Source organism: Tenrec ecaudatus, chromosome 5, assembly GCF_050624435.1.
Source record: "Tenrec ecaudatus isolate mTenEca1 chromosome 5, mTenEca1.hap1, whole genome shotgun sequence".
NCBI lineage: Eukaryota > Metazoa > Chordata > Mammalia > Afrosoricida > Tenrecidae > Tenrec > Tenrec ecaudatus.
The window spans coordinates 161,113,767-161,185,855 of record NC_134534.1 but is presented as its reverse complement, the minus strand read 5'-3'; the positions used below and the strand labels follow the sequence as shown (position 1 = coordinate 161,185,855).

General features: G+C 43.3%; 1 protein-coding gene across 2 annotated transcripts; it reads left to right on the top strand.

The window, feature by feature from the left end:
- The first annotated feature begins 23,034 nt into the window (after positions 1 to 23,034).
- On the top strand, positions 23,035 to 48,754 carry NOM1 (nucleolar protein with MIF4G domain 1). 2 transcript variants are annotated; one of them, XM_075550179.1, is made up of 11 exons: positions 23,035 to 24,036; positions 26,077 to 26,201; positions 30,935 to 31,130; positions 36,262 to 36,585; positions 39,993 to 40,103; positions 40,885 to 41,052; positions 42,813 to 42,934; positions 44,975 to 45,107; positions 45,843 to 45,974; positions 47,835 to 47,944; positions 48,243 to 48,754. In XM_075550179.1, exons 1-11 carry the CDS (start codon positions 23,119 to 23,121, stop codon positions 48,415 to 48,417), a joined length of 2,514 nt encoding a protein of 837 aa, XP_075406294.1. In that variant the 5' UTR covers positions 23,035 to 23,118; the 3' UTR covers positions 48,418 to 48,754. The 2 variants fall into 2 exon arrangements, with proteins under 2 accessions (XP_075406294.1, XP_075406293.1); XM_075550178.1 differs by having other exon boundaries at positions 26,074 to 26,201.
- The last annotated feature ends 23,335 nt before the right edge of the window (positions 48,755 to 72,089 follow it).

Genomic DNA, 72,089 nt, shown 5'->3' with positions numbered 1-72,089 from the left:
TAGTGGAAGCATGACAGCGTGCTGACAGCTCTCTGAGTCAGGTGGCCCAGATGGGGCTGCCCATAAAAGCAGACATAAAGCCCTAGTGAAAGAGGAAGCCAATGTGAGATTGACTCTGTTCTCCTTACTCTTACACAAAAGGCTTATGACAGCAAGGAGTTGTCATCAGGCTGCAACTTGATTGGCAGGTTTAACTCTACTTTAGCCAGATAGATGTGTCTAATTGACATACGAGGGGGCACCCTCCAAAAATGGAATTTTTTTCAAAGCTATGTATTTAATTTTGGGGTGTGTTTTTTTTTTACCAAACAACCTTATCACCTCAAAAGTACTCTACATTACACTTGATACATTTGTCAAATCTGCAATTCCATTCTTGGAAACATTTTTCAAACTCATCTATTTGGGTGTCTGACAGTACCTCCCTCATTTTTTCTTCACCTCTTCTATGTTGTCAAATCATTGTCCTTTCATGTCCCTTTTCATTCATTGAAACAAAAAAGAAGTTGCACAGAATGAGGTCAAGTGAGTAGGTAGGTGGGGCAAGAGAGACATGCTGTTGTTTTTTTTGCCAAAAACTGGCACACTGAGATGGCTGCATGAGCAGGTCAGTTGTCGTGGTGGCAAAACTAGTGCCCCATCTGCCTCAAATCAGACCTTTTTGTCATACACTGTTAGGCTATCTTTTCAGAACCTCTCAATAGAAAGCTTGATTAACAGTCTGACCTGGTGGAATGAACTCACATCAAAAACACAAAAACAAATGCGTATCGTCTTGATCTTTGATTTTACTTGACAAGCTTTTTTGGGGTGAGATGATGATGGTTTCTTCCACTGGCTTGATTGATGTTTGCTTTTAGGGTTGCAAGAACAGCACCATGGCTCATCACCAATAATGACCTTGGGGGAAAAGTCTGGGTCACTTTGGGGCTGTTCTTTCAAAGCACCGCACCGTTCCACTCAATGCTCTTTTTGCTGGTCAGCCAGAACCCAAGGTAGAAATTTCACAGTGACCCTTCTCATTCCGAAATATTCTATTAAAATTCACTGAACCATGCTCCAAGATAGTCCAGATAACTTCCCCATCTTTTCAATGGTCCATCATCAGTGTACAAATTTTGTCAACATTTTCTTCTGTTCAGGAAGTTGATAGACATCCAGAACAAGGTTTGTCATCAGTCAACATTTCTTCTTCTTAAAAATGAGATTTATAAATTATTAAGGGCTCATAAGGGAGGGAGGTGAGGGAGGGAGGGGTAAAATGAGAAGCCAATACCAATGGTTCAAGTAGAAAGAAAATGTTTTGAAAATGATGATGGCAACAAATGTACAAATGTGCTTGACACAATGGATGGATGGATGGATGGATGGATGGATAGATTGTGATAAGAGCTGTAAGAGCCACCAATAAAATGATTTTTTAAAGAGAGAGAAAAACCCTCATACACTGGAGTTTTCCCCATAGCACTTGTAAGCTGTATTCAACATCACAACAGTTTCTGTGGCAATTTTTCCCAAACAGAAAATAAAATTTCACAACCCCATGCTATCCTTTTAAATTGGCCATCACAATAAAAAAAGGGTTTGAGCAAAACTGCTTTTATGAAAAAATTCACTGTGACCACAGAGAACCTTCCCAGGTGATGTCACTGGGTGCACTAACTCAGAGTGATTTGCTCGATGCTTGCCTAGAGGGAAGAATGCATATTATGAAAGTTCCATCCAGCAGAGCTTTTTTCTGTTTTGGGGGGGTACACCCTCATAATTCCTAACTACCATGTTGCCAATCTTTCAGTTAGCAACCAAGAGTGTTAATTGTTTTCACTACCCATGAACTCTATGGATATTTAAAATAATCAGACAAGTGCACAATTTCTTATATGAACCATGAGATTCAAATTACTAGACCAAGGACTTCCAACTCCGCTGTTACAAAAATTTTAAACCTCTTCTGTTCAATCAACAACCAATTAAATATTTACTAAAGGCCTGTATGCCAGACCCTGAGAATATAAATTATAACATATGATCTTGTCTTTCTGGAGTACCCTTTATGAGATAAGCCAGTATTTAAGTAATTAAATCACTGTCAAAAGCACTACAGTTATGAACATACAGAGAGAAAAGAGCTCAGCACATTCTGAGTGAGAGGTAAAGTGGAGAATTATGAACACTCAACAAATATTTTTTAAAAAGAGGTCATATCCAATTGAATCTTAATAAGTGAGAATGTGTTCACCACACACAAATGGAGAAGAAAGCTTTGCTGGATAGTGGAAACATGGCTGCAGTGGGTGGTGTGTTTAGGAGAAATGAAAAGTAAGCAGGGATATGGTAATGGGTTATTTGGGATAAATAAATAGAAAACACTAACTTTACTTGAATAAAGTATACATTTAATACTGGAACTATGGAAATACTTCCGTGTCAACTAGACAATACTTACTTATACTTTATGAAGCAACTTAAGAGCTACTGAAAAGAGCGAATCACAAGAAATATATAACAATATTATCTAGCCACCATTGCATCTCCCTCCTTTGAAGAATTAATTCTTCTGCTTTTGGAATACACTAAACCAAATCAAAGCATCACAATGGGAGTTACAATCACACAACCAACCCAGTCTCCTCATGTCAATGAAGGATTCAAGAAAACACTTCTCCCGTGTGTGTGTGTGTGTCTAGTAAAGAGCTCTATGCTTAATCAGACTTGAGTTAAGGAAAATAGAACAATGGTAGCACTGGTTGTTTCTGAATAACTCTTTAACTACTATTATTTGGAGGGTTTATTTTTTTAAACTCCAGTGTTAGATTGGATTCTCTTGGAAATAAATCTTAAGGGAAAAAGTAATGCAAGTAGTCTTTTTGAGAGTGGGTTAAAACCAGGAAAAGTGGGTGTCCGTGTTATACTGACTCATTATGTAAGCTAATCAAATAGCCAAGAAATTTTTGGTGTGAATAAGAATGGGGCATCAGGTTTGAAGAAAGGCTCATTAACAGCCTGTGATGTGCAGATGGATAAAAGAAAAGAGCAATAGCAAAAAGGTCGAAAAAGAAAAGATAAAATAAGCAAAGAGGAGGGAAAGGAGAAATTTGGTTAGGGATGGGGTCCAGAAAGGAGAAAAGTGTAGAGGGCTGGGTACTCAGTATGGATCAGCACCTTCGGCCAGCCAAAGAGATTACAGGAAAGAGAAGAGGAAGAGGAGGCAAGATGCCGGTCCTAGACAGAGTTCATTCTAACTGTGAAGGTATTTGGGGTCAGGGCATCCGATTCAAAAGGAGGTTCTGGTGGCTCAGAGGGTGGTCGGGACATGGTGCTTGTTCTGGAAATGAGCCCCTTAATGACCAAAAGCAGCTAAGGGAGGATAACTGGTTATAGAAGGAGTTCCTGCCCATTGAGAGGTGGCGGGGGGCAGGCCACCATCTGGCACTGCATATTTTGCTGCTCTGGGGAGGCACAGTCACCCACTTCCAGACACAGGAACGTTATGTACCCATCGCTCAACCTCAAGCAGACAGGGTCTGTGCAGGAAAGAGATTGTCACCAGCTGGTGTGAGAAGCAAGGGGAGGACCTGCCCTTTCTGGTTACCAGTCACCAATCTAGGTGCTGATACCATCCTCAGCAAGTGGAGCTGACTATCTGGACACTGTCCCAATCAAATGCTGTTTGCAGAAGTTCAAAATGGACACACTGTATCAGGCCGGCTGACAATTCAACAGTCTGTCTCCTCTCTTGCTGCATTTATTCAGCATCTTGTAGTCCATATTAATTCCACTTCTTAATACTTTCCTCTGAAGCTCAGAGTTCTAGGATTGTTATCTCTATCTGTTTCATTTGGTCTCTTATGTCTTTGTTGTAGAGTCTGGGTAATGTGGATGCCTTGTCTACCATATTGCTGGAAGTCCCTTTTTACTCAATTTGAAAAAGCTACATTCATGTTCTGTAGGTTTACTCTAGACCTATGTAAACTAGACATGTTGTTGCTGTTGTAGTTGTTAGGTGCCACTGAGTTCGGTCTGACTCATAGGAACCCTGTGGTAGTTACCGTGTTTCCCTGAAAGTAAGGCATCCCCTGAAAATAAGACCTACAGTTTTGCCTCTTGCTAAAATATAAGACCTCCCCTAAAATAAGACCTCCCCTAAAATAAGCCCCCCCCAAAGCTACTGTAACTCTGGATCATAGCGGTGGGTGCCACCGCGCAGCTCACTGTTGGCCTCAGCACAGCGGGAGCAGACAGGAAGTGTGGGGTCTCTTTTAATAAAACAATAAATTTGTACCATATTCTTCTTCATGGAAAAATAAGATATCTCCTGAAAATAAGACCTAGCGCATCTTTGGGAGCAAAAATTAATATAAGACACTGTCTTAGGAGGAAAATCAAAGTAAATAGCTGGGAGGCAAAGGACATTTATAGAGGTCTAGATAAAGGCATGTACATAAGCAAACATATATGAGGATGGGGAAATAGATCTATGTGCCTATATTTATAGGTTTAGTATTAAGGTAGCAGAAGGATGTTGGGCCTCCACTAAAGTACTCCCTCAATGCAAGAATTTTTTCTTCTATTAAATTGTATTCTATGATGCTCACCTTCCCGACAAAACCACTGAAGACAAAGCAGGTGCATACTCAAATGTGGTGAAGAAAGCTGATGGTGCCCGGCTATCAAAAGATATAGCTCTGGGGTCTTAAAGGCTTGAAGGTAAACACGTGGCCATCTAGCTCAGAAGCAACAAAGCCCACATGGAAGAAGCACACCAGCCTGTGCCATCATGAGGTGTCGAAGGGATCAGATATCAGGCATCATCAGAGTAAAAAATCTTGTCATAGTGAATGAGTGAAGGAGTGTGGGGTGGAGACCCAAAGCCCATTTGTGGGCCACTGGACACCCCCTTACAGAAGGGTCTGAGGGAGGAGATGAGTCAGTCAGGGTACGATGTAGCAATAATGAGAAATACAACTTTCCTCTAGTTCCTAAATGCTTCTTCCCCTCCACCCCCGACTATCATGATCCCAATTCTACCTTGCAAGTCTGACTAGACCAGAGGATGAACACTGGTACAGATAGGAACTGGAAACTCAGGGAATCCATGGTGGATGATCCCTTCAGAACCAGTGGTATGAGTGGCAATACTGGGAGGGTGGAGGGAGGATGGAGTGGAAAGGGGAAACCAATTACAAGGATCTACATGTGACCTCCTCCCTGTGGGATGGACAAAGAAAAGTGGGTGAAGGGAGATGTCAGACAGGCAAGATATGACAAAATAATAATTGATAAATTATCAAGGGTTCATGAGGGAGGGGGGAGGGGGAAGGGAGGGGGGAAATGAGAAGCCAATGCCAGGGGCTTAGGTGGAGAGCAAATGTTTTGAGAATGATGAGGGCAATGAATGTACAAATGTGCTTTACACAATTGATGTCTGTATGGATTGTGATAAGAGTTGTATGAAACCCTAATAAAATGATTAAAAAATAAAAGACATTGTCTTATTTTGGGGGAAACAGGGTATATAATTGTCAATTTGAAAGGATTAAGAGTGAAGAGGTGGAGTCTAGCCTGTCAATGGTGATAGTCATTGGCTATCTCTGTGTGGGCTTGGCCTTCTCCTGAGGATTCTGGGAAATCTGGTCTTCCTCCTTGGAGGCAAAAGACGTTCTCTAGACTCACTCCCTCCAAGACATTCCCTGTGGAGAAGACACATGGAGAGAGGCTGATGGAGCCAGACCTCTGGAGCTGGAGAAGCCACGTGGGGATCCCTGCCAGTGTTGATAGACTTACAATGCCACTGAGTCCACAAGACTTCCCACCCACTGGCCTGTGATCTTCCTGCATTCAGTATCATTGCATGTGTTTGGGGAGTCTAAAGAGGACTTTATAGATTGGTATCAGACATATGGACTAATATCGAACTTATGGACTGGGCTGGGATATTTTTTCAATATTCAATTGCTCTTGTATATAAAGCTCTTTCTTATACACATATGAGTCTCCCTGGATTTGTTTCTCTAGTCGACCTGGACTAACACAAACCCAGTGCACAATAGAACAAAATACTGCACGGTCCTGTGCTATCCTTAAAATTGTTTCTATCCCTGAGTGCATTGATGCAGCTATTGAGCCGATCCATCCAGTTGTGGGGAAGGTAGACATACAGCAAGATAAAGAGTTATAGATGTACGTGTATAAACAGCAGAACCCTTGGACTACTGTTGGCTAAATGGACAGTAGATGCAATGCATTAGGATAGATTTCTCATGCAAGACTATTAATGGGAAACAAATTGCATACAAAATTTTCCTGAATGAAAAATTGCCTGACAATAAAGACTTAATTAGAACAACAAAAAGTATTATAGCAAGGTAAATCAATGAAAAATCCTAATGAAAACTGGTTTAACTTTGACAAAGGGCATACGTATCTATGTTTTTGTTGCTGTTGGTTTTGTTGGCTGCTATAAAACTGACCTCTACCTCACGAGGACCCTTTGCCTAATGAGCCAAAATACTGCCCAGTTCTGTGTGACAGCAGATTTGCAGGTCTTTCTTCTAAGTCCTTCTTCGTCTGGGAGCTGCACAGAAACCTCCTGAGCACTCACAACATACAGCCTGTGCTGACAGACAGGGGGCAGCTGTGCATGAGGTGCCTTGGTCTGAAAGCAAACCCGGGTTTCCCGTATGAAATGGGAAAAAAATCTACCACTAACCCACCCCTGTCCTCAGAGGTCAAAAGAGCCCTGAAACACTAAGAAAACACACAACAACGAGGAAAATCATCATTGAATAATAGAAAAACATGCTAAAATGGGGGGGTGCACAGAAAAATAATAAGACTTAGCAAAAATTAATGCTATATCTGAAAACAAACCAAAAATTAGATTTAACTTTCTGTTACTCAAATGCATAAGAACTCGTCAGCTTGGGGCATGTGCCAGGGAACAAAGGCTTTGTAAGGACTTCGGCAATTCAGAATGAGATTGATAACCATAATGAAAGCCACAGCATCAATCATAAAGAGATCAATGACACGGACAAAGATATTTATAGATCATTGCCTCAACTTGAGGCCCACAAAGGCCCAGATGTATCACCGCTTTCAAATTTATTTATAGATCAATGTCTTGATGTGATAAACACTTGGTTTATAAACTAAGAGTTCTGAGAGCCACAACATATAACTATGATTTCCCTTTTTCCTTTGCTGTGAAAGCGATGTCACCACAGGTTCATGATCCAGAGACAAGTGCTTACTCATCTGATGAATGGTGCCAAGATGATAAGCGTATCTCACATCTAATTCCCAGTAAACAACAGACTCCAGCCCCTTGTTGATAAGCTCAGCTAAGAACATCACATGTTACTACAAGTCTCTTTCATGGAACGCTCTTTCTCCAAGTCAAACTTGGCCATATTGCTTCAGCTCTATGCCCCACAAGCCCTGTCAACTTTTCAGTTTGGGGTTCAACCAATCTATAGATAGGAATACACCAAGAGGAACGTCTGAGGATGTAGTGGCCCTGGCGAGTCCACTTCTGCCCGAATATGACACGCAATGGTCTGATTTGCAAGCTAGCAGGGGATGGTATAGGGCCAGGCATAAGCTTGTTTGACTGGGCACGGGGTTGTCATGAGTTGAGGGTGCCATGCTGGCAACACCAAACACCACTACCAAAAACAACCGTGTGCCAGGAATTGAACCAGGCCCTAGGAATGGAAATATCTAGGTATTCCGCAACAGGTGACTCCTGGGCGGAAGGCAGACTCAGAGCTCTTCCCACAGAAGACTCAAAAAAATTGAATAAGAAAAAACAGACATAAACTCACACCATTCCGATATGTTTGGTCAATGTGACAGTAGAAGTCTATACGAAAAATGGGAGCATGAAGGAGAGTGGAACTTGCTGCCTGGAAGAGGGTAAATCGAGGGAGGTCAAGCAGGAAAGTGGGTGCAGTGTTCCAGACAGGGGAATACCAGAAGTCAGAGAGGCATAAGGGACCATGTATTGAGGATTTTGGGGAGAGGGGAGACCTGGAAGAGACTTGAAGTCCAGAGAGTGAAGTGGTCTTGCATTCCCGGGCATTTGATCTGGAGCTCTTTGGCCCAGCGCTGCAGTTGTAGTGCTGGGGTGACAGAAGTCGCACATCCCTCGCCACCAACGCAACTCTCAATTCAGAGCCCTTACGGGATAGCGTGGAAGTGCCCTGTGGGGTCTGCAAGGCTACTGCCGGGCTGCTTTCTCCTGTGGAGTGGCTGTGGTTTGAACTGCCAACCTTTCAGTTAGCAGTCTAGTATTTAATCACTGTGCTCCCAGGGCTCCTTAGCCACAGGTGCAGGGAATAGAATTCCAACACCTATTCGGGGGGGGTGTGACAAGATAAAATTTAAGTTTAGAAAGGCCACTCTGATTGAAAAGGCAAACGGATTGCAAAGAACTAAAACCAAGAGTCTTTCGGTGAGCCCAGGCATCAAGGCCACCTGAGGCTCTGTCTGAACAAGGCGATGTCCATCAGGGCAGAGAGGAAGTAGACTCTGCAGAGCCCAGCATCTGATTGATTATTCCCAATCAGAGTCCAGTTAGGAAGAATCTTGGGACGGTTGTTGGGTTATTATGGTTCCCTGGCTCGGTGATGTTATCCACTAAGACATGGAATAGGAAGTTCATGTAACCTTGGAATCAAGAACCCATCTTCTTTACAGGATCATTTATGTATGTGGTTTTTCACCGCTGATTGACAAGATGAAGAACCGAGAATATTCAATGCAGAAGAGAAGCTGGAGGCATAGACACTTGTGGTCTTGATATAAACTAGCACGTTTGGATCAGAGATTGAGCATTATCTGTTCACTTTCATTAAGAAATTTCTAGGGTGAGATCCTTGTGAAACACCTGCACAAACCTGCAAACACACAGCCTGGGGCGTTTACTACAATGTTGGGGAGGGTGGGGGGGTAGCACCAAAAAAAGATACATGTTTTCATAACAATTAAATATTCACCATTAGCAGATTCGATGCATAAATTATGCCCATAAGGACAGTGAGAAGAGTGAAGGCTGCAGAATCAGTGCTTCTCATAGTTTAAGGTGCACAAGATTCACCTGGAGATGTTGTCAAAATGCACACTCTGACTCCGCGCTCTGGGATGGAGCCTAAGAGGCTTCATTTCTAACCGCACCCCACGTGAGACAGCTGCTCTGTCGCCCGTGAACCCAGGAACAAGAGCCTGGACTGACGTGGACAGGAAACCAAGTTTGAGCATGGAGAGAAAAAAGGACTAATCAAAATATCAGATTTTGGTAGACAGACATAACCACAAAACATGTTCAACTATATACATTAAATATTCCGAATGATACATAGACCGGGAAGGAACCGCGTATGGAGCCGCCCCTCCCTATTGTTGGTGTTGTTATCTGCTATCCTTCAGACGGTGCTGACTTACAGGGCGGCTGCGTAGAATGAAATGTCACTGGTCCGCCACCATTCTCACAGTCCCTGCTATGTGGGAGCCCAGGGTTGCAGCCACTGTGTCAATCCAGTTCGTTGAAGGTCTTCCTCTTCGGATGGCCCTTTATTTTTCCAAGCATGATATCCTTCTCCAGGGACTCGTCCCGCCTGACACATGCTCAAGTACCTGAGCCGAGGTCCCTCTACCCTCATCCCAAGGACCATCCTAACTGTACTTCTTCCCAAACAGACTTGCTCATCCTCCTTGCAATTCATGGTATATTCCACATTCTTTACCAACATCAGAACTCAAAGGCATACATTTTTCTCTGTCCTTTCATATTCATTGTCTGTTTTTCACACACATCTGAGACTATTAACAATGCCCTGGCTTCAGTCGGATGTGCCCGAGTCTTCAAGGAGATGTCTTTGCTTTTGGACATCTTACAGAGGGTTTTGGCAGCCGAGCTACACAAAGCAACATATCATTTGATTTCCTGACTGGTATTTCCATGGCCATTGATTATGGACCCCAGTAAAATGAAATCCTTGACAATGTCTCCATTTCTCTAATTAATATGTTGCTGCTTGCTGGTCCAGGGCTGACTAGTACATATGATTTTCATGGGCCATTTTTAAAAGTCTTAGTCCGGAAGGTCTGTCTGCTGAGACCTATCCACTAACGGTGACCTTGCCAGCACTTGAAATACCAGGAACATACTGACGTCGGGTTGAAATACCAACATCACAGCAACATACACACCGCCACAGTACAACAGACTGACAGACAAGTAGTTCCATAGTGTAGATGCTTAAAATATTTCACTTTTTATGGTGAGCATGTATTATTTCCCTAATAAAAAATCATAATAATCAATAAACTGAGAGATGGAAACAAAATGGGTTTGTGAAACTGAGCTATAGGTTAAACATGAAATTGTATTTATTATTCTCAATAGATTTTCTTGCGCGGCTATTTTTAAAGAATCATCCCAGGCAGAGTCCCAAACAGCAATATTTTTCCAAACTGGAAAGCAAGTGGTCTGACACAGCACCTTTCTGTCTGTTGTCATTGATTCTGACCCACTCCAGCGAGGCTAGCCTGAGACAGAGCTGTCTTTGCGAAATTCAGATCTCTGTAAATGCCTCCCCACACTCCACTCCACTCCCAACTACACACCTACTCCTCCCTTAGCAACGATTTCACCAGCCAGCATTTCACATTGATGACAGTTGTAAAGGAAAAATATCTACTATCTGGCAGGCTAACGTGGACACTTTGGACGAGAGGGCGGAAGGCAGCACGGGGGAGTCCAAACCCCATCTCACAAGACCCAAAAAAGGACCCTGGAAGTGGCAGGGCGAGTGACCCATCCCCCATTCATTCTGGAGAGGCAAGGCTCTGTAGTCCTGTAGTCGCAGAGGAGTGAGTGCATTGAGCTGCAGCCCATAAACTTCTGGGGAATCTCCCCCACCCCATACACCATACGCTTCAACTGCCGGGCCTTAGCCACAGGGTGCTGGAGCAGAGTGGGCCACAAGCCCAACTTGGGGGCAGTGTGGGGACTACTGGGTGAAGTGCATTGGAGGTGCCTGCTGCCATGGACAGGTTCTGCCAAGTAACCTGTGGTTCAGGAAGAGGCCTGGGGTCCAAGAAGCAGCATCAGGAAAAGGGAGAGGCAGCCTTGTAGAACAGAAGCCGGGGAAGACCCACGCTGGGTGTGAAGTTGTGAGAGGGAGGGAACCCAAGCAGGGTTGCCTCTTGGAGACTTGGAAACTTGAAGAGGTGCTTAGGAACCAGGGCAAATGGCACAGGGAAAGCAGGATCACCGAGGAGAAGACTGTTCCCCCAAACACCGCAGGGCTACAGGGGCTAGGAAATCAATAAGACCGCAATCCTGGAGGTCTTGCTGGGGAGTTTCTGCCCCTTCTCCTCCCCCTGGAATGGATTGAAGTCTGCCTTCCCATCCCCTGCATGCCAGCTCAGATATAAGCAGCCCCACAGAGCAGGGAGGCAAACCTTGGGTACAAGCCAAGGGCAACCCCCAGCCTCAGAGGGGGCTAGCAAGGGGCGGGTTTTCAGACTTAAAAGGTGGTTGCAGAGACAAAGAAGGGAAGCCAGGAATCATCGAAGAGGGAGGGGGGACAGGTTGCTTGCTACCCAGTATCTTGCTTGAGTAGCAATGCTCACTGGTCGACAGGCTGACCACAGTGTGCGCTCACAGAGCAGAGACGTTGTAGTTGGAAATGGAGAGCTGGAACTCTCAAATCAAAATTCCACCAGGGAAGGAGACAGCGCTATCACACAGAGGGAGAAACAAGGGTCAGCAAAGGCCAAAACCCTACCCACCTAAGAGGCTTTTTGCATAAAGTACTGCAGGCAGAACCATCAAATTCTGGGGGCGGGAGGCGGGGGCAGACAGTGGGCATCATGAAAATTTCTAATATACAAAACATAAAATGAAATCACAAGCCACACACCAAGAGCATTCCTTCCAACTGAACATGACAGTGACGATGAAAGTGCTGGAGGGCAGACTAATCAATGAGAAAGGGGCAGGAAAGCTAATATGATTACAGGAAGCATAATTAAAGAACAAAGAACACAAAAAAGCCCTCTCTCTTCCCTCTTCCCTCTTCCCCTCTCCTTCCTCCTTCCTCCTTCCTCCTCCTTCCCTTTCTCTCTCTCTCTCTCTCTCTCTCTCTCTCTCTCTCTCTCTCTCTCTCTCTCTCTCTCTCTCTCTCTCTCTCTCTCTCCTTCCCTCCCCAGCCAACATTTGAACAGTGACAATGTGTCAGACTCAGTTCTAAGTACTTTACATAAATCAATGCATTTAATTCATTTGTTCTGTCAAAAGCAAGGTTGGCTGGTTACTTTCCCCAGTTAAGAGCAACAGAGTAATGGAATAGTACAATGGAAGGGAAGCATGATCTCCAGGGATCCACAAAAGAAGTGAGACCAGAGAGACAGCGCTAGCTTCAAGGGAGGTGTGTGTTGGAGGGAGGTGCCCACAGCCTGCCCCAGAGGCACCAAGGTGGATCCATTTCAGCTGCTTCCAACTCACGGCAATCACGTGTGTGACGGGGTAGGCTTGTGCTTCGTAATCTTTTCAAAGACTTTTTCGGGAGTAGATCACTGGGCCTTTTTTCTGAGGTTCCACTAAGTGGACTTGAACTTCCAACCTTTCAGTGAACAGTCAAATAAACTGTTTGCACCGCCCAAGGACTCCAGACAAGGATAGCAAAAGAAACCCTTTTTCATTTCTATTCTGACCTCCCACTCATGTGGCTTTGAATACCTATCACTTCAAGGTCAGAATGAACTCCTGTCTCACCACCAGAGCCGTGCATGCAGTGGGGAGAAGGGCAGCCCCAAGAGGGCCCAGGAAGGCAGTCAAGAACCACACCCTCAGGTGCACTCTCTCTCCTGTCCCTCATCCCACATCCCCGGAGTGACAAATAGGCAACAGCCCAAGGAGATCTCTCTTCTGTTGATGCTTTTCCCCCCGGGAATTTAACGATGACACCTGACAGATAGGTCGTCTGCGGCAGTGGCTGGGAGCCCATGCTGCAGGAGGCCTGGGCCTCTCTTCTACACTGCGGGTTCTCCTGCTCCTGTCCTAAATCTCAGCGGCTGGCTTCCAATTTGGGCCAGCCTCCAGCCCTTGGTAATAGTCGCTGCCCCCAAACCACAATTGACACCACGGGAAGTATGGCCACACCAAACCAAATAAGTAGATCTTTGAGGACCACGGCTTCAAAAGAAAGACAGAGTGGAGAACATGTGGCACTGGCTAGAGAGAGGGGGGGGGTGCAGGAGAGAGAGAGAGAGAGAGAGAGAGAGAGAGAGAGAGAGAGAGAGAGAGAGACCAACCATGGTAAAGTAGGCATAGGAAAACCATTTACAGAAACTAAGGACGACATAAGGTACGTGGCACAAAAATAAAGGATGGCTTAAAGCACAGTTTATCTAGCAACCCCATGACCCTATGACATGGTAGCACGGCCCCATTCTGCAGATGGAGAAGCAGACTCGGGGTTAGAACAGGGCCACTCAGCCAGGAAGTGGGGGCATCAGCCACATAGCCCTCTGTTAAACACTCTTTCTTTTGAGCTTTACCTGGCTGTTAACTTTTGTACTTACTGGAATTCTTTTCTTTTCCATTGACCACTAACAGAGGCGTATTATGATTTGCTTCTACAGTATAATTTGCTTCCTCAGTATCATTTCCTTGAGAGGAATCAATAAGGGCTGTGAAGTCAATAAGGACACATACCTCCCACCCCCACCACCACCACCAATCTCGCCATGGGTCACAGTGAAGGCTGCTGGGCAAGTGGAAACTAAGCCTTTGTGTTTTACTCTGCAGGAAGCCACCGAGTCACCCTTAGGCTCAACTGCCCAAATCAGTGTAAGCCAGCAGGCAAGAACCCAGAGGGAAGCTACAAGGAGACCTGGCAGTTGACAATCAAGGAGGAGAAGCCAGAACTGTAAACGCCAGGCAGACAAGAACCAAGCAGCTTACAGGGCGTCCGCGGTTCCAGAGGCACCTGCTTGGCATTAATTCAGCATAAACTAAAAAAGAAGAAAGATGGGCATGGTTTAAGAAAAGTGACTAAACTCTATGTAATTCACATCACTCTTCTTAAGCAAAAAAAAGCAGCCCAGAGGGCAAAGCTTAATGATTTTTAGACCAATTGTCATAAATAATGATGCCTGTGTTTTGGGGACTTGACTTTGGTATTGTGCTCGCTTTACTGTGTGTCACAGATCATGCATCTTTTACAGATTGAGGGTGTGTGGCAACCCGGTGTCAAGAAAGGCTAAGGGGTCCGAGATTTATCCTTTAAGGGTAATTCTTGCAACAATTCCAACAAAACTCCTCACAACTGGATACATGGGATAAATGGAATAGATGGGCATTGTCAAGGATTTCATTTTACTCAGATCTGCTATCACCCCTCAGGGATGCAGTCATCAAGAAATCCAACGACACACTGCATCGGGCAAATCTGCAGCCCAACACCTCTTTAAAAAGTGCTCAAAAACAAGAGGACTAAGGTGCGATTGAGCCAAGTCATGAGAGTTTGAACCGATTCACGCGCCTCCTGGGCAAGCACAAGTTGGGCAGGGAGTCAGGAAGACCAGAGAGGAGTTGATGCATTTGAGTTATAGTGTTAGTAAGGCCCATTAGAAATACTGTGTACCGCCAGCAGATCTGCCCTGCAGGAAGCACAACCAGAACACTCCCTGCGAGGTGAAGATGGTGTGTCTTCTTTGGACCTGTTATCAGGAGGAACCACACCCTGGAGAAGGACGGCAAACTTGGTAAAGGGGTGGTGAAATGCGGAAGACTCTCAACAGGATGGATTGGCACCGCGCCTGCAACAACGGATTCAACCACAGCAGTGATTGTGAGGACGGTGACGGGGCAGGCAGTGTGCCATTCTATCACACAGAGGGTCATGGAGGGTGGCTAGGAATTGGAACTGACTGGACAGCACATAACAGCCATACAATCACCTCCCTACAATCAAATATCCTTTGTAGTCAATAAAAATAATAATAAAGCACGCACTCTTTAAACATCTGTTTATTGAGGGCCTACTATGTGTCAGGCGCTATTCTAACCCTGAAGACTTGTCCATAAAACATGAAATCCCTGAGCTTACATGACCATGGCGAAAAGTTAACAAGAAATAGAATAAGTGAAATTGGACAAAAAATGCTTTGGGGTCGGGAGTAGAAAGGGAATCTGATGGTTGCACAATTTGAAACAGAGTCGGCAGGATAGTTCATCGATATCATATTGGGGTAATCTTTGACAGGGGAGATGTAATAGGCCATATTAATAACTAAGGGAAGAATTTTCCTCAAAGCAGGAAACAGAGCGAAGTTCTAAGAGAATATCATGTCTGGTGTGATTCAAAAACCTCAAGGAGCCCAGGGAGTTGGAGCAGAAGGAACTAGGGCTAGAACAGGTGGGCTCAAAAGGAGAAGTGATTAGGGAAGAGCCTGTAAGAGAGTCCTTGTAAGTAAAATGGGAGCCATTGAAGGGTGTGAGTCATGGTGTGACATGGTATTATTGTCATTAAAAAATCACATTGGCTATTCACTTAAGAATACACTGAAGGTGAGCATGTACACTGGTACTGGTAAGAGCTCACAACACAGGGAATCCAGGACAGATAAACCCCTCAGGACCAATAATGAGAGTGTCGATACCAGGAGGGGAAGGGGAAGATAGAGGGAGAAAGCGGAAACCGATCACAATGATCGACATATAACCCCCTCCAGGGGGATGGACAAAAGAAAAGTGGGTGAAGGGAGACAGAGGTCGGTGTAAGACATAAAAAAAAAATTGTTTGTAAATTATCAAGGGTTCATGAGGGAGGGGGTGGGAGAATGAGCTGATACCAAAGGCTCAAGTAGAAAGTGTTTTGAAAATGATGATGGCAACATATGTACAACATATGTACAAATGTGCTTCACACGGTGTATGTATGGATTGTGATAAACACTGTAAGCCCCCCCCCATAAAAATATTTAGAGAGAGAAGAGACTGAAGGCAGTGGGTGGGGGGGCGTGCAAGAGGAGGACAGGGCAGGCAGACCAGGCAGAAAACTCTTGCAGTAACACAGGAGAGAGATCATGGCTTGAATTCTGAATGAAAGCAATAAACGTGCATCTGGTAGCATGATCTCTGTGATAGGTGTACAGCAGAGAATTTAGTCAACCAGTATTTATAAAACAAAGCAAGCAGGCCCCGAGCCCTACCAAAGCCACAGCCATCAGACAACCCCATCGGACAGAGTAGAACTGCCCTTTGGATTTATGCTACACTGAATCTCTATGAGCTCAGACAGCCTCATCTTTCTCCCACAGAGAAACTGGAGGACTTGAACTGCCCGCCTTGCAGTTAGCAGCTCAATGCACAGCCCTCTATGCCACCAGGGCTCCTGGAGGTCATGTGCACACAGCCTTATTTATGATTCGCTGTGTGTAGAATATACCTTGGAAGGACACTTAAAAATATGTTCTTGGCTCCTGGAAAGAGAACTGGTCGGTGGCTAGGGGACAGGACTAAAAGAGAGAGTGACTTTCACATTTTAAATTGTATGCTCTACATTTGTTACCAATTAAATTAAATTGTTGAATTGTAAAAGAAGAAAAGATGACGCGCCTGTGTGTAAGGTTGTTGTTGTTGTTTTACATATTCTGAAGTTTTATTTATAAGCCAGTAGCACTTAAAGTGTGGTGTGCAGAAGAATATGTGAAGTACCATGGACTGCTAACAGGATAAACGACTCTATCTTGGAAGCAGTAAGGCTTGAGTGCTCCTTACATGTTTTGGACATGAGGTCAGGAGAGACCAGTCCCTGGAGAAGTGCATAATGCTTAGTAAAGGGGCAGGGCAGTGAAAAGGAGCAAGGCTTGATGAGATGGACCCACTGGGTACAACAATGGGCTCAGGCGGAGGATGCATTGTGAGGATGGGGCAGGACCAGATAGGGTTTCGTTCTGTTGGGCATGCGGTTGCTAAGGGTCAGAACGGAAGCACCTCACAAACATAAATTAATTAATTAACTGATTGATTAATTAATTAATTAATTTAAAATAACCGCACCATTTGATCCCAAGTCCTGGTAATCCACAGAGTTTTCAATAGCGCATGTTTCAGAATTAGACTTACAGGCATCTCTTTGAGATGTCACTGGGTGAACTGAACCCTTTATTTATAGAGAACTCCTAAATCTATCAGGCAAAGGCCATTAACAGTGAGGAAATACAAATGATCGATAAAGACATAAAAAGATGTTCATTCTCAGGAGGAATTATAATAACAGCGAGTTTTCATTCTGTGCTGACAAGTTGACAAAGAAAGAAAGTTTTTTAAAATGTCAAGGACTGAGATTGCAAAAAGGAATGGGGATTTTCACAGACTCACTAGAAAATGAGAGTGTAACCGGCAAGGAATAGCGGTGATGAGAGATATGCGTTGGGCTGCTAGCTGCTAGATCGCTGGTTCAAATCCACCATTATCTCACTGGGACAACGATGAGGCTGTCTGCTCCCATAAAGATCCGCAGTCTCAAAAACGCTGTTAATGGTTGCTACGAGTCAGAATCAACCCAGTGGCGGAGGGTGTTCATTTTATTCAGTCGAAGGCGGTCCTTGAGTAGTGTAAATAGTTTGCACCAGAGTCTATTTGAACCCATCCAGGGGCACCGCGGAAGAAAGGCTGGCTCTCCCCCTCTGTTAAGATTACATCCAAGTAAAGGCTGTGCAGTACTTCTCCTCTGACACACTAATGTTCACCACGGTCAGAACTGACTTGATAGCAATTGGGTGGCTTTGAGAGTCATACTGAAAACCATACGCTCGTGCTAGAGGAAAAGCACCCGATTCAAAATGTTCTAGAAACCACAACCAAACTCACTGCCATCGAACCCATTCTACCTCCTACCAACCGTGCGGGACAGAGCAGAACTGCCCGTGTGCGTTTCCAAGAGTGTCCATCTAAATGGGAGCAGCGGGTGGTTTCCGGCTGCTGACCTAGGGGTTAGTAGTTCAACAAAGCCCACACCACCGCCAGGGCTCCTCAAAGGTTCTTTAGAGACCACTGTCCTTGCAGAGGACAACGGCAAAACAAAAGAGAAGCATCCCGATGAGGGAAAACCATGAGCATGACCCAACACTGAGGCCAATGGAATAGACCGCTAAGGCAGAGCAAAGGAAGTCGTCCCATGAACCTAAGGAGTCGCTGTGTTAGGCTGGGTAGACTAGAGAAACAAATCCACGGAGACTCATACATGTATAGGAAAGAGCTTTATATCCAAGAGCAATTATATACTAAGAAAAAACCCCAGCCCAGACCAGATTGCCCATAAATCTGATACAAGCCCATACGTCTGAGACGAGTTCATAAATTCCTTTTCAGACTCACGCAGCACATGCAATGGTGTTGAGTGCAGGAAGATCACAGGCCGGTGGGTGGAAAGTCTTGCGGCTCCAGTGGCGGTGGAAGCCTCTCCAGGGCTCTGGCTGCCATCAGTGTGGTTCCATGTGGCTTGGCAACAGGAAGGTGTAACAGAAAGTGAGTGTGTCTCCCGCCTCCAGGGAGGAAGATAGTTCCGCAGAATCCTCAGGAGAAGGCCATGCCCACCCAGAGGCATCATTGGCTAGGTTAACAGGCTAGACTGCACCCCTTCACTCAAGTTGACAGGAGATGATGTACCTTACACAGTGGCAGATGAAGTCATCGTGGTAGCAAGTGATGGATGCAAGGACGAAGCAGAGAGAGCACCATGGTTGGGGTACATACATAACTGCAGGTTTAAACGGTTTAGGGTTGGTTCTGGGGCTTTAATTACCTAGATTTTTAGTTTTGGGGGTAGGGGTAGTACCCCACAATCCTGTGACCCTGAATCATATTCCCAAAGTGGTTTGAAGGCAATACTCACCCTACCCCCAAGCTTTTAACTTATTACAGAACATGGGTCTGGTTGTCTATTTTCAGTAAATGCCCAAGTTTGGGGTGTGAGCACTTTTCTGCATTCCAGTTCATCTAAATTACATTCTTCCTGAGGGCAAACTGTCTTTCCCTGGACTTTTCAAAGTATAGCTACATTGTAGAAATAACATCGTCCATGTGGGAACCCCACAAGTAGACTTTGGGCTCTCACTGCGATCCATAGCCTCTGCAAACCAGCTGCTCACAATTTAAGCTCTGATACTATTCCCTTCTTCAGATTTGGGTTTTATTATTTTTAATCCTTGGACTATACAGGTTGGTGTGCTTCTTCTATATTGATTTCGGTGACACCTCACTCAGAGGGGTGCTTATTTGAAGACAAGACTGTAAGACTCCAGAAGCTAGTCTTTCTGATAGCTGGGCACTATCTAGTTTCTTCATCACACTTTGCTATATCACCCATATCTTCAGTGATCTCTTCTTGAGGGCGAGCACCAATCAGGGCCATGTCATAAGAACTAAGTGCTGATAGATTGGGTCTAGAATTAAGTGAGAGCTCCAAATCCACTCACATATCTTGGTTTGTATATGTCTCTGGTCCACCCTACAAACATCATTATCATTTTATAATAGAGACTATCTAAAATCATCCCCCTGGGGCATAAGCTAATTCTATTGATTGTGGCATTAATGCAGCCGCTGATACAGAATTTAAAACATGGTCGAGAAAGAACATTATACAAGTTAGACCAGCTTCGGATTGCAATACATGAATTGTTGAATTATACAGATTAAACTCTAAAGTCACGGGACACTATTTACACAAACAATGTGGGTTGGTCATAGGGCAAACCTTTCAATAGCACTCATTCACAAAGGCAGAATCATGCTTACAAGGTTAGTACATGTCATAAGATGGCAGGAAGAGCATGAATAGTCAATATATGGTAGTCCCAGGCCATGGATCATTGGCCATCTTCAAAGTACAGGAAAGGAGCCAGAATCCAATGACAGCCAATTCCATAACCTTGGGACAGCCGTCATCTGCTTCTTCTCACACTAGGGCTTTTCACCTGGACTATGTCAGTTCCACAAATCTGCTACAGGTGAGTTTGAGGTTAACTCCAGTTCATTTAGTGGGGTTTCCACATGGAATCTTATGTGTGTCCTAGGCAGGATGTTGAGTGGTTTGAAAGCGCAAAGTCTAACGCTACAGTAGTCTATAGTCACCAAGGACTAAAGAGAATCTAGGTCCAAAATGTCCAAGTAAGCGCAGTCCCAGGCAGAACCTTAGGTTCTCGGTACGCATTACTTCTTTCTTCATAGGAAGTTGCTCCTCCTGGTGGACTCACCAATAGTGCTGTAATCTCCCCCTCTCCCCACCTTGACTTGAATTTCCAGTAAGGTTCTCTTATCACTCTGTAGGAAGGAGTGTCTGATGATTTGGGGTACCCTTAGCACAATGTAGGTCAGCCACTGAATGTTCTCCCTCTCCCGCATCTTGAAAAACAGACCCCAGGTGACAGGTGATCCCCTCCATTGGAGTGATTTTTAAGATGTACATCTATGGGGGGTGAGATATAGTAAAGTCAATTGTGGCAGATGTACTTACGTTAAAATGTAGCACCCTTTCTTTTGGTCTCCCCTTTGATCCATTTTAAGTTGTTTACATTTTTACTATTTTCTGCTAATGGCTTTTCTGTTTTGTCTAGTCATTATTGTTGGATTTTTTAATTTTGTTTAATTTTTGTTTTGTTTCAAAGGATTCTGTATGATTGTGCTTTGTTCTGTATGATTTTCCCTATAAGAAAATCCAGCACAGGCAGGACTACAGAGCCAGTAACTGATTCAGGGCATGACTGGGAGGGATGGGGGGAAATGGGGAACTAACAACAGTGATTCTGAGAAGGAAATGTTCTGAAATTGATTGTGGTGATGATTGCACAAATCTTAATATTATTGAATGATTAAATTGTAAAATATGTGAAGCATATGCCAATAAAACTGTTCTTTAAAAATTATGTCTGAAAAAAAATAAAATAAATAAAAAATTATGTCTGGCCGCTTATATGCTTCTGAGCTAGAAGCACACAGCCTAAGCGAATACAAGGTGTTGAATGGACCATGTAGCAGATACAAAGGAACAAAAACAATCATTGTGTGATCACCTTCCTCACATAATCGCTGAAGACGAAAGTGTGCATAAGCAAGTGTGGTGAAGAAGGCTGATGGTGTCCGGCTACTTAGAGATATAGCATCTGGGGACTTAAAGGCTTGAAAGCAAACAAGCGGCCATCTAGCCCAGAAGCAACCAAGCCCACATGGAAGCAGCACACCAACATAGGTGATCATGAAGGGCAGAGGAGACCAGGTCTCAAACAACAAAGGTGGGGTGGTGGTGAGAATCACATCACCGTGAAAGAGGGGGAGTACATGATGGGGACCCAATGCCCATCTGTAGACAGCTGGACATCCCTTCCAGAGGGGCAGTGGGGAGGAGATGAGTCACTCAGGGTTCAGTGTAGCAACAATGAAACTAAAAACCTTCCTCTAGTTCCTGAACGCTTCCTCCCCTCCCAATTATCATGACCCCAATTCTACCTTGCGGACCTGGTTATACCAGAGGATGTACAGCGGTGCAGTAGGGATCTGGAAACACAGGGAATCTAGGACAGACGAACCCCTCAACACCAGCGGTGGGAGTGGCGACACCAGGAGGGAAGGGGGTGTAGAAAGGGAGAACCGATCTCGGAGATCTATGTGTAACCTCCTCTCTGGGAGATGGGCAATGGGGAGTTGGGTGAGGGGAGACGCCGGGGAAGTGTAAGATAAGATATAATAATTATTTATAAACTATCAAGGGACCAGGGGTGGGATCGGAGAGGGAGGGGGATGGGGGGAAAAAAGGGAAACCGAGCTGATTCCAGGAACCCAAGTGGAAGGTGAATTATGAGAATGACAAGTGCAACAAATGTATAAGGGTGCTTTGCTCAATTGATGTATGTAAAGATTGTGATAGGAGCCTTATGAGCCCCAATAAAAAGATTTTAAAAAATTATGTCTGAACTTCAATCACCTTAAAAGGCAAGGATGGCAAGACTTTGTTTTGCATAGTTTGGACACAGTCAGGAGAGACCAGTGCCCACTACATCCAGTCCCCTTCATATCAATTTGGATTCCTGTTTTTTGAACTTGTGATACCTCTTCCCATCGACACCTCATGATCACACAGGCTGGTGTGCTTCTTCCTTGCGGGCTTTGTTGCTTCCCTGAACACCCCAGGCACGATAGCTTTTGATAGCTGGACACCATCAGCTTTCTTCACCACATTTGCTTATGCACCCATTTTGTCTTCAGCGATCCTGTGAAGGAGGTGGGTATCATACAGCGCTACATTATTAGAACAAACCATTCCTGTACAGAGGTAAGATTTAAGTAGAAGCCCAGAGTCAATCTGTTTCCTTGTTGCGTTTACATATATATACATACATAAACAAATACACACATATTCAAATATGTATATTTATACATATATGCACATATATATTTGGGTTCTGCTGTTTTTTTCCTCCTGCCCCAGTATTATGCTTGCCTGTTGTTTACCTCGCAGTAACTCTTCTCAGATACAATTCAATTGATCAAACACGCTCAGAAAAGCGACACCCTCTCATTATTCCCCTGTACCTGTCACTGTTGGCACCGCGGAAGAATGCACTCTTTAGAACAAGCAACCAGGTGATATCAAAAGGGCAGCCGTCCCAGGAGTGAACCTTGAATGACAGGAAGGCATAAGAAAGAACAAATGGAAACGGGAATCGCAGGGAAGAAGCGGGAAGAGGGCTGGTGAGGATTGCAGTGCATACCATAAAGTAAAAGGGTGTATAGATGCTTGAGTGGAAAACAACGTGTCTCTAAACTGGTATCCAAATCGCAACAAGTTCAAAGTAAATAGGTCCAAATGGCTTGAGCGCGTCACACCCCAAAGACAGCGTGTCACATCGAGGCTCTGGGTCTTGCTGGCCTCCGGCCAGCAGGTGGCGACATGCCCCGCGAGCACAGAGCCGGGCTCAACGGCGCCCTTCCCCTTTCGAAAGCCCCGCCCAGGCCGGAAGACTCGCCCCTGGAAGATGGCTGCGCCCGTGGGCGCGTGGTAGTCTGCGGCCCGGCCGCTTGCTGAGCGTGCGCGCTCCGGCATGAAGCGCAAAGCGGGGCGCCGTCCGCCCGGCGGGCAAGGGCGTGGTGGGAAGGGGGCTATGAAACGGCTCAAGCTGGCGGTGGAGGAGTTTGTACAGACGACCTCTGAGCGTGAGGCCCCCGCAGGCGTCAAGGGAACGCCCCCCGCGTCCCGGGCCGGGGGTCGCGGCGCTCCGTCCGGCTTCCGCGCGGGCGGGAAGAAACGCCGCAAGGAGCTGAAAAAGGAGAAGCGACACCTGCGGAAAGCCCGTCGGTCTCAGTGGACGGCAGGTTCGGCCCAAGGTCCCGGCCCAGAGACCCGCAACGGGACCCAGGAACCCCCTAACCCGCAGTTGGAAAAGAAAGAGAAGAGCGTTCCCTCGACCGTAAATCGAGACCACCCTCCTCCCGAGAAGCCGCGACCTCCCCAAACCAAAGCCAAGGCCCCTCAGGCCCAAGCCTGTCAGAAGGGTTCCCCGGGGCAGACGAAGCCCGCGGCCGCCGCCGCCGCCCGCAAACGGGCGCTGCTAGAGGCCAACGAGGAAGAGGACCGCGAGATCCGGAAGCTGGAGCGTTGCCTCGGCCTGAACAAGCGGAAGAAGGGCGACGGTGCTGCCGTGCCGCTCAGCTTTGCCCGCGACGGGCTGGACTATATTCTGGGGGCCCTGGGATCTGCGGGGAATGGTGGCTTGTACGAGAGCAGTAGTGAGGAGGAGGAGGAGGATGCCGGATCCACACTGCCCGAGAGTGACTTAGAGAGTGACTCGGAGGAAGCCAGTGGAGAGGAGGAAGAGGGCGGGCCGAGCGAGGAGAGTGGAGAGGAGGGAAAGGAAGACCCCGCAGACGAGGGGACGCGGGCGAGAGCGGGGAAGAGAGTCCGTTTTGCGGACGATGAAGAGAGTGCAAGTTCTTCAGAGGATGGTGACGCGACCGAGCAGGTACGCTGTGAGCAACCTCCAGGTCTCCTGGGATTCGCTTCCAAGTAGCGGTGGGCGCGCAGAGCCCACGGACAGAGGAAAGGCAATATTGATAATAGAGGTGAAACCAAGGAAGCAAACCAGTTGCTGCGGATTCCAGATGCTCCTGAGGATCTCTTGGGTCGGTGTAGACCAGAGTTCCAGAGGGTTTCCGATGGCTCAGGGGTTTGGGGGAAGTAGGTTGCCAGGCTTTTCCTCTGAGGTACCTCAGGGTGGACTGGAACCTCGCTAGTAAAGTAGCCAAGCACTTTAGTCACCAACTCACCTGATTGAGCTTGGATACATCAAGTGGGTGTGTGTCTTCTAGTCAATCTACTTTATGGTTTCAAATTTCACAATGAAAAGAAGTGGGGGGAAGAACATGTTTATGCCAGGAGCATAATTGACATTTCTATTTGATGCCCCAAGACAACCTCTTCATTCTACACACAACACACACCTTCGCTCCTACCTCAGGTGCTTTGTTTTAGCCATTTTCACATGTATCCGAAACAACTGCAGCGGGGTACCCCCTACCTGGCTTCTTCCTCCATTGTAGGTTTGGTTTGTGTTTTTTAATTATCCAACTGCCTCCAAAGTAAAACAGCTCATCTCTAATTCTCTCTAATTGCGTGAAGTTTCTCCCATTTAAGACCTAGGTGAGATTCCATGACAAAGCAATCAAGGCCTGTGCGGCCTGGCCCCATGCCTGTCTAAACACCATCCCTGTGTGCCCTCCCTCAGGGCAGCAGTATGAAGTGACTGCATTTTCTCTCTACTTCTCACTATTTTAGCATCCAGACTTTAAACATGTCATTTCTTTGGGCTTATTCCCTACCGTTGGAAGGCTTTTCCCTCTTTTTCTCACTGACTGTTTTTCTATTTATTAATGCCAACCCTCTCTAGGAATCCTTCCCCATCTTCAGTATATGAACTGCCTTTCATCTATCCATGGCCCTCTCCTGGCACCTTGTGCTCACTCCCTCAGTTCATCACCAATCCTAAATTTGCTCTAATAAAAACCTTGTTGAGTTACAACTAATAGAAAATCTGAAACGAGCCCTGTGCATAGCACTTGTTTTATTACCTATTTACATAAACTTGCTTTCACCAACGAAATTTAAAATCTTAACAGAATCGCGCTTCGAAAATGTTTTTGTCCCTAAGGCCTAACTTTTAGGTATCCAGGCAGTGTTGGTCAATAATGTTTTGTAACCTCTCATTTGATATCTATGAAAACTCATTTTTTATTTCATCGCTTAAGTGTGGGTTCTAGTTTTGAACAAGTAGGAAATTATCGTAGGACCAAACCAAAAATCAAACTCACTGCCATCAAGTCAATGCTGACTCGTTGCAACCCTATAGGATAGAGGAGAACTGCCCCTGTGGGTTTCTGAGACTTAACTCTTGGGGGAATAGAAAGACTCATTTTTGGCTCATAGGAAGCTGGTGATAAGTTCCCTTTAAGTGCTTGGGATATTGCCAGGCTTGCAGTTAATTGAACCTGGGTATAAGGAAAGGTCAACTATAAGACTGGTTTATAAATGCTGGAGATGCATAACCAAATGTACAGAGGGGAAAGCAAGATGACAGAATGTACTGACAGTAACAAACAATGAATAGGAGACTTATCAGGAGTCCTGGTGGTGTAGTAGTTACACATTGGGCTGCGATCCGGAAAGGCTGGCAGTTCAAAATCACTAGCTGCTGCTCTGGGGAAAGATAGGACTTTCTACTCCCATAAAGAGTTACAGTTTCAGAAACAAGGGCATTTCCACCCTGTCCTTTAGGATCACCGAGTCAGCATTCATTCATTGGCAGTGAGTTTGAGTTTTGTTTTTTGGTGTTTTTATTTTTGGGTTGTTTTTTTTCAGAAGGCTATACAAGGCACTTAGTAAATAGCTGATGTTTAATATTTTCTACCAGTTCTTGGGACTTTAATATTTAAATGTGCATTTAGCGAGGGAAAATAGGGGGCTTCTTTAATGTATATTAATTTGTAATATGTTTTCCTTCAAGCAGAGCCTTTGTGACAGTGCTCAGAAGTATATTCCACCTCATGTGAAGCTCACTGAGGACCCTGTAGATACCACAAAAAAGGAGGAACTAGAAAGGCTAAAGAAACAAGTAAAAGGCCTAATTAACAGGTAACCATGTAAAATTGATAGGTTGTGTTACTTAAGAGAAACGGGGGGTTTTCTAAATATGTAATGTGAATTCTACCCCAGGAATTAGTGATGGGGGCCGGAATTATAGTGACTGGATCCTTTCTGGTCTATTCTTTTGGTTTTGTAAATCGTTTTATACATACATCCATTGTGTCGAGCACATTTGTACATTCGTTGTAATCATCATTCCCAAAATATTGGCCTTCTACTTGATCCCTTAATATCAGCTCATTTTCTCCCTCCCTCATGAACCCTTCATAATTCATAATTTATTATTATTTTCATATCTTATACTGTCTGATGTCTCCCCTCACCCACTTCTCTGTTGTCCATCCCCCATACATAGATTTTTGTAACCAGTTCTCCCTTTCCACCCCACATTCCCTCCATTCTCACCACTGGTCCTGAAGGGGTCATCTGTCCTGGATTCCCTGTTTCCAGTTGCTATCTGTACCAATGTACATCCTCTGGTCTAGCCAGATTTGTAAGGTAGTATTGGGATCATGATGGGGGGAGGGAGGCGGAGTATTTAAGAACTTGAGGGGTATCCAGTTGCCTACCGATGGGCTTTGAGTCTCTACTCTGCACTCACCCTCATTTATAATGATATGATTTTTTGTTCTTTGATGCCTGATAACTGATCCCTTCAACACCTCATGGTCACACAGGCTGGTGTGCTTCAATGTGGGCTTTGTTGCTTCTGAGCTAGATGACCACTTGTTCACCTTCAAGCCTTTAAGACCCCAGACACTATCTCTTTTGATAGCCGGGCACCATCAGCTTTCTTCACCACATTTACTTATGCACACATTTGTCTTCAGTGATCATATTGGGAAGGTGGTCACCCACTGATATGATTTTTTGTTCTTTGATGTCTGATACCTGGACCCTTCTACACCTCGTGGTCACACAGGCGGGTGTGCTTCTTCCATGTTGGTTTTGTTGCTTCTGAGCTGGATGGCCACTTGTTTATCTTCAAGCATTTAAGACCACAGATGCTATATCTTTTGATAGTCGGGCACCATCAGCTTTCTTCACCACATTTGCTTATGCACACCTTTGTCTTCAGCATTTGTGTTGGGAGGTGTGCATCATGGAATGCCAATTTAATAGAACAACGTGTTCTTGCATTAAGTACTTCAGTGGAGGCCTAATGTCCATCTGCTACCTTAATACTAGATCTATAAATATATGTACGTAGATCTATTTCCCTATCATTATATATGAATATATTTACATATGTACATGCCTGTATTTAGACCTATAAATACCCTTTGTCCCTAGTTTTTTCCTCTATTTCCTTTTACTTTCCTTTTGTTCCACTATAATGGTCAGCCTTCATTTGGGTTTCAGTAATTTCTCTGTTGTATTGCCCTTGTTGAATCCCTACCAGACCTCTCACATCCTCCTTGCCACGAATTTGGATTACTTCTTGCTCCCCTGTCCCTGGGTTGGTCACCACCACCTCTTTACCTCCGCTTCCCCTATCCCATGTCCCCCGGAACCATTGGTCCCATTGTTTCCTCCTCCAGACTATTCATCCAGCTTATTTTTTCTAAATAGATCTGTAGAGATAATAATATGCACCAAAAAACAAGGCAGAGGAAGACAGGTGAAGATGGAAAACACAACGATGACAACAAAAAAGAAAACCAATGACCCATAAAAGAATCAATTAAAAGGAAAATATTTAAAAAGAAAGAAAAACCAGTAAATAGATCAAGGTCTGATTTTTGAACTCTAGGTGTGTCCTCCAGTCAAGTCCGAAGGGGTGCCACGCTCTGGCCCCAAAGTCTATCCTTTGCACTCCCTCGGGAGCTCCATGGTCTGCTCCTCCCGTTGCTCTGCCGCATGCCTTTAGTGTTTTGCCTTGGTGTTGCAGAGTCAGTCCGGGCCTTTCCCAACACTGAGTCTCCAGTGTTGTCTCCCATAGGGCCCTGGGCCAGCGAGGGATGGCCTGTCTCATAGTGGGATCAGCCATATGGTCCACCCTGTGCATTGGCTGTTCATAGTGGGGACTTCGTCCTCCAGGCCTGGTAGGCCAGGATGTGCTCCACTCTCTTCCTCCCCATTCGTTTTCTCCCGTGATCTGTTCTATCCTTCAGACCCAGTGAATGCCTAGTTAAGAAGATGCTGGTGTTTTGGATTTCTTGCAAGTTTGAAAGTGATGTCGCTCACTTTGTTATTCAAAGGAGAAACAGGAGTCAGTAGAGTGGAAGAGAGTGGGGTGGTCTGTCTCTGGTGAAAAAGGACTGGCAGTTTCCCTCCCTCCCACACCTGGTCTTTCATCACCACTTCCCGAGTGTATGATCATACCTGGTGTGGGGGGGGGCGCATTATTTAAGAGTAAAACATAAAGTTGATTGGAAACAATGTAAAACAACCTGCCACACGTCAGTGCCAACAGATAATAACACTGTAGTGTTTCTGAGTCTGAATCTTTCTAGAAGCAGGCAGCCTCATCTTTCTCCTAACGATCAGTTGATGAATTTGAACTGCTGACTTTATGGTTATTAGTCCAGTGCTTATCTTACCAGCAACAGCAGGGCTTGGAAACACAAGCTGGGGCTTTTGTCAGCTGTTCCTTTATGAGCTCTCTGGTTTTGAAGATAAGAGTTAAAACCACTCATTTGCCAACGCCCCTTCTCTAATTCACCTTTGTGCCCCTATTTGCAATCATTCGGGCAATCAGTCATCATTATCCTGACTCCTAGCAACTTATCATCTGCCAGATTTGAATATATATTGCTTTTTGTTTATTTAACGTTGTATTTTGAAATAATTATTCACAGAGAATTGCAAAAACTACGAGGAGATTCTGTGTAGTCCTCACTAGAAGGTAGCAGCATTTTGCTGATTGAAGATCCCCCACCCCAAGGAAACAGCTCCCTATCTGAAGAGCTGTGGCTACAAAAGGGAACCAGAGAGCCAACTCCTCACCTGTCTGGGCCCATTGCTGCCAGGCAGGGTTCACATGGGCTTCCACCCTTCTTTCCCTACTCTTGACACCAGCCACCCTCCCACTACGTTCTCCTTTCTGCTGGGTGCAATCATCTGGTGCAGTGGCCCCACAGAACTCACAGATAATACTCAGAATTAAGGGGGGCGGGGGTAGGAGTGAAGGGGTCAGGAAATTAGCGACAAAACCAAACTCACTGCCACCAAGTCAGTGCTGACACAGAGTAACCCCTTATGGGTTTCCCAGACTAACTTTATGGGAGTAAAAAACCCATTCTGTCTTGCCTGAGAGCTGCTTGTGGTTTCGGACTGCCGACCATGTAGATCTCAGCCCAACACATAACCACTGTGCCACCAGGGCTCCCGGGTTATATTAACTGGTTACCACAAATTAAGATCAGTAAACACGAAGGATGTGATCTTGGTCCATAGCAACACCTTTCCTCAGCCAGGTCTCTCCCCAGTCCTGCATCTCTCAGGTACATGGTCCCTTGGCTTCTTCCTCTGTGGGGCAGGACGCCAGCCCTGCTCTACCTCACAGTTCAGTCTCACAGGCTCAGCGCTCTTTACCTAGCCTCTGGTCTTGACGTCCACCACGTCACACAGAGATCCCGCACGTGTACCACTGCTGGCTCTTCTTTCGTGGTCGTAGATTTCTCATTTCTTTTTCTGAGATGGCTCATTCTTACAGCCAGAGGAGGGGACCTAAAACTGACCGATTCTCTTTGTTAGTGTTACACATATCCAATTTACATAGTCTTAGCCAGGCATTGGGCAAAAATTACAGAGCTATGGATAGAAGGGTCATATTAAGAATTTCACTTCAGTACACCCACCTATTGCTGTTGGTCGATTCATACCAGAATGGCCCTGTGGGGAAGAGTGGAATTAACTACAGCGGATTTCCGAAACTACGTATTTACTGGAGCATACTGCCTCATTTTTCTTCTAAGTAGCAAGTAGTGAATTTGAATCCCCAACTCCGTGGTTAGCAACCCAGTACTGAACTTAGATGCTACCAGGGCATCTTAAAATAAAATTTAAACTTATTTTTTATGTAATTTAAATAAATTGGATGTGCAGTCAAGCCCCCATTTAATCAGATTTCACCCATTTTGCACTTGCTTGTGTGTCTATCTCTGCAGTTTCACATGCGTGGATTCATGAAGCCTCCACTATTCCTGCCCAACTGTTCGTTACCACAAGGCTTTCCTCATGCTTTGCCCTTCCCCATACACTGGGTACTTATTGAAAATTACTACTAATACTTCATTAAAACTAGAGCACCACTGCTTCGGTGTATCTTGGAATTTTGCCTACTGTGCATCTGTACTTTTCCCCTCCCACGCAGTAAAATGGAGCCACCTTTTCTAAGGGCAAAACTAAAGGTTTTATGCTATCTTACCAAAAAAAATAGTCAAGTGGGACTTTTTCCCAACAACAAATGCTATCTAAGGATAGTTCCGTACCTTTGCCTGGGAGCTTCAAATCAGGATACATAGAGTGAAGCATCCTCATCGAAGTGTCTGCAAACTGGAAAGAGAAAGATGCCACACTCCCCAGTAGTTGAACTGTAATTATGTACTGTGTGTGCTCAGTTACTGGGACAAGGTAAGAATTCTCATGCCTCGAAGTGTTTATAAGGTAGGGTATGTAGGTGGTATTGAATAAGTCTGATTTTTTTTTTCAGTTCAACTGAACATAATTTTTATTTCTTAAACATTTTTCCTGTGTGTACTTGTAATTCTGTGCAGGTTGAGTGAACCAAACATGGCTTCTATAAGTGGACAGCTGGAGGAACTGTATATGGCTAACAGCAGGAAAGACATGAACGACACTTTAACAGGCGTTCTCATGAGTGCGTGTGTTACCGACACAGTCATGCCCACCAGGCTGATGATGGAGCATGTTCTTTTAGTTAGCATTCTTCACCACACAGTAGGAATTGAGGTATGGCATGTATTTTTCTCACTAATTTACCATTTGCTATTCTCGCTGGTTTTCAATAGAGCGTAACTGTTTTCTATTATATAGCTTTAAGTAGCATTCACTCGATACTTGGTTTGGGCCAACTTTATTTTTTCTTCTTTGGTCCATTCTGCTGTGATTTTCTTTGTATTTATGTTCTTTTGGACTGACATTTTGGGCTTGCCTTCATGTTCTCTATATGCATGTCCTCCATATTCCAGTCCTTATTTTAAAATTGGCTTATTTTTATTCAGATGTTCAAGTATAACGATTTGCATGGTTTTGCCACTGTGGTACTTGTATTGAGTTATTGATTATTTTTGATCAGTAAAAATGCCACCACAAACTTAGAGTTGCCAAGTTTCCCTTCCAAGTTGGTTATATGCCATCTCTGTGCCAGGGCACAAGCTCCGAAGCAGGTGACAGTTACTATCTCATGGAGCTTTGTCAGGATTCAGGTGGACAGCGTGTTAAAGTAGTTGGGACCTAGTCGCTCTTAGTAGTTAGCCAAATACGTATTTGTCTCCCATCCACTCCCACCTCTCGTATTCTTTGTCCTTGCTCAGTGACCTGATGGTTTAAAGTTAGGGAAGCCTCCTTGGTTAGAACTGGTCCACCAATACCCTCGTGCTACAGCCACATCCTCTGCCATCAGATTGATTCTGACTCACATCGACCCTGCAGGACAGAGGAGAACTGCACCTTAGGATTTCTGTGGGTGTAAATCATGGAGATTGCCACCTCTTTCTGCCATGGAGATGGTGGTTCAAACCACTAACCTTTGCATTGGCAATCACTGCACTGCCAGGATTCCTTCAGTGGTTATGTTAGTCTGGGCAGGCTACAGAAACAAATCCATAGAAACTCATGTATAAGAAAGTTTTATATAAAGGGTAATTTTACATTAAGAAAACACCCAGCAGTCCGGTCCATGCCCCTAAGTCTAATATTAGCCATATGTCCAATACCAATCTATAAAGCCCTCTTCAGACTCACGAAACACTACAGTGATGATGCTGAATGCAGGATGATCACAGGCCAGGGGCTAGAAAGTCTTTGGATCCTGTAGCGTTGTAAGCATCTCAGCACTGCCAGGGGTCTCTACGGGGCTTGCATCAGGGTAGGTCCATGTGTCTTGTCAGCTGCAAGTCTCCCAGGGAGTGAGCAGAGAGGGAGACAATGTCTCCCACCTCAAGAAGGAATGCAGGATTTCCCAGAATCCTCAGGAGAAGGCCATGCCCATTCAGAGACTCCTTCCCTTCACTCTTAATCCTCAAATTGACAAATGATTATGTCACTGCCACAGTGGTCTATTGTAAAATTATCAATTTCCCACTGATATTTCAATTCCCACAATATAGCTCATTTGATTATGTTAAAAGAAATCAGTTTGCCTAAAGGAATTCATTCTGTGGTGAATGAGTGAGTTTCCTTGCAATGTTTCTTGGCCTTTTGATCCTTAGTGTTCTCGTATAATAAAGAATAGCCTAAGGCATTAAAGCATCCTACAAGTCTGCTTTGCAGCTATGCACCTGTACGCTTCTGTGTCTTCATAGCTTTTGACCCTTGCAACGTCCCATTGAAATAAGTAGGACAGACAGCGATTTAACCCCCACTTCATACATGCAGCAAGCCAAGAGCTGAGCAGTTATGTGGTAACCCCCAAACCCCAAGACTTGGGAAAGGTAAGCTAAATCTGTTTACCTAGCTCCTTAACCAGTGTATTTGTGCCACAATGCTTTTCAAATAAATTTCATTTTTGTAGTATTTGCTCTTAATCACTGTCTTTTTTTTTTTTAACATTTTATTAGGAGCTCATACAACTCTTAGCACAATCCATACATATACATACATCAATTGTATAAAGCATATCTGTACATTCTTAATCACTGTCTTAAAAATTATTTGAAGTCTTATAGAGTGAGGCTGTCAAAGGCTTACTTTAAAATGGACAAACATGGCCAAAATGAACCACTCTTCAAATTACGAGAAGCATACAAGAGGGTAGTGTGGTGCGTAATAAGAGTACTACCTGAGTTCTAATCTGTGTGACCTTGTATCATTTCTCTGTGCCTCGGTTTCTTAGCATTAAGTTTAATGAGTCAATATATATAATATGCTTAGAAAATCGCCTGGTCTGTAGTATGCAGACCAGCAACTCACTAGCTCAAAACCAAACTCACTGCCATCGAGTTGATGGCAGCTAATAGCGAGCCTGTAGCGCAGGGTAGAACTGCCCCGTGGATGTCCGGGCCTGTAACTCTTCTCGGGAGTAGAAAGCCTTGTCTTTCTCCCTTGGAATGACTGTTGGTTTCAAACTGCTAAAACTGCATTTAGCAACCTAATGAGTCATCCCTATGCCACTTAATAAGGGGGTTTTTCATGTTGAAATTCTGCCATTCCTTCTACTTTCTTCCTAGCATCTTTTCATTCCACTGCAGATTTTATTTCTGTTCCCAGATAATTTTCTTTCTTATATTTTTCCTTACCCAACCGTAGTTACATTGTGGACATTTTTTTAACCTACCCTGCATTGGAAGCTGGAGACAGAGACTAGAGCTGGCCTCCTGGGCAGCACTGAACTGCAGACATTATTGCCGGGGGGGGGGGGGGGGGGACAACTCCCCCAACTATTTAGGTAACCACTCTTTGGAATTAATTTTTTTTTAAGTTTCTAAGAGCTATTCTCATTTTCCCTTATGAATGCTGTAATTCCATTTTCTTTTCCATTACAAAGTGTAATGAAATCACTGAGCACCATCCTTAGTACCCTTAGATTGCCATAATTCAGTGCCATTATATGGTTTTCTTAGTACATTCCTCTCTCCTAAATCACACTGCTGTACTCGGAACAGATTCAACCATCAAAATGATGGTAGTATAGAAAAAAAAAAAAAAGTGTTTCAGTGAGTTATAGTAAAAGTCATCGCCCATGGTCACTCACAGCATCTTGGAATTTACTTGATTTGAAAACATGAAATTATTGGTCCTACTTCTCATTTATACCTTCACTAATAGCCTGAAGGATAACCAAAATTACTTGTTCCAAGGGGAAGTCATTATAGTACTTTAGCTAATGACATCCACTAAAACTTCTGCCAAAGTATGATGAGCTCTCAGGAAACTGGTTCCATTAAAGTACTTTCAATTCTATAATGAGAAAAACATCCTCTTAGGAGTTCAGGGAGAGAGGGAAAAAAATGTTTCAAAGACCATGGTGTCAGCTGTCGAATTGCTTCTAAAAATCATTTAAGAATCAAGTATGTGTAGACGTTTGCTGAGGGGGAGAAAAAAATCCCCTATCAGATTTAACTCCTATGCTCAAATAACTATTTGTAAGCACACAGCTACACAGGTGTTACTGTGTTGTTAAGTGCTGTACTGAATTCTATTTTATTTTGAAGACTCCAAATGAGATTACATTTTTCTAAGTTTTTCAAATTGTTATGTAATTAAAGAATTTTATTTGTGTGCTTGAAAATCTACCTGAGTCTAATTTGTGCCATCTGTATTTCTAATTTCTCTCTATAAATTATATTTTCACATTATGTCATATTAGGAGAGTATATATATTCAGTTTTATCTTTAGTCAAGGGACTTCAGTTGACAACTCACAAGTCTAAACAGCAAAAATGTAACCACTGTATCCGAGTAAGCCTCTTTGAAGTCTTTTCTCCTGTCAATATATTGCCTTTATCTAGCTGCTCCTAGCTTTTAACTTGTTATTTTTTAATTTTATTATGCTTAGTTATTATTATATTTATTATATTTGCCATTTTAACTAATTTTAAGTATACACTTCAGCAACGTTAATTACTTCTAGCATTTGGTTCTTATAATCTAGCACTGAATATGTTTTCTCCTTAGACTGTAACCTTTCTAATTGACCTCGTTTTCACCATGATTTTAAATATCACACATCTATTGTCAGTCCCACTTGGAGTCCCAGAGTTAACGCTAATAAGTCTTAAATAGATTTGTCCACCCTCTACTGTAATTACTAGCTCTGTCACTTGCTCTAGCAGCCAGACAGAAGCCTGAGAACCATAGACTTTTAGCTTTTCAAATCTGGATCTCTTCAGCCTACCAATCCCATCACAGAGGCACCCTTGTACCCACTCCTTTGTTTCCAGAGCTAGGCTGACTGCCTTAATCCTGATCTTGTCTTAAGTGGACTGTGGAGAAACTTATTTCCACTGTTCGACCTATGCTGCCATTCATTTCTTCTTCCTGTCTCGTAACTTGAGCTGACATGTGAAAGAAGATCATGTCACAGGAATCATAACACAAATGAGAACCACCACTTTTCGGCCTTAGGTTTCATTATCCGGGTTTTCCAGGGAGTGGAGAAATTGAGAGCAGTTCAGAAATTTGCGCAGACCCCAGAGATTGGGGCACGTGGGTAAACCAGGATTCACTTCCAAGTCTCTCCTTCCAAAGTACTCTGAGATTTGGGATCGAAATTCATTAGAACAATGAAACTTTAGTGGCTTTCCACAGCTTTGCTAAACAACATGCAGTTTCTGGGTCACAGGCTGTTCCCTAAAAGATAACTAGCTGCGTGTTTATTTTGTTGGTTCCTGAAGGGCCGTACGTTGGCCGCCTTGCCTCTGAAACAAGAATCTTTGAAAATACAGGCTGGCTCATATTGCGTATGTGTCCTTTACGATCATTCTTAAGTAGCTGTTGGTTTGAGAGCTTTATTATTACTTGATACTGTGTTGTGTGGTTTTTGTTGCTGGTATTTAACATCAATGTTATTGCTTCCTTATAAAAAAGAGCTAAGAATAAAAACTTGGAAAAAAGTATTGAGAAATTAATTTTGTTGGCTAGTAGTACAATGTAGAGATAGAAGCATGTTTTAAACAAAATTTTCAGCAAATTTATTTTTCCAAGGAACCATATTGTCTGGGCTGTCGCCTTGTTGATTTTACAGAAATCGACAATATGTACTCAATTAAGTACTCTGGCAAATTGCTTTATGTTGTCATTTACTGTCTACTGTCCTCTTGTCATAAAGTAAGCAGTAAGTGCCTACCTCGGGGTCTCAGGATAACTTGGTAAAGTTGGTTTTTTGTGTGCTTTTAATGATTTTATTTTTCCTTTTTTTCAGGTTGGTGCTCACTTTTTGGAGGTTGTGGTGAAGAAGTTTGATGACGTGTATAAAACTGGACGTGGAGGGAAGGAATGCGATAACCTGTTTTCCATTCTTGCCCATTTATATAACTTCCATGTGGTACAGTCTCTTCTCATCTTTGATATTTTGAAAAAACTTGTTGTAACTTTCACAGAAAAAGATATTGAGTTGATCCTGTTAATGCTGAAAAGCGTGGGCTTTTCACTGAGAAAGGACGATGCTTCCTCACTTAAGGAGCTGATCGAGGAAGCTCAGAAGAAAGCCAGTGAAGCCGGCAACAAATTCCAGGACCAGACCAGGGTATGGTTACACTCTTGGGCTGCTTCATAAATGACTAAATGCTCACAAACTAACCAGAACTTATTAAGTATTGGGGGTAAATATTGCCATTAACTTCCTCTTGGTTTCAGTTATCTTCTGCTTCATCTAATTGTATGTCTTTATCCTTAGTGTGTGCTAGAACCCTGTTTCTTTACTAAGTGCTCCAGTGATGCATTTAAGAGTTGATTTATTTAACATTCATCTATCTGAAAAATGCTTACTGAGGGATGCCGTGGAGCCGGGGTTCCAAGTGTCTCATGGCCTGCATTAGACTTTATGTCCTGCTGCCAAACAACAGCGTGGCCTAAGTCTGCCAGGTCAGGTTCCCTCAACCGTGACACAAGGGCTGATGGTAGTTCCCCCCTCCTTCTGTTCTTGTGATGACTGAGGCTGGGAGCAGCACCTGAGAGGCTTTCAGATAAGAAAGAATGTGGCTTTTTTGAGAATCCAAGAAAAAAATTACATGGAGATCCTGGAGGAAGATAGGCCAGACACATAGGCAGAGTTCTCCCATTGAGGGACACAGTAAGCCTTTGCAAGGACTTGATTTTATCCTACAGGCAGGTGAGAGATTCTAAGCAGGTAAATGTCAAGGTCATGCTATGTTTTATAATGTTCACGTAGGCTACTGTGTAGAATGGAGAGTGGATGTTAGACAAGATTGGGAGATGCAGTCACGGGTGAGGGGAGAGACTGGGTGGCTTCGATTAGCCTGGTAGCAGTGGACATGGTTTCAGAGTTAGAATTAACCTGAACTTGGGTGTAGAGGAGCCCAGGTGGTGTCGTGGGTAACACATTGGAGTACTAACCACAGGGTTAGCAGTTCAAACTCTCCAGCTCCTCCACAGGAGAAAGATGAGGCTTTGTACTCTGGTAAAGCGTTAATAGGGCTCAGAAACCCCCTAGGGCCTTTCTATTTTTTCCCACAGCTCACAATGAGTCAGAATTGACTTGATGACATGAAGGTTTTTTTGAGTGAGGGATACATTAGATGCCAGGGAAAGAACAAAGACTAGGAGTCAGGGTCACCCCCAGGCTTCTAGGGTAGCTAGCCAGGTGAATGCTGGCACCATCTGTGCAGGTAGCAAATGTTCACGGAGAAGCATATTTGAGAGAGGAGATAGCACTGAAATGAAAGTCCTCGGGTTAGTTGCTGAGATGATATAAGGGAAATGTGGACTAAGATGTTAGAGTCGTCATCATGCAGAATGGTCATCGAAGCCTTAGAAGTCGTTACAATTGCCTGGTACACGACCGGAAGCAGAGACATTACTGATGGCATTTAACTACAGAGGGGAGGAAGAACTGGCCTTTGAGAAGGGAACGCAGTCAGAAAGGAAAGTTGTAGAAGCCAAGTGCCGAGTGTTTTTTTTTCTTATCCTCTGTGTTGAATGCTGAGAACTCATGCAAGGTAAGGACCAAAATTTAAATTTGTAGTTCAAGTTTAATAGAGGTCATTAGTCACTCTTCTATGGAGAAACATGATGAAGTACATGTAAAAATTCCATTGCCTTTTAATTCCATTTTTACACATTGTTTTTGAGGCTGCTTTATATTTAAGTTCAGAGAAATCTTGGCAGAAGAGGGTGTTGAAGGAATGGGGGTGGGGAACATGGTTGAATAGAAGAGACTGTTTTTGAGATGGGAGCAGTAAGTTCTACTTCAGTAATTACTTAATAAAATATTGACAGTCAGAAAGTCGTGGTTGGAACGCACCCAGTAGCGTTAGAGAAGGCCCTGGCCATCATTTTCCATGGGGCTGACAGCTGTGCAAACGCAGGGGGGCACTTCTGCGCCATCACGGGGCTGTGTGAGTCAGAACCAACACAGCACCGAACAACACAAGATAGGTTGGAGGAGTTGGGGGGTAGGGAGTGACTATTAATAGGTAGTGATTTATTTGGGAGGGGATGAAAATATTCTAAAATTAATTATAAAGTGGTAGAAGGTTCGTAGTGGGAAATAGGTTAAAAGTAAACGGGAACGAAGAGGATCATCAAGAGGAAGGGATAACAGTGAGAGGGGATGGACCTGGAAGACAGGTGGAGGTAGTACCTCCTACAAGTACAAATGAGTTACCAGACTGGGCGGCTGGCTCAGGAAGAGTAAAGGGGAGCTATACGAAGGCTGAAGGTCTGTAGAAAGGTACGGCATCCAAAAAAACTGAGACAGAACATGTCTGTGTGGTATTCAAACTCCCAGATAAGGTGGCAGTAATAGTGTTCTAATCTGCAATATATACAGCCGTGAACCAATGTTACTTGTTACTGGAAGATTAAGGGACCAAACCCACCAAATCTCCATGGGAGAAAGCTTCTCTAAAGGTTGTTGTGAAGTATCATGGAGGTGGTTCTGACGCACAGCAACCTGATTTGCCAAAGACCAAAATGAATGTCCTTGGTTTGTGTCCGTTGTGTTACATTTGCCAAGGTCGCTCTTCATGTTGTTGAAAGGGTATTTGCATTGAATAAGTCATTGACTATACAAATTCTATCATCTGATCGCTGGCGTAAGTTTCATTACCAACTCCATATTTTCCAACTACCGATCTTTCTTTGTTCCTAGTTTTCATACTGCAAGCACCCATATTATCAATGCATGTTTGATTCATTTCAGCCTATAGAACTTGTTAAAAGAATCTTCCATTTCTTCATCTTTGGAATTACTAGCTGTTGCCTAAATTTGAATAATAATATTAAGTCGTCTTCAGCAGCATATGATATTATCCTAACAAAGACAGCATGATACTTTAGGATAGATCTTGAGATGTTCTTTTTGACAAGGAATGTGACGGTCCCTCTTCAGTTTGTCACTCCTGGTGTAGCAGACCATATGATTCAAAATGGGGATTGCCAGTTCATTTCTGCCCACTAAGGCATAGAATATGAATCTATGCATTTCTGCTCATTCTCGACTCCAATTTTCCTAGATTCGTACTTTGAATAGTCTGCGTTCCAATTATTAATGGGTGTTTATAGCTGTTTCTTCTCATCTCAAGTCCTGCCACATTAGCAAATGATGGTCCCCAACTCCATCCGGTAAAGTTGACTGTACTTTGAGAAGCAGCTCTTCGCACTGATATTTTTAGAACCTTCCAACCCGAGGGGCTCATCATCTGGTACTGTATCAAACAGTATTCCACTGCTACTTGTAAGAGTCTCACTGATTTTTTTTTTTTAAGAACTAGATTGCCAGTCCTTCTTCCTAGTCATTCTTCATCTTATAACCCCTTTGAAACCAGCCTATCATGAGTGATCACGCCGTCACATGAAATGATGGAGGCCATCCTGAGCAGCCAACTCACAGACAAGTACAAGTGACGACCTAGGAAACCTGATTGAAGTAATTGTTTTTATTTTATTTGGGTTTTTTCCCACCCCCTCCAGATTCGGTTCATGCTAGAGACCATGTTGGCACTGAAGAATAACGACATGCGTAAAATTCCAGGTTATGATCCTGAGCCTGTGGAGAAACTGAGGAAATTACAAAGAGCTTTGGTAAGTAACTTATTCCTGGTGTGTTTTGGGCTTCCATGTCAACGTGAACCCATAGCTCAAATTAAAATGATCCGGATCTAAAAGTCCGTTGTCCTGTGATATCTGTTAGTACGAGTCCTAAAGATGTCCAATAGAAAGTTCGTGTTTCTATGTGGAGATCTTCTGAGTAGTTTCAGTGCTATTTGTGTCATTTGTGTTGACAAATTATCACACGTTAAGCATCCTGTCACTGACTGAGTGGCACTGAACTCTGCAAAAGATATTCATCTGGTGGCTTTCTGAAAATGCAAATACCAAGATCTGCCTAAGAGAGGGTTTTTGTTCTGTTTTAACTCCTCAGCTGTTTGGAATGTGCAGTCGGGTTGAGTCCCACTGATCTCCCTGGTCAGATTAAATTTCTCAGCCCCAGCCTTAAACTGGCTATTGACTAGCAAAACCAATCACTTCGCCTGCCAGCATGGTCCAACTCACTGTTTGCCCCTAAGTGTCAACCAGCTCAGATTGCTCTTGCTCGTCTGTACCAACGTTCTAAAGAAAATGCTGTTGGGATGATAGAGCCATGTTTGTTATCAGTTGACCTCGCACACAAAGTGACGTCCGTGCTGCTTTGATGTAGCTCTGCTTTGGCATCATTCCAAACAGGTGGCTCTGTCATCGTTGTCTGATTTTACTGTCAAATATTCATGTACCAAACTCATGACTCCAATAACAAAAATATTAAGGCTGGAGGCAGTACAAAATAGAAACATTTCCACTAGGTCCTGTTTATTTTTTTAATCAGGTGCGCAACATTGGCTCGAGTACAGAAACTCGGCTTCGCATCTCCTGGGAGAGTGTGCTGAATGCAGAGCAAGTTGGCCGCTGGTGGATCATCGGGTCATCGTGGAGTGGAGCCCCAATGATTGACGGCACCGAGAGTAAGAGCCAGCAGAAGCCACTCATGGGGACGGTAAGGCGATGCCTGTCTTTTCTGTTTCTGTGTCCCTCATATTGTCTAGTATATTGCTTTACCTAGTGCAGCTCTTTGATTATTTGTGGACCAATTACTCAGAGAGGTGTTTGAAGACCTGACAGAAGTTGCCATAAGCCTGTAATATGATTTCTGTGGCTTGTTATTTTTAAAAAGGTTAACTGTATGAAGGGATCATATGATAATAATTCGCAAATACCAGTCCTTGAAACTTAGGCACATGCTGTTTTCCAGATGACATGCTTCTACTTCATTTACCTTGGGTTTTAAATTGTTAAACTTTCTTGCCCTTATTTGTATTTTATAATTAATAACCCACGTCCACACTTTATTCGTATTCCCTTAATTGTTACCACCCTTTTTCTGTCCAGTGTTCATTCCACCTGCCGTTCCCCCCCCCCTTCCAGAGTATCACAGGACATTTAATCATCTTTTTAGGCTCCTCGGGCTATGCCACTTAATGTGTATTTTATTTCCTTGTTACCTTAGACTGATTCAGATCATACCATTTGTGAAAAAAAGTTTTCTATATCAAGTGTTTTTACCCCCAGTGGCTTTTCTTAGCTCTTGCTTTTTTTATTTTATATTTTTAGGGTTGCCCAAGGCTAATAATTTAGTGTTGATTTACAGTTGTATTAAGTCCAAGTCCATGCAGAAATTATAAGTTATTTTTTAGAAACTACACTAAACCAAAGTATGAAGTAGTATTTTTCAAGCAACACAGGTATTTCATTGACACATACCAGGTAAGAACTATTGCTGCTAGGGCTCCAGCTGACACAGGCACTGGCTGATTCCTCAAAAATGTGCTAAAACATACCTCCACCCTCAGTGGGTAGCCACTAAATATACGTGTCTCAGTCGCATTGCCTCAAAAATAAACAAAGAAAAAACCCTCACTGCCATCGAGTCAATTAGTCACTCTTCTATAGCACATAGCAACCCGATAGGACAGGGTACAACTGCCCCTGTGAGTGCCCAGGACTCTAACTCTGTACAGGAGTAGAAAGCCCTGTCTTCCTCCACAGAGTGGGCAGGTTGTTTCGAACTGCGACCTTGCCGATCACAACCCGGTGCGTAACTAGTATGCCACACGGGCTTTTTAGGGTGCCTTCGAGACTAAGGCCAAACAGTAGTTTCTAACAGGAGCTGTGAGGCCAGTTAAATTCAAGGCACAGAGGTCAGCTTAGAAGGTTATGGTGACTATGGGGGATCATGAGAGGTAATCTTGATAGATTTTCTTGAAAGGAATAAGACAATTTTGCAGCTTATTAGGAAGATGTTTTCTGAAAATTAAAAACTACACTATTAAGAAAAAACAAAAGTGTACTGAGGAAATTTTTAAATCATTTTAATGCACCTGCTTATTCATTCAAAGCAAGGACTGTCCTATGAGAATTTCATTGGAGAACCTTACCCTGTCCACCCGATAGCCCTGATCTTACTCCTGCAGACTCCTTTTTGATTCCCAAACCCAAAGAACATTTAAAGGGAACATAATTGAGTCCCTCGAGAATGACAGAACTGCCATTTTGTTAAATCGAGTGAAGAATTCAGGAAAGGGTTAGAGTGGGGAAACACCTGTAGAAGTTATAGAGCTAGATAGAGGCTATGTCAAGAAACAGGAGGCTTGAAGCTTGATATTTTTGTTCAATAAAGGTTTCTGTGATTTGCAGTGCTGTTTAAAAATGACTCCCCCTTGTATGTATGAACTGTGATGTCTTTGTTCCTCCTTTCAGGTTAGTTCAAAGATACTGGACCTTGCCCGTAAGCAACGAATGAACACTGACATTCGAAGAAACATATTCTGTACAATAATGACAAGTGAAGACTTTTTAGATGCATTTGAAAAGCTTCTCAAGTGAGCATTTTTGTAAATATATTGTTATTGCTTAACGACATGTAAAAGTAATGTTCATTTGATATTTTTTAACATGACTTAACTAATGTCAGGTGAACGTAAGTATAATTACCTCCCTGTCTCACTCTACTTGAGTCCGTGCATCCCTGTTGGTTAACAATCTTGTTCCTTCTACTTTGCCACCAATGCGAGCGGTGGGCTGTCAGTGATTCAAACCCACCCGCTGCTCCGTGAAAGAAAACCAGGGCTGTATCTGTAAAGACTTAGAGCCTCAGAAACCCTGTGGAGCAGTTCCACTCTGCCCTAGGTGGTCGCTACGAATATGAATCAACTCGTGGATTTAGTTTAGTGTTTTTATTTTTTGTTGCTGTTTTAATTACTAATTAAAACATTTTGTGATATATAGGATTGGGGTCGTTTTGATCAAAATTATTAGATAACCAGTTGATCATTCGTAGTTGATGTTGGTTATAGTGAATTGCATGAAAATATATAAATCTTAATATTAAAATTATACCTCTAAGTTTTCATTTAAAATAATTGTATAGTTTCTGTAATTATTTATAAGAAGATGTTTAAAAATGGGTGGAGACTATAGTGGTTCTAAACAATTCAATCTTTTTTTTTCCTTAAAACTAAAATGTGGTTAATTACAGAATTCTGATCACTGAAGTTTTACAAGAGGGCTTCAAAAAGTTCATGAGAATTTTTCATTATATTTTAATACTATTTTCCCACAACTTTTTAAGCCTCATATTTTCTTAAACACTGTTGAAATGAGAAGTGTGGCCCTTCTTTGCCTCGCTGTTAGCACATGGATGATTCGTCTGGCACATCTCTTAGTTATAGGCTCGGGGGGGCTCATGGTCTGTAGTCGGAGCGCCTTACCTCATTCTTGATACACAAAGAATTCCTTTTACCATTGTTCCCTCATTTGATTTCGTGTCCTGAAAATGTTTGCCTATCAAACTGTTTATTAAGCAGTTCCTTTTTTCCATTTTTATTCATCAGAATTTCATAGCTGCTACTCTGAATGTTTAATCAACCTGATATCAATTCAACCGAAATAAATTAGTTATTTTAGTTGCCTTCAACCAACCAATTTCTCTAGTTCAAGAAGTATGATTTTAGCCAGTTTTTTTATCAGGTTATTTGGGGGGGGTGTTGCTGTGTTTGTTTATTTTGGCAATAGCTGTACTTTTCTCCTTCGAGTTCATGTTTCCTGTCTGTATGTGGAGACAGCAGTTGGAACAACTTTCAGCATAGTGTACTTCCAAAGTTAGTCAGTCTTAATCATGAAAAATTCAGGACAAGTTAAATGCTCTGGACGGAGGGGAGAATAAATGAACACTCTACATCCATACAGTGGGTGCTCGGCTTAAAGGGAAACGATTTCTGCTGTCCGCAGCCACGTGAGGGAAGCTCAGGTTATGCCAAGTGAAAGGCACCAGCTCAAAGGGTGTATATTTGGTGAATCTGCTTATGTGATATTCTTGCTGAGCCAGAACCAAAGGCGCAGAAAACAGCTCCGTGGGGCCTGGGAGAAAGTTTGGTTACAAAAAGGCACCAGGGATTTTGAGGAATAATAGAACTTTTTAGATTTTAATCATGATGGTTGCTATATATCAAAACCCAGAACGGTATACCAAAAAAAGGTTGAATTGTATATATGTTATACATTATTATTTTTTTAGAGAAATAGTCATTCTATAGCAAGCACCTGACTTTAAGGGCACATGCAATTGAGTGATAACACAATTGTTTGTCTGTCAGTCTGACACTAATTATAGGACTTGTAGGTAGATTAGAGCTCATAAATCATATTTTTTTACCCCCTCCCACACTCAGAAACATTCAAGTTCAGAGAAATTGGAGACAACTAGGCCTAGTTCATGTCTCCTGATACCACCAACTCCTCTACCTAGTTCTCCTTTCACCAAACTGCCAAGCGGCAATTTGTGTCCGAAAGATTTCTGACATAAGGCTGTAAAAGTGGAAATTTGAGTGGCTTGTTTGGTAAGTTACTATTTTTTTTCATAGACTTGGACTTAAGGACCATCAAGAAAGAGAGATAGTTCATGTTCTCTTGGATTGCTGCCTTCAAGAGAAAATGTATAATCCTTTCTATGCATTCTTGGCTAGCAAGCTTTGTGAATATGAAAGGAGATTTCAGGTAAGAATGCCACAAAGGGTTTATTCTAAGCGTTCTGTCTGCCTCACTCCATCTAACAGTTCCTTCCCCAAGTCAACCCCGACCAGAGAGTGTATCCAGTGGGATAGAAGAATCACATGACTCTCATTGGTCTGCCATGAGACTAGTAGGCGGTACCATCAGTAGAAAGTGGGGCTGGCTGTACAACCAAAGTGCTTGCTATATACGACTTTTTCTCATCGCCAATTGTAATTTTTATACTAAGCCTCTTTCTAGTTGTATACTGCATCATTCTTTTCTAATGTAATGTTATACACAAATCCCTAAAAACCTTACTTTTACTATTTTCTGGCTTGAGATGAACAGCTGCAATTCAAAGAAACTTATGAGGCCAGTACAAACAGTCTCTAGTCCCAGTGGCACCGTCGAATAACTGCCGAGCTGCTGCACACAAGATTGGCGGCTCAAGCCCACCAGCCCCTCCATGGGAGCAAGATGAGACATAGAAAGTCTGTTTAGGGTAACTGAGTCAGAATCAACTCCCAGGTAGTGGGTTAGATAGGGGTTTTGGTATCATTGGAAAGGAAATGTGTGATTGCTTCTAAAAGACTTGATTTTTAGAATATTAAAAATAAATGAATAAACTTGTGTATTTTATAAGAAACAGAATAGCTTTAAGTTGTATTCTTATTAGGAAATTCTAATTATTTATTGCATCTAAACCTTTTTTCTTTTTTTTCCCAACTCTTTGGTTAGATGACTTTCCAATTCAGCTTATGGGACAAATTCCGGGAGTTAGAAAATTTGCCAGCTACTAATTTTTCTAATTTGCTTCATCTTGTGGCCAACTTGTTGAAAACGAAATCACTTCCACTTTCCATTTTAAAGGTGTGTATAATACTATGGAATTACTGAAAACAATGAAAATGTTAGTATATGTGCCTATAATTATTCTTCTAAAAACTGCATTTCTTTGGTTTCTAATATACCTGCAAAGTGTTTTCATTATCATAGACATCATAGAAAATCACTAAATTAGCATACAGCACACAGTTACCTGAGTAAATTAGGACAAAAATGCAAATTTTGTGTTAATCTAATATACATGTCTGTTTACAAAATCATGAATTGGTCACTATAACATTAGGAGAAAGCTAGTAAGAGTTGATCACCTTGTAGAGGTAGGGGCCATGTCTTCATTTTTCCTCATTGTGATATATTTTAAATCAACAGGACACAGTTCTTCCCCTCTACCCTGACCCCATCAGCATCGGGAGCTTCTGTGTCACCTCAGAGGCAGGGAACTCCATACCGATGCACTGGGGTTTGCGTCGGGATGACCGTGAACTGGACCATAGTCCACAGAACTGTAGGTGGGCTGGTAAGCCCACATGTTAGGACCACTGGGATTTAAGTGTCTCAACATATCACTTGGGCTTTTAGGGAGCTTGAGGCTCAAAGGAAACTAGAGTTGGTTCACTGGAATTGACCTCCGTCTTTCTGCTGTGCGTCTTCCTCCTCCGCAGGCTAGGCCAGCACCGCAGTTTCATTTATTGTTGGTGGGCGCTGTTGACGCGTTCCCTCTCATAGCGACCCTGACTTTTCCAAAGAACAAAGCACTGCACTCTCCTCACAAATGTTAGGTTAGAGCCTTTTGTTACAGCTCCCATATCAATCCCTGTCTTCTTAATAACTTTTTATGCCATTCATCAGAGAATTGACTCAAAGTTGCCTTATATTTCTCCGGTTTTGTGAAAGTAGGTTTTGACCACTGTACTTAAAAATGCAGATATTGAGCCTTAAACTAGCATCTGGAAGGTAGCAGGATTTAAAATAATGTTAGGAAATGTAATTGGAGCTTATTGTGAAAAATCTGGCCCCTTCCCCAGAGGAAACCATTTGGGTTTTTTTTTGTGTGTTTTAATTTTAAAACAGTTTTTTTGGACATGTAATTCACATACCATACAATTCAATGGCTTAACCATAGTAAAAAGTTGTTCAATCATCAAGGCAACCACTGTTTATTTGGGTGTTGGTTTCGATATTAACATGTATCTATAAAACTACATGATGCTGTTTTGCATATTTTTAACTTTCATATACATGCTATACTGCCACATAATATTAGTATCCCACAATTCATTTTTATTCAAATTAATTTGCAGTTTATCCATGTTGACATATGTAACCTTAGTATCTCCTTTTATAACTACTGAGTAGTGTTCCACTATAAAACTGCTACAAATTTTGTATGTATTAATTGATCCTGTTGATAAACATACAGCTTGTTTCCAATATTTTTATTAGTTTTCCAGGTTCTGCATGTATAGCTTTTAGTTAGAAAAATGAGTCCTTAGGAGATTAAGATAATGGGAGGGACTCTCAAACGTTTGTTGGAAAATTCCATTATCTCTTTATTCTGTTTTTCCACAAACATTTTGAAGCATTCTTGTATATTATTTAACTGTGGGAATTAAGCTCCTAGCTCATAAGGCTACTTGCGTAAACTTGACACTACTGCTTGCTCTCCAAAGTGGTGGTACCAACTTCTTCTACCAGTAGTACGTGTGTAAGAGTTCCTATATTTCCACACCCTTGCCAATGACTACTTTTTTTTAAATCAATAACTAACTAGAAATAGCCACTTAAATGTAAGACAGGAGCTAAAACTTTATTCTAATTGACTATATTTAGAAATCATTGGGAATGTTGGCTAAATCCATGTAAACGTATGTTTATCTCTGTTAGGTAATTGAATTCAGTGAATTGGACAAACCCAGAGTACACTTTTTGCGGAAAGTATTACGTACGCTCTTAATAGAGACAGAGGTTGAAGACCTTGGTTTAATTTTTACAAGGTATGTCCCTAGCTGCTCGGATGTGTGGGAAAGGGATGAAGCACTTCATTTATGTTGGTTTGTAAAAGAAAGGTTGTTGTACCCTTTCTATGTAGAAACATAGATCTTCGTTTTCAGTTAATAGGTGTTAAATTTGAGGAACATAAAGCTCACCTAATGTTAAACGAGCAATGATTTGTAATAAATAGAATATAAGTTCTTCGAGGAGAATTCTGTTCTTAAAAGAAAGGAGGTTATATCTGACTCATCAAGATCCTAGGTTTTAAGATACAAGAAACTAATTTGTCACTCCTTTCAGAGTGTCCGACAACCCGAAGCTTGGGCTGTTGCGGGAAGGTCTGAAGCTTTTTATCAGCCACTTCTTACTGAAGAATGTCCAAGCCCCCAAGAGTGCTGAGGACACCGCCCTCCTCAGAGAAAGAGCCGACCTTGCAATCAAGTCTCTGCAAGGAAAGTCGGCCCTGAGAATGTAGTCTGGGAGGAGTGGAAGGTGAAGGCCACGGGGCTGCGCAGCGGCCTGTCGTCCTGCTTTCTAAAGTTTGTGAGAATGTTTTTATTCAAAGTTACCCTGTATCTGTGCTCTCAATCCTTTTATCAAACAACTGGAGAGAAAGTTGGTGGAACAAGTAGCGGAGCAGTCAGCTGCTAACTGAAAGTCGGAAGTTTGGGTCCACCTTGAGTTACTGCGAAGGAAAAGCTTGGCCATGTGCTTCAGCAGTCAGCCATTGGGAGCCTGCACAGTGCCTTCTACTCTGACCCAGATGAGGCCGCCGTGTGTGTGTGTGTGTGTGTGTGTGTGTGTGTGTGTGTGTGTGTGTGTGTGTGTGTTTATTCAAACAAGCTACCAAGAGTGTTTAATCATTTGGAATGCATTTCAATTATTGAAAAACTCAAGATTGTCTTATGTATAATATAATGTAATTATTTTTATCTTCTAAAATTTTTACACAGTAAAGAATATTCTTTACCACTTTTATATCAAAGCTCTGGTGCCGTACAGTGGTTAAGAGTTGGGCTGCTAACCACATGGCCCGCAGTTCAAAACTACCAGCTGCCATTTGTGAGAAAGGCGAGGCTTTCTATTCTCACAAAGAGTTACTGTCTGGGAAACCCACAGGGGCAATTCTACCCTTCCCCTACATTCTCAACCTGTGGGTCTCGACACCTTTGGGGGTGAGATGACCCTTTCACAGGAGTCGCCCGATTCATGACAGCAAAATTACAGTTATGAAGGAGCAACGAAAATTATTTAATGATCAGGGGGGTCACCACAACATGAGGCACTCTATTTAAGGGTCGCAGCATTAGGAAGGTTGCGAACCACTGCTGTAGGGTCACTATTACTGAGAATCGACTCAATGGGGTGAGTTTTTGTTACTCTGTTCATCAACTCTAGATTGTAACTGCTATCTTAGACAACTCTGAAGTCACCAAATCGATACTGGCCATTTAATCGGCGCTGCTTGTTGGGGTAGAGTCTGTCGTTGGGTGCCATTGAGCTGGTTCTCAGTCATCATAACCTTGTGTACCACAGAACACCACACTGCCCGGCTCGCACCTTCTTGACAGCCCTTATGTTTGAGCCCGTGGTTGCAGCCTATGTCACTCCACCTTGTTAGGGACCTCCCTTTTTATCGCTGCTCCTCGGCCTTGTCAAGAAGGCTCTCCTCCTCCAGTGACTGGCCTCTCCTGACAACATGTCCAGAGGACGTGAGATGAAGTTTCCCCATCTTTGCTTCTAAGCGTTCTGACTGTACTTCTACCAAGACAGAGTTGGCTGTTCTTTTGGCAGCTCATGGTGCTTTCAGTATTCTTCTTCTGTCTTCCTTGTTTGATATCAACCTTTCAACGGCATATGAAGCAATTTGAAAATATAATAGCTTGAGTTGGGTACACCTTAGCTAGCTGCAAGATCAGGAAAATATATCCGTTGAATAATAATACCTAATTTTATTCATGTACAGTAAACCTTGCTTGAGGTCAAGATAAATTCGAGCTGATTTGTATGTAAAAGACAAATTTCTATGTACTGAGTCCCATTTTTATAGTCCGTTATTAAATTAAAATTTTTTTCTCTTTGCCATTGAATGTATTTGTAACTTAATTCATTGCGTATGTCTGACATTTATTTTTATAGCAAGTTTGTAATCTGTACTTTCTTCTCGGCGTGAAACCACTGTTTAGCAGCATATATCATGCATCTCACATCGTGGAGATTATATTGTAGCCTCTGGACCAAAAACAATTGTAAATACAAACTGCTTTCAGAAAGTTACAGATTCCTAACTTATTACCTTAATATCTGCATTTGAAAAATAATTTTTCAAGATGCTTGAGATATATATATATATATATATAGAAATTTGTGGACTTCTTGCAATCCAGGTTGATCAAGAACTGTAAATATTTGGAATTTCTGAAAAGCTTTCTCTGTCTGAAACACCAGCATATGGAGCAAACTTATTAATGTATTAAAGTATGTAAATAAAAGTCATTATGTTGTGTTCAGAGTGCCGGTGAATGATTTCTTGAACAAGAGCTTTGCTGCTATAAATCCACACCTTGTCTCTCCATGATAAGGCAGTTCCCTAGTTGTAACTTTTCAATAAATTTTTAATTATTTAAAATAGTTTTTAAAAACTTGTTCCGAACTGTCATTCTTTAAAGGTCTAAATATTCTTGATACTCTTTGCTAAAAATAATTAAACTGACTAGCTCAAATCACCACTACTTCCTTTTCAGGAAATTCATTGGCACTTACTGTAAAGACATTGAGGTGTATGTTAGCTTTAAAGATAAAAGACTAATTGTTTTGCCTTTCTTGAGTTAGTCTGTTGACAACATTGTCTCCATACTCTCGTTATAACTTGGTTAGTAAATAGTTAAGAGAAAGCAGTGAGGGACAGTTCTGTTTCATTCATAGCCTGGCTGTGGAAAGACTGCCATGATGGGGCGTGTCTGACAGTAGGTGTCAAAAGAACCCAAGAGCTTTCCCAGTACACAAGATGCTAACCACCCTACCGGAGTTTTTATGTGGCTCCCTTTAGGAGTTGTAGATGAATTTAGGCTGTGTTTGAGTTGGACTACTGGTGCTAACTCCTTTCTGATCTTAGATTGTGTAAGGGACCAGGTCAGATTCATTCATTCTTTCTTGATAGATAGGCAGACATAAGAATCCAGATTTCCTTTTCTCTTGATGTAGTCAGGAGAAGGTTCATATCCCTGTATGCTGTATTGACAGTACAGATACCAAAACCAGGAAGTTGGTAGAATGCTAGTATTGTACCCCTTTTTTGCTACTACCTGTTGATTCGGTTTGTATGCTCCTCAGTACATTACAAAGTTTAGTGTGAGCTGCTAACCAGAAGGTACCCCAGAAGAAAGGCCAGATCTGCCCCTGAAAAACCCCACTGAGCACAGTTCTCTGACACATGGCGTTGCCATGAGTCAGAATATAGGCCAACTGGTTTAGGAGTCCCTGTGGAGCAAACAGTTGAGCACAGCACTGCTGACCAAAAGGTTGGCTCAAACTTACCCAGAGGTGCCTCAGAAGAAAAGTCCTGGTGATCTACGAAGGGGTAGCCCACAAAAAGGAATTTTTTTTCAAATGTATTTAATTTTTTTTACAAAACAATCTTATCACTTTCAAAGTACTCTCCATTACACTGAATACATTTGTCAAGTCTGAGATTCCATTGTTGGAAACATTTTTCAAACATCCATTTGGATGGCTGGCAGCACCTCCCTGATTTTTTTTCATCTCTTCCATGTTGTCAAATTGCTGTTCTTTCATGCCCTCTGCATTTGTGGAAACAAAAAAGTCGCAGGAAGCAAGGTCAGATGCATGGGGCCCAGAGAGGCATGCTGTTTCTTCCAAAAGCTGGTGCACTGAGAAGGCTGCATGAGCAAGTGCATTGTCGTGGTGGCAATACCAGTCCCTGTCTGCCACAAATGAGGCATTTTTTTGTCAAATATGGTTACTCAATCTTTTCTGAACCTCTAAATAGAAAGCTTGATTAGCAGTCTGAGCTGGTGGAGTGAACTCCAAATGCACTACAAGTTGACATTTTCATCCATTTAGGCAGTTGATGGCCAGAATGTTTGTCATCAATCACCATTTCACCTTTTTTGAAATGAGAAAACCACTTGTATACTTGACTTTTTTTTTGGACAAATGAGTTGGATTTTAATATTAATTTGAAAAACTGCATTACAGATGATGTCTATAATTGGTACATGTGTTCTCCTTTCTCAAGTATTCACTGGATTATTCATCAATCCTACTCTGCACACTTGGCTTTTACCCATAGTACTGTCCTTGTAAGTTGTGCTCAACATCACAACGGTTTCTGCACCATTTCTCCTAAGCAGGAAACAAAATTTCACAGCTACATGCTGTTCTCTTAAATTGGCCATCACGAAAAATGAGGTTAGAGCAAAACTGCTTTTACAAAAAAAAAAAAATTCACTGAGACCATAGAGAACCTTCACAGGCAATGCCACTGTGCACAACTCAGAGCCAGTTGCTTGATGCTCAATGCTCCCCCGGCGGGGAAAATGCATAGTAAGAGAGCTCTGCCCTGTCAAGCTGTTTTCTGTTTTTGGAGGGGTACCCCCCTCATATTTCCAAAAATTTAAATAAGTCCATGAAAATTAGGGGAGCAAAGTTCTCTGAAACAGACGGTTTCCACGGGCCAGAGCAGGCTCCACTGCAACTGTTTGTGGGTTGGTTTCTATCAGGTGGGAGGTGATGTCAGTTCAGTTCTTTGTTCACAGGTAACATTAACCTGTATCACTTGGTTAATGTACCCACTGCTAGGATTCTCTACACTTAGTTGTTTCCCTTGGCAATTAATTTGGAGGGAGTACATGAGTTGATTTATAACTGCATTTATAACTGATTAAATCACTGTATAATCGAAGCAGTAATTGTCATCTCTGCAGGTTCAAGGGTTCTGGGTCCTCCTCAGGCTACCGTCAACCAGGGTTGTGACCATCCAAAGGTGTGATTGGGGCTAGAAGATCCAACTCCAGGCTGGTCGTGCCACGTGGCTGCAAGGTGGGTTTCGCTCCAGCTGAGTAGACCAACTTTGTGGAACTGCTTGATCCTCACAACCTGGCTGCTGCTGCCACATGCAGGGACACCAGATAGATTAAGCTGGTGAGTCCCCTTTGACCATAGTCCCATGGAGATGAATAGCCTTGGTCTCAGACAAAGAGCATGGTCAAGTCAGTCATGCAGATGTAGTGAAGTTAAAATGTAAGACCCTATCTTTTCTTGTTCACTGAGGCTTTTCTCTGTTCAGGCTAGTCGTTGTTGGACTCTTGATGGTCACTTCCTGTCTGTGTTGTATGATTTTCTGTTTATGAAATCCAGGATAGAGAGGTAAGTCTATGGAGACAAGTAGTTGGATTAATAATTAGCTAGGACCATGGCAGGGGAGGAAGGGGACAATGGGGCCTTAACAATGAGTAGGAGAAGCAATTGTTCTGAAATTGACCGTGGTGACGATTGCAGAGCTCCGTGATATGCGAAGTGCATGCCAATAAAACTTAAAAACGCAAAATCCTGTGAAACACTTCTACTTAACGTACCACTAAAGAGCCCCTGTGGCGTAGTGGTTACACATGGGACTGCTAAACACAAGGCCGGCAGTTCAAAACCACCAGCCTCCTCAGGAGAAAGATGAGGCTTTCTACTCCCATAAAGAGTTAGTCTCAGAAACCCAAAGGGGCAGTTCTACCATGTCCTATTGAGTCACTGTGAGTCAGCATCAACTTGATGGGAGTGAGTTGAATGCATCACTAGGGAGCCCTGGTGGCCCAGTGAGTCAGGGCTCAGCTGCGGATCAGAATGCTGGTGTTTCAGACCCAATAGATGCGACAGTGTGCTTCCCTAAAGATTTACTGCCTTGGATACCCAATAAGGCAGCCTACTCTGACCTATAAAGTTACTATGAATCAGAATCAACTCAATGGGTTTGGGTTTTTCAATCTATATGATTATTCTGTGCTCAAATTGTACCAGGTGTGACCCCGTGCAAGCCCCAGTGAGCTGTTTTCTCTAGACTTTTTTATATGTCATTATTGTTTTTCAGCATTTTCTAACTTTGGGGTACCAGATAATTCCAGCTTCAATCCTACAGAATAGTTAGAACATAATGGTTTTTCCCAGCACTCCCATGGTTTTTATGATAAGGGATCACAATTAAAAGCTGCTTGAAACATTTGTTTTAGCCTGACTTATTTGAGTATTTGAGGTCAAGGATTTAGTATTTCTTCTTTCCCACTTCTTTCCACCTCCATTGTACCGGGCAGACCACGGGAAGTGCCAGCCAAGTACATGGCCATTCATTTCTCCTTCAGAGTTGTGCTTCTGCCTTGGGCAGCATGACGCTGGTCCTATGGTCAGGCTACCCTGGTCTCACCTCACTGCACCAGGGATGGAGGATGGGCCAAAAGCATCCACTTACAAACTGTTCAATGACCCGGGCCAGTAACAACATTCTACAGTGGCATCCAGAAGTGTTGGTGGGGTCTTAGAGAATCAGTTAGATGTTCTTTCTGAATGTGAGCTTCCAAGAAAAGGCCAGAAGCAGAGCGACATTGATAAAGGTAATAAGCACTTTAGTCAGATAGGAACAGCAAGATAAGTGGAGGCAAAGACAACTGAGGCAGCACAGAACTGGAGTCCTATAATAGATGGCAGTGGCCACTCCTTCTGATGGCAGGGGCCACACCTCAACCTCCTGTCCACCCTGGCCCCTGCCTTCATGTCCTGTAGAAACAAGAGCACTGAGACCCAGGTTCTCCAGACACCATGGCAGCCCAGCACCTGTTGCCATAGAGGGAGCTTTAACTCAGAGCCTCCATGTGTGTTAGCGTGCTTCACCAGGTTTTCAGTGGTGTTCTGTGCTTCACCAGGAGGTCAGTGGCTGATTTCGCAGAAGTAGATTATCAGGCTTTCCTTCTGGAGTGCCTGTAAGTGGACTCGGACCTCCCAAGTTCAGGGTAGCAGCTGAGGGACACAACGGTTGGTTCCATCCAGGACCTTGCCCCGCAGCTAGGGTTCTGGCCTTCATCACGAAGTCCTGCTTGCGTGACTTTGGGAGAAGAGGTGGAAGTGCAGGTCACCATCTGGCTTCCTTGGCTGCTTTGCTGTTGGTATCACAGTCATGACGATGTGGGAGTTTTACAAGGCAGAAGTAATGGTGGCAATTTTCCTGAGATGGCCTACCTGACCCAGGATCTCACTTTGACAATACATTCTGCAACTTGACAGTTCCGCTGGAGGCCTTGAGGTAGGAGTTTCCTCCTAGACCATTCTTCAGTGATGAGCTTTTACATCTATTCTAATTCTCCATGAGATTGCTGGAATAATTTTCTTTGTTTCCGCCCTCTTGCTACCCCAGGCACCGGTCAGAAAATACAAACAAGAACAAACTCACTGCCATGAAGTTGACGCCAACTCACAGCAACCTGTAGGCCAGGGAGAACTGCCCCTGGGTCTTCAAAAGTTCGTGGGTGACATTTCGTTGTTTCAATTCCATTTTTCCATGAATGTTTAGAAGCCCCCTTATATATCTCTTTACTATAAAGTCCTATAGGGGCAAATAGCCTTAGAATGAAAAAAAATCTCATAATAATAAGATTAGGATACTTCAAGTATCCTTGGCACCGCAGAAATCAGCATTAGCAAATACTTCCCAAATCCCTTGTAGCAGGTGTTGAGACTTGAACTGACATCTTCTCTCTTGCACCTCAGTCCTTTCTGTAGTTCACTTTCAACTTTTTCATGGGTGTGAAGGCACTTGCTTGTGACACTGTGGTATCTTTTAGTTATATCTGTTTAAAGCCTCTTTGAAGGAGGATGCAAATAAAAGTGGGACTGTATTCTACTCAAAATTGACTGAGAATTCTAGTCTAAATGTGTAAGCAGCCAACTGATGCACAACTGCTGGTCTCACCCCTGGTTATAGTTACACAATTTTACATCAACTTGATAAATAAGAATGAAGGGATAGTCTCTAGCCTGGCAATTTGGTCACAGCCTGATGCCTTGTTAGAGATTGGTCTTTTGATGCCTGTCGGCCTCTGTAAGGAAATTAGTCTATAAATTCTTCAGACTCACGCAACACATGCAGTGACACCGAATGCAGGAAGATCACAGGCCAGTGGGTGGGAAGTCTTGAGGATCCAGTGGCAGTGGAAGTATCTCAGCATTGGCAGGGGGCTCCACGTGGCTCCTCAAGCTCCAGGGCTCTCTTGTAGCATCATGTGGCTTGTCAACAAGACTGTCTCCCCAGGAAAGAGTGGTGTCCCGCCTCCAGGGAGCTATTTATTTTCTTAGCACCTCCAGATGAGGTCTTCAGGCTGCAACCTGATTGACAGGCTAACCTCCACCCCTTTACAGGTTGACACCAGATTATGTGACTATCACAGAAGGGCTCTGAAGAAGGGCTAGGAAAGAATGGGGAATGAAAATAGGAAAACCAGGGAGGAAGTGAGGTAAGTGATGTTTCATGTGGGGGATTGCAATCAACAAGATGAAACAAAATGTGTAGAAAACATTGAATGGAATATGCTAGTAAACATTTACCTAGGGACAAAGTTCAGAGGGTAAGGAAAGAAAGAGGAATGGAAACAGGAGACATGGGGAAGATAGAGGATGATTCATTGTGTGTTGAAGAGATTGCAAAAATGAGTTGAATTAGAATCTGTATGAATTGTTGTATGTATGATCTGCTCTGTAAACCACCTACTTCACAAGACATGGAGTCACTGTATCAAAAAGAATTGGTGGGCATTCAGTCATCTCAAGAGGTAACATAACATGATCAAGAACCAATGGTAATGAAGGAAGAACGCCAAGGTATACTGAAGGCATTAGTGAAAAACTAAGTTTCCAGGAAGTGATAGAACACCGCCTGAAATGTTGCCTAAGTTGAGGCAGCCCTGGGGGCACTCGCTAGTCAGTGACAAGACAGCCAGCTGATCACACAATTGGAAGAGATTTATGTTTAGGCACATTCCAAAGAGGGATGACCAGCAGAATGTGGAAATTATCTAATAATACCATAGTGTCGCATGCAAACAAGCATTTTTAAAGCTACAAAAATAGCTGCAACAGTACATCAGCACAGAGCTGCCAAAAATTCAAGCCAGACTCACAAAAGGAGGGATCTCACTGTTGATGATAGATGAATCTTGCTGAAAGCCAAGTGTTTTATTGACAATGCAAAGGTATTCAACTGTATGGATAACATTGCTAAGAATGGGAATATTCCCGAACATTCATTGTGTTCGTGTAGAACTTGTAAATAGGCCAAGAGGTGGTTTTTCATGTAAAAGAAAGAAATCGTACATGATTTAAAATCAAGAAAGGTGTGTATCAGGGTTGGGTCCTCTCACCATACTTAATCTGTACAGTGAGCAAATAATCTGAGAAGCTGACCTTTATGAAGAAGAAAATGACATCAGAATTAGAGGAAGGCTTATTAGCCACCTGCAATATGCAGGTGACACCAACCTGCTTGGTGAAAATAAGGAGAACTTTAAGCATTTGCAGATATGGATTGTAAGTCAATAAAATAAAAATGCCTCCCAAATGGACAAATAGGCACCATCGTGATCAGAAGAGAAAAGATTGATGTTGTCAAGGATTTCATATCGCTTGGATCCATAATCAATACTGATGGAAGCAGTAATCAAGAGATCAAATGACATGCCACGTTGGGAAATCGGGTACACACGACCTCTTTAAGATGTTCAAAAGCAAAGATGTTCCTCTGAGGATGAAAGTGAGCCTGACCCAAGTATGGTGTTTGCAGTAACCTCATATGCATGTGGAAGCTAAACAATTAAGAAGAAGGAACAATGAAGAATTGATACACATGAATTATGATATTGGTGAAGAATATTGAAAATACCATGGACTACAGAAAAAAAAAAAACAGACAAATCTGTGTAGGAGGAAGTACACCCAGAAAGCTCCTTCGAAGTGAGGAGGAAAGACTTCGTCTCACGTACTTTGGACATGTTATCAGACCAAACCAAACTCACCACCATTGAGACAATCCCAACCCCTAGTGATCCTACAGGATGGTAGAACTGCCGCTGTGAGTGTCCAAAGCTGTTACTCTTTACAGGAGTAGACAGCCCCATCCTTCTCACTCAGAGGGGCTGGTGGTTTTCTACTGCTGACCTGACGGATTGCAGCCCAAGGTGTAACCACTATGCCACCAGGGCATCGGGAGACCAGTACTTGGAAAAAGACATCACGCTTGGTAGATCAGAGAGCCAGTGAAAAAGAGGAATACCCTCACCAAGCTGAGTTGACACAGTGGCTGCAGCAATGCTAATATGATGATGCGGGCCCAGGAATATTTCATTCTGTCGACATCGGGTCACTCCAGTGAGAACTGACTGAGCAGTATTTAACAACACCAACCCACAATAAAAAGTTTGTTTTTTGAGGAGCGGATATTAAGGGCTCAAGTAGAAGGCAAATGTTTTGAGAATGATGATGGCAACAAATGTACAAATGTGTTCGGCACAATGGATGGATGGATGGATGGATTGTGATACGAATTGTACGAGCTCCCAATAAAATGATTTTTTAAGTTTGTTCTCATAGAGGGGTTTAGGAGAGGAGATGGGTCAGTCAGGATGCGAGGTAGTACCGATGAAGAACACAGCTTTCCCCCAGATCCTGTATGCTTCCTCCCCCCAACTACCATGATCCGAATTCTACCTTGCAGGGCTGGATAGGGCAGAGGTTGTACACTGGTACATATGAGGGCTGGAGGTACAGGGAATCCAGGGTGGATGATACCTTCAGGACCAAGGGTGTGAGGGACGATGCTGGGAGAGTGGAGGGTGAGTGGGTTGGAAAGGGGGAACTGATTACAGGGATCCACATGTGACCTCTTCCCTGGGAGAGGGACAGCAGAGAAGGGGGGAAGGGAGACTCCGGATAGGGCAAGATATGACAAAATAACGATGTATAAATTACCAAGGGCACATGAGGGAGGGGGGAAAGGGGAGGGAGGGAAAAAAAAAAAGAGGACCTGATGCAAGGGGCTTAAGTGGTGAGCAAATGCCTTGAGAATGATTGGGGCAGGGAATATATGGATGTGCCTTATACAATTGATGTATGTATATGTATATGTATGGATGGTGATAAGAGTTGTATGAGTCCCTAATAAAATGTAAAAAAAAGAAAAGAAAATGATTAGGGCAAAGAATGTACAGATGTGCTTTATACAATTGATGTGTGTATATGTATGGATTGTGATAAGAGTTGTATGAGCCCCTCATAAAATGTTTTTAAAAAACTGATTTATTCTGAAGGCATTCACTCAATTCACAATATTCCTCTCTATTTATTTATTTTAAGTAGAGCCTACTTTGCGTCATTCATGGGGTTGTACCCTGGGATAGGAAGTATGAGCAAGATGTGCTTGAAGAGTTGAAGACATAATTTAAGTTTGATAAAAGAGGTCCTGTACTTCAAAAGTGCAAGCGCATCTGAGGGGGATGCTCAGTCTGACCTCTGGGCAGAGTTATAAAAGCAACACAGACAGATAGTACAAAGAAAGAGGCATTGGATTGGGTCTTCCATGAGGAGACGTATGGAATGAGAATTGCAACAAAGGTACAAGTGTGCTGGACACAATAGATGTGTGGATTGTGATGAGTTGTACGAGCCCCCAATAAAATGATTTTTTTTAAAGTATGAGTATATGCCAAGTCAACGTCCACGCAGTTTTCCTGGAGATCCACGGCCTTGCTTTAGCGAGGCTTTACGATAGAGTGTGATTGTGGCAAGAGGTGAACTAGAAACCTTATTTTGAAGGGCTGTTTGCTCCACATTAAAGCGTTTGGAATTTATCTTGCCCGCTACAGGAAACTCTCAAAGGATTATTGGCATGGGGGGGTACTAACTTGAGTTGCGTTTTTGAAAATATGGTGAGGCTGAATTTGGAGGATGAACTGACAAGTGGAAATACCAAAGACGAGGAGATCGGTGAGCTGTGCTCTTAGTCCTACTGTCTGCACTGAGGCACTCCGGCTATGGGAATAGTCACTGTGAGGATGGAAATCTCAAAAAAGACTTCTGATAGATCGTCATCAGACTTTGGTTTCTTTAAAAATGGAGATCAAGGGAGAAAAGAGGGACCCTTGGAATTCCTCCAAGAATGGTGATGCCTTTGGTCAGAATAGGGACTAGCTAGAATACAGGAACAGGAATGGGAATAGCGATACCAGAGGATAGGGGGAAGAGCAGGGAGAGATGGGTTGGAAGGGGGAACCAATGGCAATGATTGACACATAGCTACACACACCCCTTCAGGGAGAAGAACAACAGAAACCATGGGAGCAGGGAGACAGCAGTTGGTGTGAGATATGAAAACAATAATAATTTATGAACTATCAAGGGGTCACAAGGGTGGAGGGGGGAAGAGGAGCTGATCCCAAGGGCTCAATAGAAAGTAAATGTCTAGAAAAGAATGATGGCAACATATACAAATATGCCTGATACAATTGGTGGATGGATTCTAATAACAATTGTAAGAGCCCCCCCAATAAAGTGATCTTTTAATTTTAAAAAAGAATAGGGACTAGAGGATGTTTAGATGTTGAAAAGGATTCCCTGGGTGGGGTAAAGGGTTAGTGAGCTCACCTGCTAACCCAAAGGTTGGAAGAAAGACCTGGTGGAAAATCAGTTACTGAAAACCTTATGACGGTCAATTCTGCTCTGACAGGTAGGCTTACGGCGAGTCAGAGGTGACTCGGCAGCGGTTTTAGATGCTGAATGAAGATCATTTCAATTTTAGGCTGGTTGAGGCTTCCAGTGACTGTGGAGCATCAGAGGTCAAGGTTCCAGGGGTTATCACGCCAGCCTGTGGGTGGAAAACGGATCTGCAGGATTTGGAATAGACAGAGTGACGTGATTGGAAGAAAAGAAGTGACAACGAGAGAACACTGGGCAATGCAATCAAGGGGAACGAAAAGAAAGAAAGAAAGGAAGGAAGGAAGGAAGGAAGGAAGAAAGAAAGAAAGAAAGAAAGAAAGAAAGAAAGAAAGAAAGAAAGAAAGAAAGAAAGAAAGACAGACAGTGGAGCCCCTCTCACATAGAGGCCATCAGTAAGCCATCCTCCGGAGCGTCTTCGTCCGAGCCGAGCCCCGTTCCTACCTCCCCGGGTGGGAGGAATTCAGGCGAAGGCGATAAGTGCTTTGAAAGACTTTAACACTCATGTCATTAGACATGTCTGAAATTCCCGTTTCCTTGTGAACAAAACCTTGGGCCGGGGAGTTGGAAGCACCCTTTTCCTTAGCCCTCCTATGACGGAGCATCTGCTACGCACACGGGCAGGAGCCCGGGAAGCAACCTGGCCATTCCAGGGCCAGAGTACACAGGAAAGTGGCATTTATCTTGAGCAGAGCTGGACAATTGATGAAAAATGATCGTTTGCGTGATAAGATGATGAAAGGAGTAATGACCCATTTACAATGTTTGAAGGACACAGGTGATTTCAGGAACACTGAGGAGCTGGGTATGCTTTAGAAAACAATGCCGCCTGTGTGTCCTGGAGGAATGGTCAGCCCAGCTGCCAACGTTGAGGCATTCTGACCTTGAGTGTGTCCAACAGGTATGCGCACTGCCCCTCCATAGATTACCGATCGTATAGTAATCTCAGAGACTGTAGCTCTCTACTGGAGAAGAAAGCCTTGTCTTTCTCCCAGCAGCTTGGTCTCAAGCTGCTGACCTTGTGGTTGGCAGCCCCCACATACTAACCACTACACCGCCAGGGCACCTAGGAGTTTAACCATGTCAATACAGTCACCTTTGACATCGTTAACTGAAGAAAGATGGGTGTCTTTAAAAGTGTTTTTTTTGTTGTTGTTGTTGTTTTTTAAGAGTAGGAAACAAAAGTAGTCAGAAGGCATCAAATGAGGGCAGTAAGGCAGATGCCTAAGGATTCCCATTGAAACGCTTGAGAAATGACCCTTGATTGATTAGATGAATGAGCAGGAGGCACTGTCATTGTAGAGAAGGACTCTCTGGGGTGTTTTTTCTTCTAAGAGTTTTGCCTAAATTTCTCAAAACAGTCTCCGAGTAATCAGGTGTTGGAGCTCTTTGGTCCTCCAGAAAACCAACCATCAGATCCCTCGAGCATCCCCTGAAACTGACCTTGCTCTTGCACAGCCCACCTTTGCCTTGACAGCAACACGAGCTTCTTTGAAGCCACTGCTGTGCTGGTGCTTGGTCTCCAGGACTGACGTGGGTAAAGCCATGTTCCCTCTCCTGTTACAGTTCTTCCAAGAGAAGTAAGGTGACCAGACGTCCTACTTTTGGCCGGACAGTTCCACTTTTGAACAATTTTTCCCACGTCCCTTGGCTTTTTTTAAAAGTCCCAATTTTTGGAAAGAATGCACGACAAGCTAGGGTATACAGTTTTCGGCTGCCATGTCACTATTTCGCCAGGATCTGAGTTTATCAGTGGTGTCCTGCTGGTGTCCTGCTTTACCAATGTGAAAATCTGGAAACACTTCTGCCTCTCTATCCCAATGCTGAAAATATCCATGGGAACTCTACTCTTGTCTGCAGCTGATCTGATCGGGGCACCGCAGGGACACCAGAGGTAAAGGTGGGCTCCGCTTCAGTGTTCCAGCAGAACTGTATAAGCTGAGCCATTAGAGATGTTTGTGGTGTTGACTATTGTTTCTGCTGTTAACCACTGGGTTGCCTCAATCAGGGCCCCCAACTCACTGCCATTGAGTCAATTCCAACTCATACAAACAAGATTAATTTTTTCCCCTTGAGAATTGATTGGAAGGTCAGATACTGTGGGCATCAACTTGTCTCTTCTTAAAATTAATTATCCTTTTGTAAATTGATCATTTCTTTGGGATATTGTCCCCCCAAAGCCTCAGTGATTTCACCATTCTTCCACCCAATCTTCACCATAATTTCATTCTTTAGCTGCCCTTCTCTAAATATGGGTTTTTCCTATGCCTCCCCCCATTTTTTTCCTACTCAAGATTAAACTCCACCCATCTTTGGAGGCATTGAAGTTTTCTCCCAGGTGACTGAATTGTGTAAGCTAGCGACAAGTTGTACTTCTGAGTCATCAATCTCCTGATGTCACCGCTCACCTTGGGAAGTGCAAATGATGCGTGGTCTCAGCAGAGCAGATCAGGAGAGAAGAGGCAGGTGGGCTGTTGAGAGAGCTTGGCCTCTCGGTCTTCCTATCCCTCAGCCTCTGGCTTTGTGCCCCTATGTTCTGTACAACGTGAAGTCCTACCAGGTGGAGAGGGGAGGAGTCCCTGGTGGCTCTTACCAATCCTCTATAACACCAAAATGCTTCCCCTTAAAATTTTAGCCTAATTGCCCTGTAAGGCTCCATATTCAGGCTTGAGGTGGTTTTTCCCTACACCATCAGCATAGTGCCCATGGCTTATTTAAACAAAGAAGAAGAAGTAGTAGTTTAGGCATCATGTCCCACTGCATCTAAGTAATGATGACCACTCTGTAGCCTGGTCCAGTTGGTCGATCAAAAGAATGGAAGAAGCTAGGTCCAGCAAACCAAATCAAGACTCCCATCAGCTAGTCACGAGTTCTGTCTCTGTCCTGGGCCATTTCCTGTCCTTCAGTAGCTTTATCAATCTTGGTCCAAGATGTAAAAGGCATGCTTAGCAGTCTTGCTTACCATCTAACGTGGGCAGGAATCAGAATACATGTAGCTCCCACAGTCTACGGCTCCACAACTTACAGGAGGCACCATGTGCTTCATAAGCACCTAACACAGAGCCAGCTGCCTTACCTAGGAAGGCTCCTCCCTAGACAAATGAGGTACCTGTGAGCGCAGAACCTGCTTGCTTTGTGTCATGCAGATAAGAGGGTTTTTGTTGTGATCTGTTGTGTAACTCCTAAAAGCTGATGTATAATCCAGGGCAATTCTGTTGTCTCTAGGCAAAGCTTAGCAGAAACACAAGGCAAAACCCAAAGCACTGCAGTGGCTTGTCCAGTACCAGGCCCTGTCTCATTCGCACTGTCACAGGGTCAAGTGCTGACAGCGATGTCTGGCATGTATCTATGCCCCAGAAAGCTCAGTGCTGCGATTAGTACTGTTTTTGTTATTACTTCGTTTTTCTCAGCCTTGGCCAAGTCTCCGGTTTCCTGGAAAGAGTCGACAACGAGCAGGTCTGCCAAAAGCCTTCATGATCAGGAAACGGCCAGCTCCCAAACCGAAACTTCTTAAAAAGCGCCTGCCTGCAGCAAAGCCAGTTCAGGGGTGGAGGTCTTAAAACAGCCCTATGTAACTAATGAAAAATACAATGTGATTATTTGAGGTTTACTTTATCCTTGCCCTCCAACTTTTGATTAGCGAAAGAAAAACATTTCAGCCTGGCCCAAGCCAGTCAATAAAATCCATAAAGTGATCATTAGCACTCTTGCACTTTTTGACTTAAAGGGACAGTGAGACTTTTAAGACCTCTCTCTGTTTTCTTAATCAAATTTAATAGGGCAGAGAGGGTCTGTTTTTCAACTTTAGCAGCAGGGTAGCGAACACTAATAAATCAAGTGGCGGGTGCCTCTGGCAGTGGTTCAACCTCACACCTGAGCCACAGAACCTCAGCTACCCTGGGGTGGGGACGAGTGGGGGCGGACACTAATTCTTCACCTGGCCCCAGATGTTCTATCTCATTCTGGGAGAATGGGCCTGCCTTACACAAAATGAACAATACTGATTTGTAAAATAGACAATCTCAAAACACAAGATGGATTTAAGGAGCTGTTTTTCTCTTCCTGTCTGTGCATGAATGAATGAAGCCAATTACCATCAAGTCAACTCCAGTCGCTGCTGACGCCCATCATGAAAAGACCTGTGTGTTGGCATAGACCTGTGCTCAATAGCAGGGCTCCCCAGAATGGGCACTACTGCCCTGGGGGCACTGAGACAAGCCAGGGGCTCTTCAAACACAGATTCTGTTGTTGGTAAGTGCTGTTGGGTTGGTTCTGTCTGTTGTGACTGTGCACAACAACAGAAGGAAACACTGCCCGGTCCTGCGCCATCCTCACAATTGTTCCCATGCCTGAGCCCAGTGTTGCGGCCGCTGTGTCAGTCCGTCTCCTTGAGGGCTTCCTCTTTGTCACTGTGTCTTCACTGTGCCAAGCCTCATGGCCTTCTCCAGCAACTGGTTTCTCCTGACAATATGGCCAAACTTTGTGACGCGATGTGTCCCCATCTTGGCTTCTGAAAAGCACTCTGGTGAGATTTGTTCCAAGACACATAGGTTTGTCCTCTTATCCGTACTTTTTGTATTCTTCTCCAGCACCACCATTCAAGTGTATCAGTTCTTCTTCAGGCTTATTCAGTTTGGCCAGGTACCCTACACTGCATCCTGAATTGTGGACATAAGTTTTATTTGTCGGGGGGCACTGAGTAATTTAGGAACCTATGCTCTAGGGAGGAGCCCTGGTGGCACAGTGGCTTACATGTTGTATCGCTAACTGCAAAGTCAGCAGTTCAAAACCACCAACTGCTCTGAGGAAGAAAGAGGAGGCTTTCTACTATAAAAAGTTCTGGCCTCAGAAATCCACAGGGGCAGGCAGTTCTATTCTGTCTAGAGGGTCTCTAAGAGTCAAATTAACTTGATGGCAGAGTGTATTTTGCTTGTTTGTTTTTTCTGCTCTAGAGGGTTATTAATGGCTGATTTTTTGAAGTGAATTTCCAGGACTGTCTTCCTCAAGTATCTTAGTCTAGAAGCTCCACTGAAATCCATTCGGCAGCAGAACAGCAGACAGGCCTCCAGTGACAGGCAAGTCATGGCTGTGCATGCGGTGCATTGGTCAGGAAGGGAACCGGAGTCTCCTTCATGGAGGACAAGAATTCTTCCTTGCTCTTAGGTGACCGTATATTACAACACAACAAAACACTGCCCGGTCTTGTGGCGCTCTGTTCGAGTCCATTGTTGCAGCCACTGTGTCAGTCCAGCTTGTGGAAGGTCGTCTTCTTCACCGCCCTTCCACTTCACTAGATGGTCCCTGGTAGTGTAGAAAGTTACTCGTTGAGCTGCAGTCCCCATAGTTAGCAGTTCGAAACCACGAGTTGCTCCAAGGGAGAAAGACTGAGCTTCCTACTTCCGTAAACAGTTGCAGTCTCAAAAACCCGTAGGGGGTCGCTGTGAGTCAGCATTCACTCAGTGGCCGCGAGTTTAGTATTTTGGGTTCTAGTTCCCAAGCATGATCTCATTTCTCAGGCACTGGTCTCCCCTGATAGCAGGTCCAAAGGTTGCGAGACAAAGTCTCATCCTGAGTTCTAAGGATCATTTTCAGTGCACTTCCTCCAAGACTAAATTGTTGGTTTTTCCAGCAGTCCCCGGCACCTTCACTATTCTTCATCCGCATAATTCTTTTAATCATTTTATTGGGAGCTCTTACAGATATTATAACAATCCATAATTCAATTAGATCAAGCATCATTGTGCAATTGCTGCCGCCATCTGTTTCTTTCCTTTTCTTTTTATTGGGGGCTCTTACAGCTTTTTTTCTTTTTCTTTTTTATTAACAAATCATTTTATTGGGGGCTCTTACAGCTCTTTTTTAAAAATAATTTTATTGGGGGCTCGTACAACTCTTATCACAATCCATCCATACACAATCCATCCATACATCCATTGGGTCAAGCACATTTGTACATTTGTTGCCATCATTCTCAAAACGTTTGCTTTCTACATGAGCCCTTGATATCAGCTTCTCTCCCTTTCCATTCCCCCTTCCCTCATGAACCCTTGATAATTTATAAATTATTATTATTTTGTTATATACTATCTGATGTCTCTCTTTACCTACTTTTCTGTTGTCCATCCCCCATTGAGGAGACTATATGTAGATCATTGTAATCGTTTCCCCTTTTCTACCTCACCCTCCCAGTATCGCCACTCTCACCACTGGTTCTGAGGGGATCATCTGTCCTGGATTCCCTGTGTCTCCAGTTCCTATCTGAACCAGTGTACATCCTCTGGTCTAGCCAGATTTGTAAGGTAGAATTGGGATCATGATGGGGGAGGGGGGCAGGAAGGAAGAATTTAAGAACTAGAGGAAAGTTGCAAGTTTCATCGTTGCTACCCTGCACCCTGACTGGCTCATCTCCTCCCCAGGACCCTTCTGTGGGGAGTGTCCAGTTGCCTACAGATGGGCTTTGGGTCTCCACTCTGCACTCCCCCTTATTTACAATGATATGATTTTTTGTTCTTTGCTGCCTGATACCTGATCCCTTCAACACCTAAGGTCACACAGGCTGATGTGCTTCTTCCATGTGGGCTTTGTTGCTTCTGAGCTAGATTGGCTGCTTGTTTTTCTTCAAGCGTTTGAGACCCCAGATGCTATGTCTTTTGATAGCCGGGTACCATCAGCTTTCTTCACCATATTTGCTTGTACACCCATTTTTGTCTTCAGCAATCCTGCTGGGAGGATGAGCATCATAGAATGCCAGGTTGTTAGAACAAAGTGTTCTTGTTTTGAGGGAGGGTCCAAAGTCCATCTACTTCCTCAATGTATTGCCAAGTAAATATATGTACACAGGCCACACTTCTATTTTTATGAATTAATATATTTACATAAGATCACACCTAAGTTTATACCTCTATCCATAGCTTTGCTTCCTAGATCTTTCCTCTGTTTCCTTTTATCTTCCTCTTTTCCCACAGCCTGTTCACCCTTCTTCTGCCTCTTAGTAATTCCTCTCGGCTAGATTGCTGTTGCTCCAACACCCCCAGGATCTCTATGTCCTCCTCGTTTTAATTCTTTAGTTGTTCCCCTGTCTGTGGCATTGTTTGCTCACCCATGCCCTTCCCATGCCTCCTCCTCCCCGCAAGTCCATCCAGAGATGTTGGTCCTGTTGCTTTCTCCTCAGACTTGCTTCCCATGTAGACAATACAAAAGAAAGCAAAAGATTGCATAAAAAGAAAAGAAAGAAAGAAATATGTATATATAAAAATAATAAGTAGCAAAAAACTTCAAAGCATAGATAATTCCATCTCTGACCTTTATGACTATCTTGCACTGGTTCTGGGGGGTTCTGGGAACTGCCCCTCCTAACCTGAAGTCTATTTTGGGGGCTCCTCAGGGGCTTTGTGGCTTGACTTTGCTCCCGTTGCTGATCTTTTATGTTCCCTTCTTGGTTTGCCCTGTTGTGGGGAGTTCAGACTGGACTCACGCCCCACTTTGTGTCCCATTATTGTCCTCTGTCGCGGTGTGCTCCAGCAAGAGGACATCATGTCCTGAGCTGTTGTTGGCCCAACAGTCCTCTCTGTAACTTAGCAACTCCAGCTCTGTGCAGGGACATTGTCTTTAGGGCTTGGGGTGTCGATATGGAGTGCCACCATCCGTTTCAAAACATTTTTGTTCTCCTTGAACTCTTTGATATCAGTTCCCCTTTTTCCCCTCCCTCCTACCCCCTACCCCCCCAAGAACCCTTATATATTTTTTAATTAATTAATTTGCCATATCTTACATCTTCCAATGTAGCCATTCACCTACAATTCTGTTCACCGTTCCCCTGGAGTGGGGTTACACAAGTATCATTCCCCCTCCTTCCCTCATCTTCCCGTACCCTCAGGGAATCGTTTATCTTGTTTCTATTTCTGAAGGGTTTTTCTATCTTGGATTTCATGCATCAAATTATCTTATTTACACAAATGAACATACACAGGTCTAAATGGTGGGGGGAGGAAATATTAAAGAACTAGAGGGCAGTTATGTGTTTCATCAGTATTGTACTGCAGTCAGCCCTTCCATGTGGCCCTTCTGTGAGGGACTGACTGCCCAGTTATCTGACAGGTGGGTTTGGGGTTTCCATTTTGTGCACACTCCTTCACATCAATTTGACTGTTTTCGAACTTCTGATACCCATTCCATTGACACCTCGTGATCACACAGGCTGGTGTGTTCTTCCATGTGGGCTTTGTTGCTTCCCAGTTAGATGGCCGCTTGTTTAACTTAAAGCCTTTGAGACCCCAGATGCTATATCTTTTTTTCTTTATCTGGAGTTATAACTCCATATAAAGTTCTTTATATGCAGCCTTAACTGGCTGCAGTCTTTGAATTTCACCAGTAAGTGCTTTGAGTCATCTTGGCTTACAATACGTAAAGTGGTGTCATCTGCATATTGCAAGTTGTTAATGAACCTTCCTCCAAACCTGATGCCACTTTCTTCTTCATATAATTTGGCTTCTAAGATTATCTGCTCAGCAGATACATTGAATAAGTCAGTGAAAGGATACTACCATGAAATACACTCTTCTGGATTTTAAGCCGCACAGTATTCCCTGGTTCTGTCTGAAAAACTGCCCCATGGTTCATGCACAGATTCAACATGAGCATGATGAAGTATTCTGGAATTTTCATTCTTCCGAAGGCTATCCATAGTTTGTTATGATCCACAGATGTCTTTGCATAGGAAATAAAACACAATAAACATCTTTCCGGGATTCTCTACCTTCAGCCAAGATTCATCTGACATCAGTAATGATATCCCTTTTCCATGTCTTCTGAATCTGACTTGATTCCCTGCAACTCCCTGTAGGCAGTTGTTTTATTTTTTTCTTGTAAATTTTGACCATTTATTGACATAATTCACATATAATATAATGGTTTAAACATGTTTAAAAGGGTTGTACAATCATCACCACATTAATTTTTTAGAACATCTCTGTCGTTGTTGGACACATTATTATTAGCTTCCCATTTCACCCCAACCTGTATCCTCTCCTCTCCTGACATACCCCCAAAAAACAATTAATCCAGTTACTGTCTCTATAGATTTATGCATCCTGGATTTCATATCAAGAAAAAAACATACCAAACATTTTTAAAAGAAAGAAAAAAGCATCAATAACAAAATAAAACGGAGAAAACCCCAATTGAAAAGAAATCAGGAAGTAATAAAAACTAATTTTTAAAATGGATCAACAAATTGTAAGGTGTTAAATTTGAACCTAATCACAGCTGCATAGTCCACTTCCCAGTGCACTCTGTCTGATAGCAAGGGGATCCCTAGCCAGTGGTCAGAGGGACTCACCGGAAGCTTCATCCACATGGGAATCTGCAAATGGATCTTGCGCTTCCACTGTCATCCGTGGCCTTCCTGTTGCAGCCATTTTGGAAGAATCTTCCCCATAAATTTTACTTACATGTGTTATCAATGAAATTATTAGACAACTTCAACATTCTGTTTGGTCCTTTTTCTTTAGAATTAGCATAAACATAGATATCTTTCAGTAGGTTGGCCATGTAACCATCTTTCACATTTCTTGGCACAGATGAATAAGGGCCTTACAGCACTATCATCAGTTGGCTAAAACATTTCAATTGATATCCATCCATTTCTAGACCCTTGTGTTTCACTAATACTTTCCAGGTAGTTTTGACTTTTTTCTTCAGGACCATTTGTTCTCTTTTTGTTTCTCTTTTTTTTAAAATCATTTTATTGGGGCTCATACAACTCTTATCACAATCCACAAATGCATCAATTGTGTCAATCACACTTATATGTCCATTGCCCTCATCATTCTCAAAACATTTGCTTTCTATTTGAGCCCTTGATATCAGCTCATTTTCCCCTCCCTCCACGCCCCCCCTCCCTCATGAACCCTTGATAATTTATAAATTATTATTTTATGACCCCATCTCTTAAAATGGTTGTATGTAAGTCAATTTTTGATACAGTGACTCTGTGATTCCTTCCATATTCTTTTAATGTTTCCTGCATCATTCAATATTTTGCTCATAGAATCCTTGAATACTGCTACGTAAATTTTTCTTCAGTACTCTTAGTTGAGATATGCTGAGTAGTCTTTACCTTTTCCGTTTTCTAATTTCAGCTCTTTCCACGTTTTGTTATAATGCTTTACTTTATTTTCTTGAGCTGCCCTTTGAAAATTTGTTTAGCTCTTTTACTTAATTGTTTCTTTTATTTCTTTAGCCAATCTGCATTCAAGGGCAAGTTGCAAATTCTCCTCTGACATTAACTTAGGCCTTTTCTCTCTTATTAATTATCTCGTGCTTTCACCATATTTCTTGATGTCACCCCACAGTTCACATGGTCTTCAGTCATTTGGATTCCTTGTGCCAAACCTACTCTTGAGATTTTCTCCAAATTCGGGTTGGATATACTCAAGGCCAGAGTTGGGCTCTCGTGGACTTGTTTTAATTTTCTTCAGCTTCAACCTGAACTTGAACTATAAATTAATTCGTGTTTCTTTAATCCTGTGAAGAGATACAGCTCAGAGAAAAGGGATCCTACTCCTATCTAGTAGGTTCTAGATCAAAGTGACCCTGTAGAACAGAGTAGAATTGCTCCAAAAGGTTTCTGAGAGACTATTAGTCTTTATGGGAGTAGTCAGCCTCGTTTTTCTTCCAAGAAACAGCTGGTGGGTTTGACCCATCAAACTTGTGGCTATCAGCCCAATCCTTAGCCAAAGTCTCCTAAGGGAAAAGGCAGAGGTCTGTCTCCTCCACAGCTGTTGAGTGAGTCTAATTTCCTCCAAACTCCCAAGTTCTTTATGAATGTGATATCAGGAAATTGCCATGGAGAAAATCATTATTTTACCACCTGTCACTTTTGTGGTTTCATCTCCTTCGGGCTCCCTTTTCCTCCTTTCAGTAAAGCTTGGGTTCCTCGGGGCCATGGGAGGATACGAGTTACAGCTGTCCCATGGAAGATGGCGGGTTTACCCCCAACAGATTTACATTTTCACTTAGAAACCAGAGAATTCTAGTAGCCCCGCACGTTCAACATCTGAGAGCAGGTCGATAGCTTTCACTGCCTGCTTCCTGAGTGAGCGCTGGTGAAATACGCCGAGAAATACAGCCGCTCATCATGAGGAAATGTGCATCTGACAGCAAACCTTGTGTGAAAGATAGAGTCAATGCGCAAACAATCTCTCCACTCTCCAGCTAGAGATTAGACAGAGGCTGAAGAAGGGAGTCCTGAGTTAGGGCAGAGCGGCGGACCCTGATCCATCTTCTGACGACAGCGAGGTTTCAGCATCACTGCGTGGGTTTGCCTATTCACTCAGCCGAGACTCCTGGAAATCACAGAATCCAAACCAGAATGCTGGTTGTCAGCGGAGT

What these genes read in the sequence shown, in the direction of transcription:
- NOM1 (XM_075550178.1), top strand. Translation starts at nt 23,119, where the DNA reads ATGAAGCGCAAAGCGGGGCGCCGTCCGCCCGGCGGGCAAGGGCGTGGT. An exon ending in ATGGTGACGCGACCGAGCAG is followed by an intron (nt 24,037 to 26,073) that starts GTACGCTGTGAG and finishes TTTTCCTTCAAG; the next exon opens with CAGAGCCTTTGTGACAGTGC. An exon ending in ACCACACAGTAGGAATTGAG is followed by an intron (nt 31,131 to 36,261) that starts GTATGGCATGTA and finishes CCTTTTTTTCAG; the next exon opens with GTTGGTGCTCACTTTTTGGA.